At 45.4% G+C, this 72089-nt stretch overlaps 1 protein-coding gene across 4 annotated transcripts; it reads right to left on the bottom strand.

Moving 5' to 3' along the window:
• Positions 1-19584: 19584 nt before the first annotated feature.
• On the bottom strand, positions 19585-46567 carry SH3TC1 (SH3 domain and tetratricopeptide repeats 1). Of its 4 annotated transcripts, none has more exons than XM_072126141.1 (18): positions 46513-46567; positions 40225-40521; positions 37790-37876; positions 36336-36457; positions 34378-34483; positions 33679-33822; positions 32509-32701; positions 31223-31293; positions 30262-30460; positions 29620-29756; positions 29065-29100; positions 27225-28910; positions 26488-26668; positions 25149-25299; positions 24279-24401; positions 22550-22700; positions 20571-20767; positions 19585-20165 (listed from the first exon to the last, which is right to left on the bottom strand). In XM_072126141.1, the coding sequence occupies exons 2-18, from the start codon at positions 40478-40480 to the stop codon at positions 19917-19919; spliced, it is 4089 nt and encodes a 1362-aa protein (XP_071982242.1). In that variant the 5' UTR covers positions 40481-40521; positions 46513-46567; the 3' UTR covers positions 19585-19916. The 4 variants fall into 4 exon arrangements, 3 of the variants coding, with proteins under 3 accessions (XP_071982242.1, XP_071982240.1, XP_071982243.1); XM_072126139.1 differs by having other exon boundaries at positions 46432-46548; XR_011849909.1 differs by lacking the exons at positions 19585-20165; positions 20571-20767 and having other exon boundaries at positions 22561-22700; positions 24279-24397; positions 46432-46548.
• Between the last annotated feature and the right edge of the window lie 25522 nt (positions 46568-72089).

Here is a 72089-nt window from a genome sequence, read left to right as displayed (position 1 = left end):
TCTCAGGAACCTGCTCTTTAGAATCTACCAGATGTCCATGTGCAACAACTCACGGACAGAGTGATGAGAGAGACAGTGTCAGTACACCTTCAGTGCTGACCCAATCCCAGGACCAGAGTCAGGAGACTCCAATCCAGAGCTGCAGCTTCCACAGTTTAGACACAGCTCCATCTACATTCTCCTAGCCTGCATCTAATTCCAGGCTGGTGCCTTATTCCTGAGGACCCCTCTCCATGACCACTCCAGTACCAGAATCTGCTGTTTGACTGTTTAGGACCGTTGCCTGCTACCTGTTGTTCAATAAAGAACCGTGAGTTATTTTGCACAACGTTGCCTCCGTCTGATCCCTGGATACGGCTGTCTACCACCACGGCTTCCCCATCCATTACCCAGGGACCTATTTTACAGACACTCAGGGGTTGCCCCAGGGAGAACCAGTACATCAGCCTCTCCCTCCATATTTCTTCCACACACCACCTGCTGGAGAGCTGCCAGGCTGTGGGACAGCCCTCCGGTCCCCATACCAATCACCGTGATACTAGCATGCCTAGGCCGCAACCGCCAGCCACTCCGGTATTCGGGACACGACTGCCTCCAGGCCCCAAGAAAAGGCTAGGGCCCAGTGGGGGATGTAGCACATACACAATAAACCTGAGGTTAGAACTTCTGATCCATCAGAGACCATGAGCTGCCACTTGGAGTCATGACAGGACCTTGCAACAGATGAGTTTGGCTGCCCCTTGGTGTGTGGAGGCCCCGTCATGGGAATATTTTGCTTTTTATTATTAATTTTTTACTGATTTTATTTACATACTACTCATATAAATTAATCTCTCAGCAGACATCAGCGAGTATGTCCGGGGTGAGCTCCGTGCTGTCAGATCCCTCGCAGATGTCCTTACTTCATGACATAATACATACAGGGAGTGGACCCGGACTGTATATAAAGTAGTCCAATCATGCATGTGTTTTGTACATCATGGCACAGATCAGGAGGCCTCATCCATGACGCTAGGCCCAGAACTACTGAGCTGAGCATGGAAAGAGTGAGTCACCCTCCAGCGCTCCACGGCTGGAGAAATCAGAAGACTTCGCTCATCTGCTCCAAAGTTTTATGTGGATTGAATTGTATGTGGAGCCAAGAGTTTGCCTCAGATTTAATATGCAAATGTAAACTTTTTGGAGGTACCAGAGTATCACCCCCTAGGGAAGCAGAGGTTACTATAGGGCAGACATAACAGCTGGCGGATACTGTAGCCAGTGTTGTAGTGTTTACAATAGGGATTTATAGAAAATGATTCGACATACATCCTCTATAGGGATTATATTTCTAAAATACTTTGATTCTACGGCTTCACAGGAGTTTAAAAAAAAAAATGGATTCATAAAGGGTTTTAAAGGGAACCTGTCATCTAATAAACCACTAGCAGTATGTTGTCTAGCAGCTGAGCAAGTTTCTTTCATGGTCTGATGTGGTGGCATCGTCCAGAAAATCAACTTTGAACTTTGAAGTGAGATGTAAATTGGTTTTATGAAGTCAAGTAGGTGGAGAGTTTAACACTGAAGTCAAGCTTTCCCTGCATTAAAATGTGCCCTTCACTGAAATTGATGGTCCTGCTTCAGGGATATCATTGATCAGATCTACTAAAGTCCGGTGCATGATTTCAATCAAGTGGGAGGAGGTGTTCAAAGTCAGTGAGAGCTTGACTTCAATGTTAAACTCTCTGCCTTCCTGACTTCATTCATCTAACTTCAAAGCTCATTTTTTTGGATGATGCCAAAATGCACAATGGACATGGCCACAAGATCCAGCACAACCTCTCTTGCTCAGTTGTATGAAAGTAGCAGGACATTGGCAATCAAGGATTAGTGGGTAGGGAAACTGAGCAAGAGAGGGAGCACTGAACCCCACAGCCACGCCCATTGTGCACCAGGGTCATTTGCATATAGGTTTTCTCTACAAGGGCAAGTTCATGATAATGGTAATGAGCGGACTCAGGTTCAGCAAGGTCGGCTGAACCTGAATTTCAAGGCCCTGTTTGGGTACCAAACCTGGACCCCCCACCAATGACACCCATAATTGGATGAACACCAATTTTTGACTGATTATATGCTTCTGGAAAAGTTTAACAAATTCGGTCGTGCGGCACCGGCTCTTACATGACAGACTGGCAAGGATGTGCCATTTTGGGGAGGATAAACGCTCTTCATGATTGGGGAGCAATAATCTTCCCCAAAATGGCTGCCGTCGGCAAGCTCAGAGCCGGAGAGTGGGGTTTACCCATCTAAATGTCCTGTCGCTGATCACGGGAGTTACTGGGGGGAATGTTTGAGCCAAACCCAGGCCCAGTCATGAACTTGTAATGAAGCCCTCTTTGGTCCACTTTGTGTCCACTCATCGCTATTTATGATGCAAGACATTTTAGGAGCAGTTTTAACCCTCTTTGAATAAGCTCTATCCTCTTTTCCAACCAAAATGTCATATTTTTCAGGATTGTTCCTAAAAATTCATGACACTCCCAGCAGAAAATATGGCCACAGTGCTGATGCTCATATTGTCTTGGTCAGACTGAATGAAATCTATAGTATGTTAATTTTAGGACATAGCAAAGAAGGGGGTGTCTGCCTCTGTGAGAGTCCTCTTTGATGGTCTCATTGTGCATTTATACGATTTATTTCATAGTGCACAGTGTACTACCAAATTTTACCAGCAGTGGCCACTGCAGGTGGAAAGAACAGCAGACACCCCCCTCAAAATCTACATAAAGGAGCACACAAGGAGTTCACCAAAAGTGCATTTGCAACACCCTCGCCGATGCAATGGCGAGGTAGTGCTTGCGAATACGTCCCACCTGTAGGTAACACCACATTACACTACATGGTTCTGATAGGACATAGGGATATTGCAGTGGTGAATCCTGCCTGGCAAGGCAGGAGTTAAGTATTTTGTATAATGCCAGATGCTGTTATCCAATGATATGTGTTACATCCTGTTCTCTGTAAGCTGAGATGTGATTGGAGGAGCAGCCACCACCTGACCTTAGGGAGGTAATTAAACTCTCTGGCCAGGAATGTTCTGGAGAACAGTTTAGTCTGAGCTCAGCTCAGATCAGAACATTAGGTGATTATTCTAGTGTGGAATCCTAGGAGAATCAGTGAGTGAGTGAGAAATCTCTGTCTAGCCCATACCAGAGCAGGAAGAGCCTAGCCCCTGCCTCTGAAGAGTGGAGCATCAGACTAGAGTTAGTATAGTGAGGAAAGGGGTATCATCTTACCTTTGAAGGTGATACCTGAAGCCCTACAGGACAAGCTGAAGCTTCCTACCAGGACACAGCTGCCTCCCAGCCTGCCCTCTACATCCAGGCTGGTGAACTATCTCCTGAGGCTCCCTCCAACTCGCATCTCGGCACCCTACCTACCTGTTAAAGGCACGTTTGCTGCGGTTCCTGCGGTTCAAATAAAGAACTGTAAGTTGTTTTCTTCAACTTCTGTCTCCGTCTGGTCCCTGCTAATACGGCTGCCTTCATCACCGGCACCCTGTCCACCACCCAGAGACTCACACTCTGGACATTAAGGGGTTGCCCCAGGGAGATCCGCTATAGCAGCCTCTCCCTCATCATTTCTTGCCAACACCACCCTGCTGGAGACCTGCCAGGCTGTAGGACAGCCCTCCGGTTCCCCCGTACCAAGCACCGTGACAATAGCGTGCTTAGGCCGCAACCGCCAGCCACTCCGGTACTGCGGGCCCCGGCTGTCTCCAGGCCTCACCTCAAGGGCTAGGCCCCGGTGGGGGATGTTGCAAGTGGCGTCACGAACAGGATATTTACTTCTGTGCCTTATCACGGCATTAAAGACTTTCCTTTATTAAAAAGACTGTGCTGCCTAACCCTGCTGCCATCCGGGTTTAGGCCCAAGGACTTGTGTGTTTCTGGAATGAACTGTGTTATACTGCTGCCACGTGCGGTCGAGCGCCGCTCCCGCACTCCAGAGGTTAATCCTGGCAAGAACTGTACCAGCTCTGCTACATCCGGCGCTGCTGCGCCTGAAGCATTTTACCTCACGAAACTGTGGCGCAGCAAGTAATTCTAGCCCGCCAAAACTTTCACTGGTGGGAAACCCAGAGACATCGCTAAGCTCCGCCCCCTGCGCGCATGGCGCGAATCCTGCCTCAGCGCGCTGTGGCGCAGCAGAAAATTCAGCCCGCCACAGCTCCTGGCGGGAAAGACTCAACCTCCGCCCTCTGGCGCGAAACTCTCCCGCGCTGCAACGCCAGTGAGAACCCACGAGGTACCTCAAAGTCAGCGCAGCCGCCATCCAGCATCAAAGAGGTTAATCGGCCATCTTGGATTTCTCCACGTGCTGTCTCCTGTCCTGCCGACATGCCGCACAGCCTCCGAAATGAAGAACCAAGTGTCACATGGCCTGCCCGCGAGCCTCGGGCCCCTTCCTCTGCTACACCGCTTACTGCTGTCTCGCGTACGCAGTCTTCAATGGCGGATTCTCCACAGCGGCTGCCTCCTCCGATGATGGACCTCCTGAGGACCACCGCGGATGTGAGTACCATGGCCCCCAGGGCCTATATCACAGTGACTATATCTCCCTTAGCCCCGGCTGGGGTACAGTCCGGCCTCCCTGCAGAGGGTCAACATCTCCCCATAGGAGGCCCGGCTACAAAAGGGACTCTCTTAAAGGGGCCTGACCCCTTATCTAATGCTGCTGATCGTCCTGCGGAGTATCCAGGACCACCTGCTAAGAGGCCCAGGCTGTCCGGTGAGAATGCCCTGCCAGCTACAGAGGTTACCACCGCCAGCGCAACAGCGCCCCCAAGAGCTACAGGTCAGTCCAGGAACAACAATCCTTCAGCTGTCAGCAGTGAAGAAGTTACAGCTCCTGCGGTCATTATCATGCGCTCCACAGCACCCCCAGCTACAGAAGGTCAGCCAGAGAAGTGCCTGTCTCCTTCCTTTGCTGAGATGCCTGCCGCAGATGACCTCCCTGCTGTTCCAGCTCCAGCTTCTGGGTGTTCCATGTCAGCAGTTCCAGTGTCTACCACCAGATGTCTTCAGGTGACAGATCTCAACACTGCTTTCTTCACCCAGGCTGATGATGTCCCTGCTGCAGTTCCTGCTCCCATGCCTGCAGCCATTGCTCTTGAGCAGCAAGATTAACCCCTGATGGGCTGAAAGCCTTCTTCAGGTACTGTGTACATATGTATATTTATTTCCTCTTAACCCTATAGAGCCAGAGACTTTCCTGAGACTCTTACCCTTATTTATCTCAGTCAAGAGATTATACACTGTCATGTGCTATGATAGCACCCTTCCTCTGCCACAGCAGAGATTTCTTCAAAGGACTCTGTCTCTCTACACATAGAGGAGACCCTTTGCTTCTTAGTGCACTTTTCCCCACATCAAGGGCTGTACCCAGAAGATGGACTTTGTCATTAGAGACCTTCTGTGAGACTTTTGCCAGATACTCCAAGGAAAAGTTGCAATGTAATTTATTATCATTTTGCACTTAATGCCTTCCTTTTTAGGTATGGACATTCTGCTTGCACTTTTTATGCCTTTTCTTTGCAGGAAAGAGACATTTGCTACCGTGCTACTCTGAGTAGCCTATCTATCTGTAACGTTATGTTATAAGATGTGTACCCATTGGGCTGCTAAGCCAATGTGAGTTTACAAAAATGTTTGCACACTGTCATATCTGCCAGTAGTCTGCATTAACCCTTTCATAGGCTTTTCAGGTTGTAGTGTGGCTGTGTCGGACCGTCTTTTATGTAAAACACTGACCGCTACCTGATCCCTCAAACTGAGGTTTGCACGTGGGGGTAGTCCGTAAACTGCGGGTCCTACGGGGACCGGGGGTGTTACAAAGTTAGCACCTGGATGCCACCCATACATGGGTAAGGATGCCAGTCAGGAGGTACTTGTGTCGCATATGCTAACGCAATGCAGATAGACACCATATAATTGCCGCCAGGGAAGAAGCGTTGATCAAACAAATATACAGGCCTTGGTGCAAGGAGTGGATTACAGGACATGACACCACACCTTTCCTACTGTACAGTTCGGTTTAATGGCGTCAGCGACCAACTGTCATACAGCTACATATTTTTGTCTTAGTCCGACACCAACCCAGGTGCCTGTCTCCAGGACCATGGGCGGTTTGTCCCTACACCTCACATAGCCTGCACTTCCTAGAAGTGCCCTTAGCCCCCTCTGTGCCCAAACCATCTGAAGTCGAGCCGAGGGCGGCTCTTTCAATTGCCCCCGGGGTATGCAACACCCTCGCCGATGCAATGGCGAGGTAGTGCTTGCGAATACGTCCCACCTGTAGGTAACACCACATTACACTACATGGTTCTGATAGGACATAGGGATATTGCAGTGGTGAATCCTGCCTGGCAAGGCAGGAGTTAAGTATTTTGTATAATGCCAGATGCTGTTATCCAATGATATGTGTTACATCCTGTTCTCTGTAAGCTGAGATGTGATTGGAGGAGCAGCCACCACCTGACCTTAGGGAGGTAATTAAACTCTCTGGCCAGGAATGTTCTGGAGAACAGTTTAGTCTGAGCTCAGCAACATTAGGTGATTATTCTAGTGTGGAATCCTAGGAGAATCAGTGAGTGAGTGAGAAATCTCTGTCTAGCCCATACCAGAGCAGGAAGAGCCTAGCCCCTGCCTCTGAAGAGTGGAGCATCAGACTAGAGTTAGTATAGTGAGGAAAGGGGTATCATCTTACCTTTGAAGGTGATACCTGAAGCCCTACAGGACCGAGCTGAAGCTTCCTACCAGGACACAGCTGCCTCCCAGCCTGCCCTCTACATCCAGGCTGGTGAACTATCTCCTGAGGCTCCCTCCAACTCACATCTCGGCACCCCATCTACCTGTTAAAGGCACGTTTGCTGCGGTTCCTGCGGTTCAAATAAAGAACTGTAAGTTGTTTTCTTCAACTTCTGTCTCCGTCTGGTCCCTGCTAATACGGCTGCCTTCATCACCGGCACCCTGCCCATCACCCAGAGACTCACACTCGGGACACTAAGGGGTTGCCCCAGGGAGATCCGCTATAGCAGCCTCTCCCTCATCATTTCTTGCCAACACCACCCTGCTGGAGACCTGCCAGGCTGTAGGACAGCCCTCCGGTTCCCCCGTACCAAGCACCGTGACAATAGCGTGCTTAGGTCGCAACCGCCAGCCACTCCGGTACTGCGGGCCCCGGCTGTCTCCAGGCCTCACCTCAAGGGCTAGGCCCCGGTGGGGGATGTTGCACATTGTCTGATGACCATGCACTCTGCCGCGATTCCTGCGTCCGATATCCTGCACGTGTCGCTTCCCCGCTCAGGTCCGACAGAGTTCCCCTTCTTCTTCCTGGTGCATGTAAGTGCATGGCATGTGACACAATTTGAAAGTTAAATCCCGCGCTCAGTCTGAATCAGGGGGATGTCCTGCCCCCTGATTTCTGTCACATGAAAACCAGCGCAGCTGTGTCAAAATTCGGTCACGTGCAACACAATCCCCTGTTAAATCCCTGTCCCAGCTTTGCAAAACCTGAAAACGATGGAAAATACAACAAGAGTGCAGCCGCGGACCCTTAGTAAATAAGCCCCAAAAGGTTTCATCATTTCCAAATCATTTACTTCACTTGTATTCTCCAAAATTGTAGCTGTGGATCTCAGGATCTTCCTGATCTTTGCAATGCAACTGACGAAGAGTCTGGTGCAGACTCAAAACGCATTTTGCAGAGCTTTGTATTTATAAAAAAGCTTTTATACCAAGAATAAAAAGAATCTGATCTTATACCTCAGAGTCCAGCGCTGAATTCCAGGGGGAAAACGCTCAGGAAGATCCTGAGCTCCACATTTCTTTTATACGGACTGACTCCAAGATGTGGAAACCGAACCAGGAATCCCCCACCGCCAGCGGACCCCATATTATTGATTCACACTCTTCCTACGAGTTGTGCCGATTCCAGAACCTAAATAGGTGAGCGCACACCTTTATTACCGTACATAACTTATATCTTACAGAGGCGTCTGCACATGATAGCGCTGTTGTGTTTCCTTTTTTAGTTCACTTTTTACAAAATTTTTGCTGAAATTTTAGCCTCCAATCACACCACAAGCTAAATGAGAATCTGGCTTCTTCAGTAGAGAGCAAAGCATTATGGGAACTTCCAGAATTAAAATGTTTATGCAGCAAATATAAAAAAGGGAGTGAAGACGAACTAAAATATTTACAAGTTGTACGGCCCTGTGCAGCATCCAGCCCGCAGCCCTATCCCGTTACTTTGTGTTTACTATGTCCTCACCCTGTTTCCTGTATGAAATTAGTATGACATCAGACATAATGGGCCCATGTGGTAATGAAGTTTTGTTTTCCTCCCTATATTTCTCTTGGCTTAACAAGGGCTTGGACCTAAGCCAACATAAAAAAAAAAGAAAAAAAAAAACCTGTCCCATTCCAGTTAACAAACCACCGCTGCAAGAAAAGGTTTGGGCTCAGCGTTTGGTTTACATGGAGCTAAGGGGTATTAACTCTTTATATACTGCTGGCAAGGCTGTAGGTGGCGTGCTTCCACTTACTATATGACAGTGGTGGCGAACCTATGGCACTGGTGCCAGAGGCGGCACTCAGAGCCCTTTCTGTGGGCACTTGGGCCATCCACCAGCACACCAGACAGGACTCAAAGAATCTTCCTACAGTTTCAAGCAACTTAACCCCTTAACGCTCTGCGCCGTAGCTCTACGGCGCAGAGGTATAAGGGATGTATGAAGAGGGCTCACGGGCTGAGTCCTCTTCATACAGAGGTGGGGGTTTTTGCATTTTGCACAAAACCCCCACCGCTAATAACCGCGGTCGGTGCTTGCACCGATCGCGGCTATTAACCCCCTAAACGCCGCCGGCAAAGTCGCCGGCGGCGTTTAAAAGACGGCGGCGCGTGGGCGCCGCCATCTTTTTTTCGATCGCCACGCCCCCGAACGTCATCGGGGGGCGGCGATCAGTTGCCATGGTAGCCTCGTGTCTTCTTTTGACACGAGGCTATCTGGCAGCTGCATATTCGTTACAATGAGCCAGTGGCTCATTGTAATGAATGTGCTGCAAAAATGCCATATATTGCAATACAGAAGTATTGCAGTATATGGTAGCAGCGATCTGACTATCTAGGGTTAATGTACCCTAGATGGTCTAAAAGATAGTGAAAAAAAAAAGAAAAAAAAAAGTTTAAAAAATAAAAAAAATTAATAAAATATTAAAAGTTCAAATCACCCCCCTTTCCCTAGAACGGATATAAAACATAACAAACAGTAAAAATCACAGACATATTAGGTATCGCCGCGTCCCAAAATGCCCGATCTATCAAAATATAAAAACGGTTACAGCCGGCGGTGACCTCCGAGGCGGGAAATGGCGCCCAAATGTCCGAAATGCGACTTTTACACCTTTTTACATAACATAAAAAATGAAATAAAAAATGATCAAAATGTCGCACAGACCTCAAAATGGTAGCAATGAAAACGTCGCCTCATTTCGCAAAAAATGACCCCTCACACATCTCCGTGCACCAAAGTATGAAAAAGTTATTAGCGTCAGAAGATGGCAAAAAATTTTTTTTCTTTTTTGTACACATTCGTTTAATTTTTGAAAATGTATTAAAACACAATAAAACCTGTATAAATTTGGTATCACCGCGATCGCACCGAACCAAAGAATAAAGTAGGCGTGTTATTTGGAGCGAAGAGTGAAAGTCGTAAAAACTGAGCCCACAAGAACGTGACGCACGTGCGGTTTTTTTTCAATTTTTCCACATTTGGAATTTTTTTTCAGCTTTGCAGTACATGGCATGTTAAAATAAATAACATTACGGGAAAGTAAAATTTGTTACGCACAAAATAAGCCCTCACACAGGTCTGTACACGGAAAAATGAAAAAGTTATGGATTTTTGAAGTTGGAGAGCGAGAAATGAGGCGAAAAACCCTCCGTCCTTAAGGGGTTAAAAGATGCTGCTGTCAGTGATATTTTGATACTTGGGACTGTAGGAAGAGGGAGAATGAATAGACAGGGCCGAATTATCTTTGGAGGACCTCCTGCTGGCCCCTACAGGTCTACAAAGGGACACTGGAAAGAAGCTAAAATGATGCAAATTTTCCACCTTTCTACTGTGTTGCTGTCCTCAGGAGGCCAATATGATTGTTGAAGAACAGAGAGCAGTAAGGTACTGCTTAAATTTTTGGTTGGCACCTCGCGATAAATAAGTGGGGGTTTGGGTGTCTTTTTGGGCACTCGGCCGCTAAAAGGTTCGCCATCACTGCTCTATGATCATCACTCCCCAATGGCGACACTAAGAGATGAAACTTGAAAAATTGGTGGCATGCACGCCACCGGCGCCAGTGATTTTGGTGGTGCCAAATGAAGGGTAATACTCGTGATCGTATTATGGGGGTTACTGATGGGGTAAATGTTTGAGTTTGGGGACAATTCCGAAATTTCTGGTTTGGCTGAACCGAAACATGCTGAACTGGGCCTGCTCATCCATATTCTTGATAACATAGCAAAGTGACAAGTTATTGTAAAATATAGTTATTGGTTAAAGTTCAAGATATTGGGGCAAATTTACTTACCCGGTCCTGTCGCGGTCCCTGATTTGGACGGTCCGACGAGGATGAAGTGCGGCACGATTTATGAAGATCGTGCGCCCGAGTTCCTACATGTGTCGCTTCCCCGCCGTGGTCCGCCGGAGTTCACCTTCTTTTTCCCGGTGCATGTAAGTGCGTGTCTTGCGACACAATTCTAAATGTTAAATCCCGAATCCGTCGTGCTGTCCGACGGCCACGCCCCCAATTTCTGTTGTTGTGCAAGCTAGCGTCGATGCGCCCAAATCCAATCACGTGCGCCAAAAACCCAGGGCAATTCAGGGCAAATCGGAAAAATTTGGAAAACCTGACCTAAATGCGTCCGACGGACCCTTAGTAAATGAGCCCCATTATTTCATTACCTTAATGGGGTAGGGTAAAGATACTCCTTCCCTATCCTTGGCGTTTCTCCGCACGCCAATTAGGGAAATATAGTGTAGGGCTTAGTTGTACCTTAAAGGTGTTGTCCACTTTACCTCATGTGTGTGTAAGTGTACGAGGGGCAGAATATTAGGTAATTTATCAATATACATCTATTAATAGTTCTGCTCTGCTTTCTTCATATGTAAAGTGAGGCCTCCTGTATTTTACCTCATCAGCCAGAGATTCCTGTCCATAAAATGGCCGCAGATGGAGGGTCATGTGATCTCTATCTGTTGTGGGGATTTGGCCCAGTAGAGACCGTGGTAGCGTGGTGCTGGGATGCAGTTCAAGACAGGGACACCAGGGTACAGTCCAAACAGGTCTCGCCTGCGTTTATTGCAGCAAAATAAAACCAGCCTTTACATTCAGGTATTTGAATAAACAAAAGAAAACCTACCCGTCAGGGTGCTAACTATACAATTCGTCCACTAGCTCACACTAAACAAAGATCACGTGGCTGCTCCAGGCACACAGGTCAGAGCTGTGTCCTCTCAGCCTCCTTCCACAGAGAGACAACCCACTCAACTCTGCTGAGTCATTTTATCCAGGCTAATTAGGCTGTTCCCATCACCTGTGTCCAAGGTGCTGGACAAACCCACCTCAGCCCTAAGGCCCTGCATAGAAGCAAAACCTAGGGGAAACATACCGCCCATCCACAGTTAACCCCTTCAGTGTCTCACATACCCTCCCCCTCTGTTTGACCCTGTGGGGACGAACACTTTTGGCCATCAGACAGTGGGTACGGGATAGGGCATCGGCATTCCCATGCAATTTTCCTGCTCGATGTTCCACCGTGAATTTAAAATTCTGGAGCATTAGGAACCACCTTGTGACCCTGGCGTTCCTCTCCTTGGCCTGACTCATCCAGGTTAGGGGAGAGTGATCGGTCACCAGTGTAAACTGCCGCCCTACCAAATAATACCTCAGGGATTCCAGAGCCCGTTTGATCGCCAAGCACTCCCTCTCAACTATACTATAGTTCTTTTCAGGAGGTGTGAGCTTGCGGCTCAGGAATGTTACAGGATGTTCCTCACCCTCCACTACTTGGGACAGGACAGCCCCCAAGCCCACGTCAGAAGCGTCAGTCTGCACAATAAAGGTCTTGGTGAAGTTAGGGGTGATCAGTATCGGTCCCTCACACAAAACCGTCTTAAGTCGCTGAAACGCCCCCTCAGCCTCTTCACTCCACTTTACCATCACCGCCCTGCTACCCTTAGTCAGGTCAGTCAGAGGTGCCGCTATTGTCGCAAAATCGGGGATAAATCGGCGATAATAGCCCACTATGCCTAGGAAAGCCCTCACTTGCTTCTTGCTCAAAGGTCGTGGCCACTGCTGGATCGCCTCTACTTTATTTACTTGGGGTTTGATGACCCCTCGCCCAATACGGTACCCCAGGTAACGGGCCTCTTCCAGACCCAGTGCACACTTTTGGGGGTTCGCTGTCAGCCCTGCTGCCCTCAGGGAGTCTACCACTGCTTGTACTTTGGCTAGATGACTCTCCCAGTCGTTACTATAGACTATAATGTCATCTAAGTAGGCCGAGGCATAACTCCGGTGAGGTTTTAGCACGAGATCCATTAACCTCTGGAATGTGGCGGGAGCCCCATGTAGCCCAAAGGGGAGTACCACGTACTGAAAAAGCCCATCAGGGGTAACAAAAGCGGTCTTCTCTTTAGCCCTGTCAGTCAGGGGTACCTGCCAATACCCTTTCGTCAGGTCAAGGGTGGAGAAGAACCTAGCCTGTCCAAGTCGTTCTATCAACTCGTCAACCCTGGGCATGGGATAAGAATCAAATTTGGACACCTCGTTCAACTTCCTAAAGTCATTGCAGAACCGTAGGGAACCATCGGGTTTGGGAATCAACACAATAGGACTCGACCAGTCACTTTTAGACTCCTCGATAACCCCCAGGTCTAACATCTGCCTGACTTCTTCGGATATGGCAAGCCGGCGCGCTTCAGGGACCCGGTAAGGTTTTTGGTGTACCCGGATGTGGGGTTCGGTTATGATGTCATGCTTGATGACTGAAGTACGTCCCGGTAACTTAGAGAACACATCCATATTTCGGAGCACAAACTCCTTCGCTTCCTGAATCTGGGCCCTGGAGAGGGACTCCGAGATCCGTACTTCAGGCACCTTGGCATCGGGTACACCTACCTCCGGTGTCCCCTTCTTGGAGACAGACGCCTTCTCTACTCCCATGGCCATCAGGGACTCTCTTTCCCTCCATGGCTTTAGGAGGTACACGTGGTATATCTGTTCGGGTTTCCTCCTCCCCGGCTGAGATACCCTGTAGGTTACCTTCCCCACTCTCTCCATAACCTCATATGGCCCTTGCCATTTGGCCAAGAACTTGCTCTCCACGGTGGGCACCAGAACTAGCACTCTGTCGCCTGGGTTAAAGGTCCTGAGTCTGGCTGACCTATTGTAGACCCTAGACTGGGCCTCTTGTGCCCTTGTCATGTGTTCCTTTACAAGGGGCATTACCGCCGCTATGCGGTCCTGCATAAGGGAGACGTGTTCTATCACACTACGGTGGGGGGTCCTCTCCTGCTCCCAGGTCTCCTTGGCTACATCCAAAAGCCCACGTGGGGAACGGCCATATAACAGCTCAAAGGGTGAGAAACCCGTGGAGGACTGGGGAACTTCACGTATGGCAAACATCAAATAGGGCAACAAACAATCCCAGTCCTTCCCATCTTTGCTGACCACCCTCTTAAGCATCCCCTTCAAGGTCTTATTAAACCTCTCGACCAGGCCATCTGTCTGAGGATGATACACAGAGGTGCGGAGCTGTTTTACCTGTAGTAACTTGCACATCTCCTTCATTACCCTAGACATGAATGGGGTACCCTGGTCAGTCAAGATTTCCTTGGGAAGGCCTGTGCGTGAGAACACCTGGAACAGCTCCCTAGCAATATTTTTGGAGGAGGTGTTCCTTAATGGAATCGCCTCGGGATACCGCGTAGCGTAGTCCAGGATAACTAGGATGTATTGGTGCCCCCTGGAGGATTTGACTATGGGGCCAACCAGATCCATTGCAATCCGTTCAAAGGGCACTTCTATGATCGGAAGCGGGACCAAAGGACTCCTGAAGTGGGAGACCGGGGCAGTAAGTTGACACTCAGGGCAGGAGCTACAATACCGGTTTACCTCCTCCCATACCCCGGGCCAGAAAAAAAATCGCTGCAGGATCCTCTCTCGGGTCTTCTCAGCACCTAAGTGCCCTCCCAGCACATGTTTGTGTGCCAACTCTAGCACCAGCCTACGGTGAGATTGGGGTACTACAAGTTGCTCAACCTCCTCACCCCGTATCTGGTCGACCCTGTACAACAGTTCCCCAATAATCACCATTCGGGGGTATATTTTATCAGCCCCTGGTATTTGGAGTACCCCATTTATCACCTTGACATTCTCCCGTGCTTTAACCAAGGTAGGGTCCTGTAGCTGTGCAGCCCCAAAATTGTCACGGGAAATCTCAAGGTCCAGCATGTCGGCCACCCCCTCGTGGCCCTCGACCTCACCAGCTAGGACCTCTAGGGGAGAGAATTCATCACATGGGGTCACCCCTACTGCTGGTGTGTGTACATCGGCCTCAAAGGGTTCAGGGGCCAAGGCCGGACATACCTGATGTCCATTATCTGCAACAGCACCTGAGGTGGGTCTTCGTCTCCAGAGGTCCCAAAACACCGGTAAGTCTCTGCCGATAATAGCCTCATGAAAAAGGGTCCCCACCACCCCCACTTCATGGGTAACAGTACCACAAGGGGTATGTAGGTTGATGACAGCAGTGGGATATTCGCGAGTGTCCCCATGTATACACAACACTCCCACTCTCCGCCCACTGTATAGTCCAGGATCAACCAAAGTTCCCCGCACCAGGGTGACCAGACTCCCTGAGTCTAGCAAGGCTTCCACTGTGTGACCACCGATTGTGACCATGCATACTTGGGGTTCTGCATCCGTGACTGACTCTGCCGCCAGAACTGGCCGGGCAAACAGTGACACTCGCCGGGTCTGGTTGCAGTCCATTGGCTCCACTGACAGTGGACAGTTGGCAGCAATATGGCCCATTTCATGGCACCGCCAGCACTGGATACAGCCATGACCTCTGTCACGAGCCTCACTGGGTTTCTGGGTATCCACGCCCCCCAATGAACCCCCTCCCAACCTGACATGTCTCCCCTTTTCCGCAGTAGCAGTCTTACCAGCTGGCTTGGTGACCCTGTCACTGGCACTGCTTCGTGTGGGAGAGGTAAGTAGAAGGTCCTCCGTAGCCCGATACCTCTCTACAAGGGACACAAGCTCCTCAGCTTTTGTGGGACCGGCCTGTCCAACCCACCGCTGGAGCCGAGAGGGCAGAGAACAGGTGAACTTGTCGAGGACCACTCTCTCTACCATCTGTGCTGGGGTGCAGTCCTCTGGTTGTAGCCACTTCCGGACAAGATGGATCAGGTCATGCATTTGGGAGCGTGGGGGTAATTTTTCTGAGTAAGCCCACTGGTGGACCCGGCTGGAGCGAACTTGAACGGTGACCCCAAGACGAGCCAGAATCTCCGCCTTTAGCTGGGGGTACTTACGGGCCTCCGTTTCACTCAGGTCGTAGTAAGCCTTCTGCGACTCGCCGGTCAGGAACGGTGCCAGGACATCTGCCCACTGCTCAGCCGGTAACTCCTCTCGCTCAGCTACTCGCTCGAACACAGTGAGATACGCCTCCACGTCGTCGGTCGTCGCCATTTTTTGTAAAGCCTTTTGTACTGCAGCCCGTGCGGAATGCTGGACAACCGGGTACCCTTGCAGACCAGTATGGGACCCCTCAGTAGTCGTCGCTTGCGGTGCTGCCATCATGCCAGAAAACTTCTCCATCATCAGCTGGAACATGGCTCGGGATTCTTCCTGCTGCTGGCGGGACCTCTCCTCCTGCAGCTGAAACATGGCTTGCTGCTGGCGGGACCTCTCCTCCTGCTGCTGGCGGGACCTCTCCTCCTGCAGCTGGAACATGGCTTGCTGCTGACGGGACCTCTCCTCCTGCTGCTGGAGCATGGCCTGCTGCAGCTGCCGATTAGCCTGGGACTCTTCCTGCTGCTGCTGCCGATTAGCTCTGGCCTCCTCTTGCAGGTATTTAATAAAGTCCTCCATCTTGGCTGTATCCTGCAATTTGCCTGCTGCTTTCACCCAGGCCATGCAATGTTGCAGGATGTATCAAGCCTTTCAGGTGTATGTCTTTTTGAACTGCCCGCAATCCGAAGCACCATATGTGGGTATTTGGCCCAGTAGAGACCGTGGTAGCGTGGTGCTGGGATGCAGTTCAAGACAGGGACACCAGGGTACAGTCCAAACAGGTCTCGCCTGCGTTTATTGCAGCAAAATAAAACCAGCCTTTACATTCAGGTATTTGAATAAACAAAAGAAAACCTACCCGTCAGGGTGCTAACTATACAATTCGTCCACTAGCTCACACTAAACAAAGATCACGTGGCTGCTCCAGACCCACAGGTCAGAGCTGTGTCCTCTCAGCCTCCTTCCACAGAGAGACAACCCACTCAACTCTGCTGAGTCATTTTATCCAGGCTAATTAGGCTGCTCCCATCACCTGTGTCCAAGGTGCTGGACAAACCCACCTCAGCACTAAGGCCTTGCATAGAAGCAAAACCTAGGGGAAACATACCGCCCATCCACAGTTAACCCCTTCAGTGTCTCACATAGTCCATGAGCAATCATCCTGCCAGGACCTTGATTTTATATTCATGAATACTATCAGAAGGTCCTGGCAGAGCTATTGCTCATGGACAGATAGAGATCACATGACCCTCCATATGTGACCATTTTATGGTCAGGAATCTCTGGCTGATGAGGTAAAAGACAGGAGGCTTCACTTTACATATCAGGAACTTTTAATAGATGCTTATTGGTTAATTACCTAATATCCTGCCCCCACCACCCCACTTAAAAACACATTACAAAAAACATGAGATAAAGTGGCCAATCCCTTTAATAGGTAGCTTCTAGTTAGTAGGTATCCTTTAAGACTCCTGCAAGCTACTTGCTTCATATACGTACGTGATGTAAGGGCAGTGATGGCGAACCTTTTACAGACCGAGTGCCCAAACTACAACCAAAAGCCACTTATTTACCATGAACTGCCAACATGGAATTTTGTACAGTAACTTATTGCTGCCTGTTCAATTGTATTGCCCCCTTGAGGCCACCAATACAGATGACAGGAGGGCAAATTCAGACTATCATTGTAGGTTCACTCGAGGGTCTTTCTGTAGAGGAAGAATGGCGGTCCAGCAGGATGACCTCCAAAGATAATGAAGTTCTTACCCTTCTTACTTTCTCCACAGTTCCAAACAGCCAATAAAGAGAGTAGCATCTCTTAAGTTGCCTGGGACTGCAGGAAGATTCAGTGTTGGGTGAACTCTGCCCTTGGACGATGGCCTGAGTGCCCGCAGAAAGGGCTCTGAGTGCCACCTGTGGCACCCGTGCCATAGGTTCGCCACCACTGCATTAGGGCATGTGAACAACACACAAGATACTACAGAATCTGCCATTTCATAGTCCTGACTGTGTGTATTGCTGGTTGTCATAGGTCATCTATGTGTTTACTCTATTTAAACACTTCCAAATGTGAATCACATCTGTAAAAAATGACTTAATTCCATCCCAAAGCTCCATGTACTTAGAATTTGCATTCAGAAAAACCTAACAACCATTGCTGCCCCTGGAGGTAAAAGAAAAAAATCTTGTCTGTGATGGAACCAAATCACAAGTGTAACCGCTCCCTGCAGCGCCACCTCTGGAGGCATATAGCATTGCAGTTGACTTGGTCCTCCAGGGAGAAAGATATTCTTTATGTCAGATCCCTCTGTTCAGATGTTTCACCTAATATAACTTTGAGACCCGTCTACTCTCCTGAATTACTTGGCGTCCCTATGAAATAATAACTCTGTATCCTAAATAACAAACTGTCAAATCGGTACCAATGTTCTAAAACCTTGTGGGGACGAGTCTTTGACATGGAGAATGGAAACGCCCAATTGTCCTTTTATATATTTCCACTAGGAATAACAGAGGAATGAATCCACCGAGATTTCTAAGAAGAGCTGCAGATCCATTAGGTCTTAAGGAATGCATTTACTTACTAATGCCAGGTTCTCCTTGAAGGCTCTGTCACCCATTGCTTCTGTATAATTATTTTAATGTACTGTTCAGAAGCAATATCCCTACAAAAGCTGCACAAGTAGACTTTAGTAAATAATGTTTAATTGCAGAATTTACAATAGAAAATTATAAAAATATTGTATTGATAAAATCTCTGCGGTCATGGTTCAGTGACAGTGACTGCGCTCCTGACTTTGGTTCAGTGGCAGTGACTGCGCTCCTGACTTTGGTTCAGTGGCAGTGACTGCGTTTCTGACTTTGGTTCAGTGGCAGTGACTGCTCTCCTGACTTTGGTTCAGTGGCAGTGACTGCGCTCCTGACTTTGGTTCAGTGGCAGTGACTGCGCTCCTTACTTTGGTTTAATGACTGTGACTGCACTCCTGACTTTTGTTCAGTGGGTATGACTCCGCTCCTGACTTTGGTTCATTGGCTGTGATTGTACTCCTGACTTTTGTTTAGTGGCTGTGACTGCGCTCTTGAACTTTGTTCAATGGCTATAACTCTGCACATGACATAGATCAGTAGCTATGGCTCCTCACATGACACAGTTCAGTAGCTATGACTTGTCACATGACACAGTTCAGTAGCTATGACTCTTCACATGAAACCGTTTAGTAGCTATGACTCCTCACATGAAACCGTTCAGTAGCTATGACTCCTCACATGAAACCGTTCAGTAGCTACTGAACTACATGACACTGTACAGTAGCTATGACTCTTCACATGACACTGTTCAGTAGCTATGACTCTTCACATGACACAGTTCAGTAGCGATGACTCCTTACATGACACAGTTCAGTAGCTATGACTCCTCACATGACACAGTTCAGTAGCTATGACTCCTCACATGACACAGTTCAGTAGCTATGACTCCGCACATGACACAGTTTAGTAGCTATGACTCCTCACATGACACAGTTCAGTAGCTATTACTCTGCACATGACATAGATCAGTAGGTATGACTCCTCACATGACACAGTTCAGTAGCTATGACTCTTCACATGACACAGTTCAGTAGCTATGACTCTTCACATGACACAGTTCAGTAGCTATGACTCCTCACATGACACAGTTCAGTAGCTATGACTCCTCACATGACACAGTTCAGTAGCTATGACTCCTCACATGACACAGTTCAGTAGCTATGACTTCTCACATGACACAGTTCAGTAGCTATGACTCCTCACATGAAACCTTTTAGTAGCTATGACTCCTCACATGAAACCGTTCAGTAGCTACTGAACTACATGACACAGTTTAGTAGCTATGACTCCTCACATGACACAGTTTAGTAGCTATGACTCCTCACATGACACAGTTTAGTAGCTATGACTCCTCACATGACACAGTTTAGTAGCTATGACTCCTCACATGACACAGTTTAGTAGCTATGACTCCTCACATGACACAGTTCAGTAGCAATGATTTCTCACATGACACAGTTCAGTAGCTATGACTCCTCACATGACACAGTTCAGTAGCAATGATTTCTCACATGACACAGTTCAGTAGCTATGACTCTTCACATGACACAGTTCAGTAGCTATGACTCTTCACATGACACAGTTCAGTAGCAATGATTTCTCACGTGACACAGTTCAGTAGCTATGACTCCTCACATGACACAGTTCAGTAGCTATGACTCTTCACATGACACAGTTCAGTAGCTATGACTCCTCACATGACACAGTTCAGTAGCTATGGCTCCGCACTTGACTTTGGTACTGCTGTCCAGGAGACAGGTTTATCCTACGTACATTCAATTCTGTGGCAAATGTGCGTGCTTTCTGATAAAAGTAAAGTGACTTTTCTCTGTCAATTAGAAAATTGTGGTATATGACTGCAAGTCGGGTGTAGATCTTCAGCTGGGACTTCTTGTTGCCTAAATCCATAGCAGCGGCCAGGGCGAGGTGATAGTATCCAGCGGCATCGTACGGATCCTACAAAACACAGGAATGGTACCACACGTTATAGTGTTTTTTAGAAATTACTTTAAAGGTGTTTTCCGTCCACATCAAGATCTCCCCTATCCACTTGGTGATTGGTGAGGATCCCAGTGGTTGGACCCCAATGGATCACTAGAAGGTCCACTGTACCCTCAAATTAATTTCTCTATGGTGGTGATGGTTATACCCGAAAGTGGTACTTGGCTACTTCCATCAGTGCCATAGACAGTGAATGGAGCAGCCGAGTGCATGATTGACCTGACCCTACAATGATTTGGGATACAATGGATACAATGATACAATGATAGGGGAAATGTGCATGATTGACGATTAAGCCCCCGATCCGCAGAATGGGGGACGAGGTATTTAGGGATCATTTCTACCTTTCCGTCCTCTCACCTTCAGGTCATAGAATATGATGTCCCCTAGGACCAGGTAGACTTTCATGTAGTAGATGGACTCCTCTTCCAGCTCCAGGGGAGACGAGCAGAGAGACAGCGCCTTCAGGTAGAAATGCTCTGCCAGCTCGGACTGATTGAGGTGGCGGTAAATCCCGGCTAATCTGTGATAGGAGACGCGCTCGTTCAGCTGATTCTCTGCAATGACAGAAGCTTCTAATTATCATCAGAGCCGCACTAATAACATTAATGAGGAATCCTCGGGGGAGATGAACACACGGGGGAGATGATACATTAGTCATTCCCTCTGCTCCTCTTATATCACATATGAGGGGGATTAACTAATTCAATTACACAAGAACAATACAAACTGTGCTATAGCCGAAGACTGGTCAACCCTATAGCACCCCTCTATCATGTTAAAGGAACCTACCATGAGGAATCTACTATCAGAAGTAGATGTGATGGTAGATTCCTCCTGCTGCCTCTGCCCTAATCTGTCATTTAATAATCCTGGGACCTAACTAGTTAAAAACTTTACTTTAGTAATATGTAAATTAGCTGCAGAGGCTACAGGGGCGTGTACTAGACTTAGCTCCCAGAGCCCGGCCAGGCTGGTACACGCCCCAGTAGCCTCTGCAGGTAATTTACATATTACTAAAATAAAGTTTTTGACTAGTTAGGTTCCAGGATTATTAAATTAGAGATTAGAGCAGAGGTAGGAAGGATGCCACCACATCTACTTCTGATAGTAATTACCAATGGAGATATCCACTGCAATTATATCCAATCCCTATACTATCCAAACGACTAATACCAATAATAATATACAGGACCACAATGTAATGCTCAAATCATAATATCCAATATAATAAATACTTTCAATCTTTATTTGTACACGACATGCCAATCAAAAAACAGCACATAAAATCCACCGAAACAAACAAACTAAAGTGGTGGTCAGTTTCATACATATATACGCCAGAATGGGCATAGAAGAAAGTACAAAAAGGGAAAAATGCAAAAGAGTCCAAACAATATCTTTTACCCCCAAGGGCGTTACATAAAGTGCGTACTAACAATAGAGGGTTTCCCAGACCACCACCACAGCACCCCGACGTACGTTTCGCCGTTGCTTCCTCAAGGGGGTGTCGGAGGTACAACTCTGTCAATGATTTGGCCAATCAGTGCCCTACATTGCCAAAGTGGGTCCTTTGACCCCCCCCCCCCTAGCACTTCCAGCAGCGCAGAGGTCCTCATGGCCATCACTACGGAAGTAGTATCACACGGGGTTTTCCAGAATTCTGGACCTTTAATTAAAGGGACCCATTGGGGCAGATTTAATTACCGGTCCTGTCGCGATCCCGTGGTGCGTTGTCCGATGTGGATTCGGGTCTGCCGCGATTCACTAAGGTTGTGCGCCCAATATCCTTCCTGTGTCGCTGCTGCGCCGAGGTCCACCGGAGTTCACCTGCTTCTTCCCGGTGCATGTAAGTGCTGATCTTGTGACACAAATCCTTTTTTAAATTCCGCGGTTTGTCCGAATCCGTCGAGTTGTCCGACGGCCACGCCCCCCGATTTCTGTCGCGTGCAAGCCAGCGGCGATGCGCCACAATCCGACCGTGTGCGCCAAAATCCAGGGGCAATTTGCAGCAAAATGGCAATATTCGGGAAACCTGATGAAAGTGCAGCGTTTGGACCCTTAGTAAATGTCTGCACCATTATGTTTAAATTAACCAACAGTGCCCAAAAGATCCCATTGACTTTAATCCCCCATCCACAGTTTTTTTTATGTCTACTGCTTTACCCTTCACTGACAGCAGACAGAGATCTTAAAAACACAATAAAAGTAACACACAAAATATTTTAGAAAGTAGCAGAATATCAGAATCCCATATTCCTCCCTATATTGTCCCCAGTGCAGCCGATGGTCCAACGCCTGCTATCCCCTCCCTATGTTATCTATATTAGAGCTATTACCGAAATTGACACTGAGGGCCAGCGCCATCTTGGCGTGCTCCAGCGCCTCCTCGTAGTGTTTCGTGCTGATCAGGAGCTCTGTGAGTTTATTACACAGTCGCAGCTCGGCCGCCATATTCTCCGTCTTCACAGCTAGTGGCAGAGCGCAGTCCTGTAGGGGGATAGACATGTCCTGTGTCACATAAGGCTTTGCCCTAATTTACTTATTAGTGATTTGCCAGACATTTATTATTAAAATGTATTCAATATTTTAATTTTAGTCTTTTAACTAGTTTAAGAGAATAATAGCTGATTAATTCTGCCCATTTTGTAGAAAATGGGCACCAATGCACAAATCTCATTTATTAATACAGAAAAGTTTACAAAGAGCGTTGTCTCCCCCTGCTGGCCAGAGACTTTCATTACTAGCACAAGTACACATCTAAGATAATAAGGAATCTGTCCATGATTAGCAATAAATCTTCTCCACATACAGGCCTACTGCTAAAAATAACATTTTTCTAAAAAATTTAAATTATTTTCTGTTTCCCCTTCCACTAAGACACACCCACTTCTAAAATAATTTGTAGTCGAAATACTGCACAGTTTAGGTAGAAGTCCCTCATGTGCTCACAGATCCTCTTTAGGACTCCCACCAGGGAAAGTGAGGAACCAGGTATTCTGTATCATGCGCAAATGGGAAAACTTGTTGTAAATTTAAAGGGGTTGTCCACTTTTAGAAAATAATTAATATTGTTTGACCAGGAACGTAAGAAGCCTTGCACCTGTGTGACATCACATGACCTGGGATATAATGAGCCGTGCACCTGTGACATCACATGACCCGGGATATAACGAGCCGTGCACCTGTGTGACATCACATGACCCGGGATATAACGAGCCGTGCACTTGTGTGACATCACATGACCAGGGATATAATGAGCTGTGCACCTGTGTGATATCACATGACCAGGGATATAGCGACTTGTGCACCTGTGTGACATCACATGATCAGGGATATAACAAGCCATGCACCTGTGTGACATCACATGACCAGGGATATAACGAGCCATGCACCTGTGTGACATCACATGACCCGGGATATAACGAGCCGTGCACCTGTGTGACATCATATGATTAGGGATATAATGACTCGTGCACCTGTGTGACATCACATGACCAGGAATATAAGGAGCAGTGCACCTGTGTGACATCACATGAACAGGGATATAACGAGCCGTGCACCTGTGTGACATCACATGTCCAGGGATATAATGAGCCGTGCACCAGTGTGACATCACATGACCAGGGATATATAACAAGCTGTGCACCTGTGTGACATCACATAACCAGGGATATATAACAAGCTGTGCACCTGTGTGACATCACATAACCAGGGATATATAACAAGCTGTGCACCTGTGTGACATGATATGACGAGAGACCAGTTTATAGCCACAGGAAGTAAACAATGAAGCTTCCTATAGAATGACGGTAAGCGAGATCTACACAACCATGAGGAATTAATACAGAAAGTATATTGGACAATTATATACATTTTCATAACACAAACAATATCAATTATTTGCTGAAGGTGGACAACCCCTTTAATTCTAGATGTGCAGGAATAGCAGAGGAATGTAGTTGTAGTAAGATCCAGTATGAGATGCTGTAGGATTGATAGATTATAGGGACATCAGGAAAGTCTTCTTACAGACTGGCAGTAGTGTAGAAAATATTATATACTCACCCTATAGAAGGTTATCGCCTTGTTTCTGTCGCTGGTTCCATTGAAGAATATATCTCCGCTTGCTTCATACAGCCTCATGCCTAGTTGTGGCTCCCCCGTGCACAGAGCTACGTTCTGAGCTACCTGGGAAGGAGATTACTCTTCATCCATATGTAACAACATATATACAGTCAATAACAATATAGAAACCACTTTTAGCAATCAGATCTTGCGAGCAATAAAGAGAAGGAAACATATTACCCTGCTGGTTTTCACCCTCTAAGCCCTATAGAGGATTGGGGTCATCAAGATGCTAACTCTTGGAGTTGCCCCATTGTAAGTAGTATCTGAGTCAGGTGGGTTAAGGGATGCCGGTGAGACAGCACTAGACAAAGAGTGGTCAGCGGCAAGCCAAGGTCAGGGCAGTAGAAGTAGTAGAAGATCAGGGCAAAGGTCAGGTCAGGATGATGGTCTAACACTAGTCAGGACCTGAACGTCAAAGCTTGGGTTCATACCAGACTTTGCTGATTTGAGTCTCTTAGACACGTCATTAGAGGTCCAGGTTCGGATCAGGCTCAAAATAGTCCCAGTTGTTACAGGCACTTGTTACGGGGGTTCGCCCAAGACTGGGTTCAGTACCGACACAAGGGCCCAAATTGGATTTTTAAGTGGGTCCGCTCACCCCTAGTCAGCACTACTTGTCTCATAAGTTCAGCAGAGCTCACATAATGCGGCAGCAGAGTCCTCAGCCCACGCAGGACCTTAATGCTCAGGCACCCCCCCATAGTGGAAGGTGTCTTGCCCGTAAAATTTTTACTCCCTGGATCTTGAGGGAACACAAAATACACTAAAGGGAAGAAATATCTTTCAGGCGGTGTCAGATACAGATACCTGAATATACAGATCCACCAGCTCGTTCTGACCCAGGATGTAATAGATCTTCCCAGCCATTAGCCAGGCGTGGGCTTCCCTCTCCTTAGACTGAAGGTCGATGAAAATACCCAGACTCCGTTTGGTATATTCCAGCGCCGATCTGCAGGCCCTAGAAAGATGCCAGGAGACAATAGACAAACTGTATGTAGGGGGAAGACTGGCATCACTGGGGGGTTAAGGTGGCATCACTGTTAATATTAATGCACCTTAAAGGGGTTGACCACTTATAGGAAACTTCAAAAGGGTAAGTATAAGGGTGATTGCATCACACTTATTATTATTATATAACCCTGACAAAGTTTCCCGTTCACCGCCAGGAGCAGGATTAGAGTTTTCCTGTGATGTCCCATGTAATGCCCACTTCTGGGGAATGGAGGAGGCCGTTCATGATAACCACTCCCATAACAGTAGTTGGAGCGACGTGCCAAGGACATGGCCTCCGACATCTGCTGACGGCCAACAGGACATGGGACATCACAGGATATGACTTGTGACTCCTAGGGGACTCTCTGTCTTTTAACTCATCAGCGAGATATTATTGGCCGCAGATGGACGGTCATGTGATTTCTATTGTGCCATAAGCAATTGCCCTGCTAGGGCCTTAATCTTATATGGTGGTGGGGGCCCCTGGGCGCAAACTGGTGGGGGCCCTGACAATAATGTTTTTGGAGGTATATAGCCTTCCAGCCTCGTGTAGTATATAGCCTGCCAGTCCCCTGTAGTATATAGCCTGCCAGACCCCTGTGGTATACAGCCCCCAGCCCCTTGTAGACTTAAGCCGCCAGTCCCCTGCAGAAAATGGCAACATCGGCGATCTCCCCCAGCGAAGGCAGCTGTGTCTCAATGACACGGCTGTCATCCTAGACCCCTATGTGCGTTGCGGGCGGCCACGGGCCACTGAGCATTGCACACAGAGATGGTCAGCGACTTAGACTGTTGGAAACTGGTGGGGGCCCCTTAAAAAGTGAAAGTGGTGGGGGCCCCGGGGCTTGAGCCCCTTGAGCCCCTCCTTTAATCCGGCCCTGTTCGTGAATACTATCATAAGATCCTGGCAGGGAGATTAGTCATGGACAGTTAGAGATCACATGACCCTCCATCTGCAGCCATGACAGGAGGTTTCACTTTATATATCAAGAAAGCATAGCAGAACTATTAAAACTTTTTTAGCGTTGATATCTGTGACAATGCTTGCGGGTATTGGGGCTGTTGGAAGCTATAGATCACTGTCACCGATTAATGTCACATGAGTAATAAATCACAATCAAATCCATGGATATCACCTTTACTGGCCACTTACCTCTCCGTGCCCAGAGATAAGTAGAGCTGGCTGAGTGTCTCCAGCACTTGACCCTCCAGTACTTTGTCAGACATCTTCTTGGCTAAGGAGAGCTGGTATTCGTTATATATAATGCACTGAGCCTCATTCACCATTAGGGTCTTGTAGAAGTCACATAGGAGCTGGACGGAGCGCAGCTGACCTGACCCAAAAAAGATAGGAGATAAATCTTAAAAAAAAAAAGCAAAGGAATATAAACAGTGATTTTCTATGTCCTTGTCCTTCATCATTATACACTGTGCCAAGAACGTCTTGTTCACATGGCGGCCGTGCCTGGAGTTTCATTGGCGCAAACCACACTTGTTTCATCATTTCCCATCACTCACACAGTGGGAAGGGAATAGTGCTCATGCACAGTGTAACTGCCTGTGAAGCTGCAGCATGGAGGGGCTCTGTTATCACCCCTCCCCAGAGCTCTGCTGGCTCATTAGCATAATTTTTAAATATTAGAAGGAAGGAGGCCATAGATACCAAATATAAGAAGAATACCACAGTCACAGTGCCTGGATCTATGAGTAAGTGTCCCTTAATTTTGATGGTAGATTTCCTTTAAGGACTACGTGGCCACTAATGTAGGTAAGAAGCCACAGTTTCTTCATCTTTTCTTACCTAAGATCTCATAGAGGAAGTGTCCTATACACCTGTTTTAGTGGTAAGCAGTGAGAAGGAATAACGTATTGGTATGTATGATAACTTACCTTCCAAATGATTTGCTTCCATTGCAACAAGGAGCCCCCATTCATAATAAGATCTTCCCATTTCCACATTCCCACCTGTGGTGTAGTGGCTTCCAAGCATTAGTAAGACATATACAAAATTGGCTCCATTTTCCACAATTGGAAGTCCAGAATACAGGGTTACAGACTTAACCAAGAATACTTCTGCCAAAATCTTAACATTTAAGTGCAAAAATAACATGCCAAAGTTAGCCAGGGCGGCCGCATGGTTCTGCAGATTGTCCATCTCTCTTGAGATCTGCAAAGCCAAGCAGTAATGTCTAGCAGCGTCCTGAATTTTACCTCCTCCTCTTAGAGCAATCCCAATAAGGTTGTGTATGATCCCAAGCTGAGGCTGGGTACAGTCAGAAAGTGTCACCACACGGTTTAATATATCAAGAGCAACATTGTTCTCTCCATCAAGCATGTAGAGCCAAGCGAGTGCCACCAGTAGATCCACCCTGTACTTCATATCCATGGGGAAGGTGTCCATAGCCTTCATGAGATATGACCGAGCCTCACGGTACAGCTTATGGCTTGAGCACATGTCCGATAGACCGAGATATATGAAATAACAGAGCTCCTGGTCTTGGTCAGTAACCGCTGACTTAAGGGCACATCTTAAATGATACGCAACTTGAGATGGAAACATCTGCATTGGTCGTCTTCCTATGCGAGGCTTAGAAATATTTTCTACAATGAAACGTATCCTCCTTAAAGAGTCCATGATGCTACAAGAAGTCTGAGATGCTATTTTAATGCAGCTCAAGGTCAAGTGGGGCAAACACTTTTTAGTATAAATATCGGCCAACTGGAAATAGAATCCTGATGGACAACTCCCACTGGAGTCCATTGTGTTCTCCAAGACTTGGAGCCTCTCGATGAACGGCAAAGCTTCGTTGTGTTGTCTCAAGTCAATGAAGTTCTTGGCCAGAAGTTGACAGACTTTGATCTCACTCTCCTGGTCTTGGCTCAGTATTGCCTTTTTCATGGCATACTTCAGAATCGTGGCTTCCATGTCCGTGCTACTTATATAGTTTTGTAGTCCGAGGAGTAAGGATGAAGACTTATCCATTAGGTGGCAACTTTTGTCCCTCGATTTTTGTTTCAGGTAAATAGCATTCAGGTTCACATGGATGGCGGCAAACAGAAAAATATCAGAGAAATCTCCATTAATAACTCCCATGGCTTCTTCAAAGTAAACGCGAGCTTGGGAGAGCTTGTTTTTCTTGGTACAGAGCCTTCCCAGGAGGAAGCATATTCTTGCCTGGGCCCATTTCATACAAGATTTCTTAGCTGCTCCTCTTGCTATACTTAGGTACCGAACCAACTCTTCTTCGTCATCGTATCCACGAAATGAGGATTGTAAGAAGGTATAGGAGACATCATAAAGCCTTCTAAAGCTTGGGAGATACTGTTCACTATTGAGAAACGAGAGTAAAGGGTGTAATAAGTCATGATCCTCCTCTGCTACACAAATACAGAAGGTCGGGTCCTCATATTCATCAAGAGGGGTCTGGATTTGGGAAGGATCTGAGCACACAACGGGTAAGTCATTGGTGGTTTCCAAACAAGCTGGACAAGCGGCAGAGGCAGACTTGCTCATAAATGTCTCCAGCTTTTCTTTTAAGTTGTCTGTGTCCTCCGTTATTGGTTCATGAACATTTTCTAAAACAGAAAGTCCAAAATTAGTATTATAAGAATATGAAGATACAAGTAACAACTTCTTTCCATGTTGGCCCTTGTGTTGAGCAGGACAGGGCAGGTTCCTCATACATATAGACAAAACAAGGTTATAAAAATATACAGGACTGGAACTTACCTTTATTTTGGAAAATTTCTGGTTCTCCAAATTGATCTGTTAAAAGATAATAACAAGACTTAGACTTATCACATGTGATATAATAATCTTTGATTCTTTACAATTCCAATATTCAGATTTTTATTGAAATTTACTGCAAAGTTATGGAACTTTTTGCAGAAAGAGAAGAGGGAATATTTTTCAATTCAAATAAAGTTTATTGGAGATGTGATACACTTGGTGTTTCTATATATAAGAGGAGATATCACTTCAGAATCAGACTACAAAAAGGGTTTGTTTGTAGTCTGTAACTATGGTGACGCATAGCAATGCAGAGCTGCATACACAAAATAGTTTCATTTGCTTTAACTGTTTAAATTGCTTTTTCTCTGGAAGCGTTAAAATTTTTTTCGACACAATGCCTTAAGGTAGCCAGGTAAGTCACAGGCATTGCTAGTCTCTGAAAAGTTTTGGTATTGCTGACCCATAACCTGCTTTGGTAAAAAAATCCAAAACTAAGGGGCAATTGTAATAGCCAACCTTCCCACCGAGATCTCCACTAGTGCCGATGCTCACCAAGTTTGTACAAGTGGCAAACATCAGATTGTGGTAACTTTTCCAGTAAAGTCTTTGCTGCCTCAAAATCCAAATTTTCTTCTCTGCTCCTTTTGCTCAGTTCTCTATCATCAGGATGAAAGTGTGCACTCTTCTGTCTAGATCAGAGAAAATAAAGTCAGGAATATAACTGAAACTATTAGTATTAGTTATGACAGTTACCATTTATGGAAAAAGTCACCAGTAGTCTGTCTAATGCCAACCACGAAGAACAGGATCGGCACAGAGGTTCCCATCGGCATGCAAAATGGTGACCGAAGCTTTCTGTTTTGGCTCTGAACCCATAGCAACCATAAGGGGGTCATTTAACCATGGTTCATACTTCGTTTGGGAGGTAGTTTAGGTACTTTAGTGTGTGTTGGCATTGCCCATAGAATGGCTTTGTCCACGTAAGTGTGTAGTTTGTTATTTTATACCAGTACCACAAGGCATGCAAACACGGAGAGAACATACTAACTCTTTGCAGATGTTGACCTGGGTGGGACTTGAACCCAGGACCCCAGCACTGCTAGGCAGAAGTGCTACCCACTCAGCCACCATGCTGCCCCATAAAATTAAGTACATACGGCTCTTTTATGAACACATTTTTGCCAAATTTCTTACCCTTTCTGTTGCATATGAGGTTTCATATTGCAGGTTTTTACAAATCCGACGCTTCCAGTCGTTACATTTTTCCCAACAAACCAATCCATGCATTCAATGTAAGTGGTGATGATCTCTATCATGTCTCCATTCTGATAGCTGATTTCATCCGGGACATCACTTTCATGATTTACTGCAGCTTCAACCCAACCTGTAGATACTAACATTCATACAGGACTAATTATATAACTTGTCCATGGTCAATATGAGAACAATATACAGCATCTGGTTTGTTTGGGTTCTTTGCCATTGTTATGAAGTTCTAAGGCTGATCCTAGCAATGTTGACCTCTCTCCACCTGGTAAGTGGCAGAGTTCAGCCAAAGCCCCCACCTAAGTTGGCTTTCAGGGCCGGTGATGGGGAAAGTTATGGAGGCTTAAATGTCCTGATGTTTTGGTCAAGACAGAATTGCTTGTCTCTGGCATCTAGTTCTTGGATATTAGACTCGTAACTAGAGATGAGTAGATTTCCTGTTCATGTTCGGCATCGGCCATGCAACCCAGACATATTGCCTGATTGGAGGCCGAACAGCCAATTTGTCAAATTAATGGTCCTAGCAACTAGCCATGACTATGATTGGCCAGGGGTCTCCAATGCGGCAATAGGTCCGGGTTGCACAGGAGAATCCGATCCTTGAACTCGAATGGGAACATCGGGTCCGCTTATCTCTACTAGTAACCCTAGAAGACTGGATCAATGTAGAATAGATCTACTAATAGACCAAATATAATGGCCTGGTACAATGCCCCCAATGTCTCAGAGGGACAACTTTATGCACCCATAATTGCATTATAATTCCATCTTCATCTCATTATTACTATCATCAATAATAGGTCTTATAGATGTCATTAGAAATAGAGTCTAGTGACAAGTGATTTTTACAAGTATTTCTCCTTCTTCAAAATATGATGTTCCCACTTACCGATCTGATTCCCCCTTCCGAGATCACCTATGCCACTCATATCAGAACCTAGATTAGATTTCAGGAACCACCTGGAAAATAATTTAAGAATATGAGCTACAGTTTTATATCATGTAAAAAAAACATGTAGACATAAAAAAGATCTTGTATGGCTATTGTAGCGTGGCGGACCAGAAACACAGAGATGGACACAAACTTTAGAGCCCTAAAACTGAACCGACCAAGTGGTCCCTGCCTACTTACTCGTATCCACCCTAAGCAGTGGCCAGTAACTGGGTGACAGCCCCTACTTAACTCTAAGATAAGGAAAAGACAAACAAATGAATACGAAAAGTCACCAGAGCAGGAGCAGAAACCTAGAGGACAACATAGTACCAAATAGATAGACAAAAGGGAGTACCAGAAAGACAAGCTAAGGGGTCAGCAGAAACCAGATACAAGTAGGCAGAATAAATCCAATAACAAGCGCTGAGGATATTATCCCAGGACCTTTTATGTGATGCCAGTATCTTGGTTCAAACGTTGATAGGATAAGGATTCTGTCCATCACAGTAGGATAACCATTAGTGAAATAGTGAAGACAGAACTACGTTTATTGTCTCCTCCACCTTGTTGATCAAAGAATATGCCGACACAGACATTACATCTATCTTTATAGGAGTGTTCCCATTTCAGCAAATTAATGTTATTGTTTGTATTATAAAAAGTTTTACAACTTTCCAATATATTTTCTGTATCAATTCCTCAGGGTTTTCTAGATCTCTGCTTGCTGTCATTCTAGAGAAAGCTTCTATGGTTACTTCCAGTGGACAGAAATCTGACCATGGTCACACAGGTGCACGGCTCGTTATATCACACAGCTCTGATTACTCTGTGATATAACGAGCCGTGCACCTGTGTGACCATGGTCAGATTTCTGTCCACTGGAAGTAAACATAGAAGCTTTTTATAGAATGACAGCAAGCAGAGATCTAGAAAACAGTGAGGAATTCATACATAAAGTATATTGGAAAGTTGTATAACTTTTTTATAATACAAACAATAAAATTAATTTGCTGAAATGGGAACACCCCTTTAAGCAAGGTTTTTTAGCAGCCCTAGTTTTTGAGCTGGACCTGTCACCCCACTCTCTGACATTCAGCTACCAAACCCTAGTAGATCACCCAGGATATTTAGCCGGGATTAATTTAATTAAATTAATTTAAATTAATTTAATTTGGGATTAAACTATATGTTTGAGAATTACATTAAAATTAGTGAGTAAGATGAAAATAGCAGCTACCTACTGATGGAACGGACACAGCGGCTCAGTGATGGTCCTACGGCTCAATGCTCTATCACCACCGGTGGAGGGATCCGTCTCCGACCAGGAAGTACTTGGAGCCTCAGCAGCAGAACTGGACTGTATAATCTGCACAGTCCCATCAACAACCACAGCCTGCTGTATAGACTGGTCAGAGCAGAGGACAAAGTACATCCCTACGAATAGAAAAGCATTTTATGCAGGGTCACATTTAGGTTCAGATAGAGGGCAGCAGTAAGCACTGGAATAGTACAATACTGAACATTTTGAATGACCTCAAGATGTGTTGACCCCATCCCTTTAATGATGTTGAAATGACATAGGGAGTCCCTGATACACACATGTCTATTTAGTGGTGTCACAAATATACCCGTATTTTCCGGGCTATTAGGCGCACTGGACTATAAGGCGCATTAGTAGTCAACGCCTTATATATGGAATAATTCCATATATAAGGCGCAGGGTCCGGGGGCGTGGCGGAGGTTCAGGGGCGTGGCAGGAAAACGGAGCGGAGACCGACCCGGCAAGAGGTGAGCGGTCTCCGGGGAAGGGGGTCCGTTCAGGTGGAGGAGGGCAGCGGACCCTACTTACATAGGTCCCCACTACCGGAGACAGCAGATCTCCAGCGGGAACTGCAGACCACGCGGCAGAAGTTGGTTCGCGCTATGGCGTCTGTTGTTCGTGCCGCGTGGTCTGTAGTTCCCGCTGGAGATCTGCTGTCTCCGGTAGCGGGGACCTATGTAAGTAGGGTCCGCTGCCCTCCTCCATACATAGGGCGCACCGGACTATAAGGCGCATTTTGGATTTCTAAGACATCCTAGGTTTTTATGTGCGCCTTATAGTCCGGAAAATACGGTAGTCAGGATTACTCAGACCTTAAAACATCTGCTATTGTCTTTAAGAGCTTTCAGGGGTATAGATAACGATGACACTTCCTACAAGAGAACATCCCCTAATATCTCTTCACTGCTCACCAAGCACAGCGCCAGGCAGTGCATTGTGGCTATTCTAGCACATGAAGTCCCTTCTACTATCACTGACCTGATATTGATCTATACTTTTGTTCCCTGAAAACCCCTTTCGTAACCCCAATATAATCTACTCTCTGTCTAGACCCCCTACTTTCAAAATACATTATAAATGTCTTACCAACCTTCCTCCATTAAAAGACTTTTGTAAATGAGACTCAGTGACCCTTCATTTAGTAGGACTTGAATCCCAGCATCTTCTTCCTCTGGGGAGGTGAGCCAGAAAGATTGGTCTAAAAATATGTTCTCCATGCAGTGATTCAGGAATCCTATGTGTAAGGACAAAAGAACAAGGAGCTGAGTTACTATAGTAGTAAAAATTTATCATTTCCAATGTTCATGTGCACTGCTGGGGCCCAGGGTTCAGATCCAAGCAGAGAAACCCTTCCGTGGAGTGTGTTTGTCTTCTTTACATTCTTTGAGACTCCTTCGGGCTCTCCAGTTTCCCAAATACACTGATAACTCCTGTTGGACTGCCCCACCTGAGAATCAGAGGATCCTCCGGTGGGCCCCAGCTCTATCCCAATACTAGACCACAGATGTCATTCAGAAGATAACCCAATGTCAATTCCTGGGATTTCATAATGTTAGATAAAGGGTAGGCCACCAAAAATGTTTTTATCTGGATGGCCCAACACAATTGACTTCCCCTAAGGTCAACACAAGTGTGTATGAGAAATATATGGTCCTATATTGTTATATAGGTGTTGCATTATTCTTTTGTACTTAACACATGTGTAATATGGCCTGGAATATAAATCGAAAAAAAAATAACATAGTACAAATACAATACACTATAAAAATCCCTCAAACTTTTCATTTACCAAGCGAATAGTAGGTAGAAAATTTCCATATCTCTTCAAAAGTTCTGAAAGTCACAGTTATTAGGTCCTTATCACTCTCGATAGACAGCAGCCGAGCTGATAGCTCCTAAAAACAGAAAAATCATTTCAATTTTCACTATTTAGTAAACCATTTATCTAAGTAAACCAAGCTATTTATTCAAAAGGTTTTCAAGTAAATTAATAATACAAAAAAAGTGCCTAAATGTGACATCATCAGATGTCACCGCCTATAGCTGAGAAGTAGATATTTAAAAATTTAATTCATTTTGCAAAGTTCTGTGCAGCGCAGTGGTTTTTAGACTGTCAGGGTTTGGTGAGATTACCAATGTTCTCCCTGTGGCCTCAGGTGGGCCTCATTCAGTAGTAATGCAACAGGTAAGTTTTTAGTAAGTGGGTTCTCCCTACTGCGTCTCATATCAATGCTGACATCAGGTATGTAGAGACAATATTTTTAGGTGTCAGGTCCTGCTTTGGTCCCCTGTTAACTGTGTCCTTCATGCTGTCCCCCATCTTGCTGCAGTTGGTGCTGCCTGAGGCAAGAGGCTCAACTTGCCTCATGGCTGGTGCTACCCTGAACAGTACCAGAGTTTCCATGACTTTTCTCTCCCCAATCATTACAAGTAAGTCTTGAAGAAAAAGTTTTAAGTCAAATAACAACTTCAAAACTTTAATAAAGAAACAATGAGGCAGAGCAACTAGTGAAAATATGCCAGAATTCTGTATAATTCAGACCAACTGGCTTACATTTGGAATTATTTTTGGTGTTTCGTCTGGCAGAGGATATGGATAAGGGGGTAGAGCTTGATGAAAAATGATGATGACTTAAAGGAAATCTACTATTGGTAAACGACTTTCTGAAGTTGTTCCAGATGCAATTTTCCCCTCTCTGCAGAAGTTGCATCTCATTTTTGCCTAATTCTGGGATGCAAGTGCTGCTGAAATAGTCATTAATAAAACATTATGCAAATTAGTTCCAGAGGCTACTGGGGGTGTGCTAGCCTTCTAGCACTTTCTAGCACTTTCATACCCGCCTCTACACTTGTAATTTATATCTTGCCGGGCATCTCCGCAGTAGCTCCTGCCTCTCTACCAGAGATGTGCCATCTCTTCATGAGCACTGCAGTTGCTTACAACCGTCTGTCTGTGATGCGTGCTGCTGGAAGACTGTGTGAGTTACTGCGCATGCGCAGTGCTCGTGAGAGGCAGGTGCATTTCTGGCAGAGGGGCAGGAGCTCTATTGCTGCCGGAGATGCGCTACAAGGTAAAAATTATCCGGGGCTACTTCACGCCCCCCAGTAGCCAGTTCATACCCACTTCTATTCTTGTAATTTTTACCTTGTAGTGCCTCTTCGGCAGCAATACAGCTACTGCACAATCGCAGTAGCTCCTGCCCCTCTGCCAGAGATGCACCTGCCTTTCATGAGTACTGTGCATGCGCAGTAGCTCACATAGTCTGCCGGCAGTGCGCATTGCAGACAGACGGTTGTGAGCACCTGCGCATGCGCAGTGCTCATGAACAGATGGCGGATCTCTGGCAGAGAGGCAGGAGCTACTGCACTTGTGCAGTAGTTCTATTGATGCCGGAGAAGCCCTATAAGACATAAATTACAAGTGTAGAGGCGGGTATGAAATTGCAACTGGGGGGCGTGAACAAGCCTTCGGCCACAGAGTGCTATGGGGCTACTACACACCCCCAGTAGCCTCTGAAACTAATTTGCACAATGTTTTATTAAAGATTATATTTCGGCAGCAGCTGCATCCCAGAATTGGGCAAAAACGGAATGAAGCTGCTGCAGGGAAGGGAAATCTGCATCGGAAACTACTTCAGGAAGTAGTAGTAGTTACTGTTGCAGTATTTGCCCCAAGCACGGTTTGGACATCTGCATTTGTGTCTAGTTCTTCAAGATGGTCGAGTCGGAAGATGTGTCAGAACTCACACAGAAGACAGCAGCCACTTCCTTGTTGTCGTTCTCCAGTAGACGGAGCCGGTTCCTGAGTTCTGCTTGAAGCTGAGGATCAGGGATTCCTCCTCGGACCATAACAAGATGGATGTTGAGATCTACGAGACAACAGAATTCAACTGGGTTATTCTTAAAATGTAACGTAAGTAAGTAGGGATTGAAAATGTTCCTCAACGCATGGGATGGGAACATTGATGCTACCATGGGTGGTAGATAATGATTCGGGAGGGAGTAATTAGTATTGGCTTCTCATCTCTTGACCAAGGGGGCGTTTAGTTAAAAGTAGAATATTCCTTTAAGTTTGGGGTCTAAATGAAGCTGTGTGGTCCCACTCTTCTATTCTGTCCAGTAAAAGCTGCGGTTCACAGGAGTCCACTAAAAAATATTATCCCGAAGAGCAATAGTAGCTCAAAAGTTTGAACTGGAAACTGCAGCCTAAAGGCCACAATGATAAAAGCACCAAGTGTGACCACCATAATATAAGACAATTTTTTAAAATATTTTTTTTTGCATCCCTTCCCTGTTAATATTAGGTAACGCCATTATATACCATGAAAACACTACATTTGTCAGCAAGTTCCATTGTTTACCAGACTCACTGTCTTTTGTGTCATATCAGAACCTGTGAAATACATTCATATCCTGCCCGGCTTCCTTCCCTTGGAGGTAAATCACAAAAAAACTCTTCCCTTTCTCTACAAATTAGTAGCTCTAATCTCAGGGGATGTAGCGTTGCAGATTTGTTATCACAGGCTGAGCTGAGCGTGAATTCGCATTAGCTCCCCGTAGGGCTATAGGGAGAGGCCCAAAGGCTAATTGTATTAAATGGTGCATGATATAGTAGTTGGAGGCCCTGTTATCTACAGGACATGTAGTCACTGTCAGACTGGCCCACCAGAGAAGCATAAGATCCGGAGGGCCCATGCTCTAACCTAATACTGGACACCAGAGATAGAGGAGAAGACAACCTAATTTGGAGGCAAGTGGGGCCTGTTTCTTAAAGGATGATGAAGAAGAATGGGCTCTCAGACAAATTTTATCAAGGAACCCCAGTCCAATAACAAAATACCTCTTTACCGTGAGCTTTATGATGATGTCTAGAGTTGGTGGCTTCTTCCACCTGGCCCACCTAAAGCTACGCCCCTGCTTCTTCAGTATAGGCACTCAACTATCTTCTAGCTCTAGAACATTAGTTGTTCTTGATTTACTATTCACTAGAGGTCTAGAGTAGTCTCACTACTATTTCCTGGCTGATCAGTAGTTCAGGCTGATGATCTCTTTCCCCCCATGCTTTACACTACAGCACAATTTTGTTGGAATGGCTGCTCGAGGATAGGTTCTTTAGGAGGTCCCTTCACAGGGAGATGATATCCACTACCTTACATCAAGTATATAACTATAAATTTAAGATTTGTGAAGAAAGACGTTACCTGATACAAAGGCTTCCGTATGATCCAGATTTTTTTCTGAACGAAGGCAGTCATTAATCTGAATGAATTCCGGAACGGAAGAGGCAGCTGGGAAGAAGATGGTACCTTGGTAAGATGCTGTACAATTTACATAACTGCTGGGATTAGTAGTAAGGTCAAGAAGTAAGAGTTCTCCTTATGGAGACTTTGCCAATTAAGGACACCTTGCAGGTGTGTAGTGACTTACAGCCATTGATGCTCTACTAGAAATTTGTGGTAAATATCCAAATTCTTTCTCCACGATGGGCTAAGTAAAACATTGCCTCTTACCTACGTAGTAATACAGTAGTAGCTAAGAGGCAACGATTTCCTTATCCCATCCTGAAAATCGTATTACCATATTTCCCAGGATCAGTAGTATATGTCTTATACACATACAGTAGGACTAGAAAATTTGGCACAAAATATTTGTTAAAGGTTTCTCAAAACATTTAGAATTTGTTAAAGGGAAGCAGTCACCAGATTTTACCCCATTAAACTAGCAGCCCCTTCAGGTAGGGGATGAAATGTCCTTTCTAGAATTCTAGAATTTTATTTGAAATCCATTAACCTATAAAGAATTTCCTCCAAAGTCATGTAAAAATGAGCAAAAAAGGGTCATATTTGATGAGTTGAGTCAGAGATGAGTCTAGTTTAGAGGCTTTAGAGGGAGTTTCACTTCCAATGTCCCTATGTTCTGTTCTATAGTGCCTATAAACATGCTGTTGGTGTCATTTTAAAGATAAAAATCTCAACGTTCAGTTAAGTATTTTCCTATAAGCTACCAAACCAAAGATATAGAAAGAACCACGTTTCTATATACTATAAAAGAAATATATGCGCATGTGAAGCGACTCTCAACCTGGCTCTAAACTTGACTCATCTTAGGCAAAATATGACTCTTTCTGCTAATTTTCACATGACTTTGCAGGAGATTTTTTTTTATAAGTAAATGGATGAGGTTTCACCTAAAACAGGAAATTCTAGAAAAGAAATTTCATACCCTACTCGAAGGGGATGGTAATTGAATGAGGTAAATCTGGTGACAGGTTCCCTTTAAATATGAATCTTTTGGGATTCATCTTGTGAAAATTGCTCAGGAAAATTTGGAGCCCTGGGACAGTGTTTCAGGACACTGGATTAGGAAGGTCAGGACCTGGTGATACTGGTTAAGGACTTTGTAATGTATACATAATGCTTTGGGGAAAATATGCAAATAAGGCAGCTCCCTTGACATCAAGCATGACTTTCGGGAAGCCTAATGACATGATGCAGGATTACAAGGAAACCAGTATATCTATTCCAGAAGGAACAGACTCCCAACTATAGACAATATTGTTTCAATGAGGGGTGGAGAATCCTTGCAGAGAATTTGGCAATCAGGGCTGCCATGCAGAAAGCTTCCTCTGCTTCTCAGATTGATCGTTTTATGAACCGAGACAAGAAAGACTTCCAGGTCAGGTTCACTCCAATTCAATATTTTCTACACTTCCGAAATGGGACAACTGTAATGTGTGCAGAATTGTGAATGCAGCTCTGAAGTATAATACAAGTTGTAATTTAGGATCATTAATAGGTAAAAGATTATATGGATTTACCACTTTTCATGCAGAAATATTCCATGTGCTTAAAGGTGAACTTACGGTATACAGGCAGTCCCCGGGTTACGTAAAAGATAGGTTCCATAGGTTTGTTCTTAAGTTGAATTTGTATGTAAGTCGAAACTGTATATTTTATAATTGTAGATCCAGACAAAAAATTTTTTTTCCCCAGTGACAATTGGAGTTTCAACATTTTTTGCTGTAATGGGACCAAGGATTATCAATAAAACTTCATTACAGACACCTTACAGCTGATCATTGCAGCCTGGGACTATAGTAACATCCAGAGAGCTTCACCAGAGGTCACAGGGGGCAGAGGGGTCTGTCTTTAACTAGGGGTCGTCTGTAAGTCGGGTGTCCTTAAGTAGGGGGCCACCTGAATTATGCTTTGTATATACCATCATCTAAAAATAAAGCTTACACTGCTATCAGGAGGAGGTAAAGCCTTGCCAGTCATACTGAACCTAAGCAGATGTCCCATAGTCTGGCAGCCATGCAGAATACTCTGTTACTATTGGACAAAAGCCAATATAATCTTCCATATCTGCACAGCCCATACACATACAATGCCTCAGCAACCTTATCAGGGGCAGGTTGGATCCATTGTTTATTTTAAAAATATAGTTGCCAAAAATTACAATCCCACAATTTACCCCAAACTATAGACGGAAAACTTCTAATATATGAACTATTAAAAAAAGACCAATTTCACACATCCAAGCGAACCCAAATTTTCGGCTTTGCTTCCATTCACCTTGATGGCGAAATTTTAACACATCTTATAATTATTATTAGATACAAAGCCCACTTTCTTACCATTGGGTCCGAGAGATGATATAACTTTTTTCATGGAAGCCACAATGGATCTTGAGCCATGGACGGCCGCGGTAAGTCCAGACATTGAGCTTTCTCCATTGGCGCGTTCTTCTACATGTCCCGCACTGTCTCCTGATGGTGGTTGGTTTTCAGGCTCCGCCATGGGTTCTGTGTCCTCTAGATCATCTTCTTCAATAGGATGAAGTATGTGAACCTTGGTATAGGAAGGGATAGCTCCTACATCCTCAGGATCCATGGTCTTGTCTGGTCTTATGGTATGTGCATTGTAATACTGTCCTGTAAAATGTACATCGTCCTAGATCAGTCGTATGACCTACTGCTGAACAATGTAGAAGATCATTATCAAGCTATACAACCGTATGGAGATATGTAGAAGTGTATGATCTTATAGATACATGACGTGATCTATGGACAGAAATCAATAACCTTCCTCGTACCCAGTCACAGCTATGCACCGGTCACTGATGGAAGACCCTGATGAAGTCAATGACCCTTAGTAAAAGGAATTGTTTTAAAAAAGTTACCTATTTGTGTTCCACAATCAACTCCAACACTTATATCAGGTCAAACAATTACATAGATAAGGTCACCCTCCTCCGAGAAAGTGCCAAACCATTGTTCGAGAACAACTAATACCATCATGAAGTCCTACTGTACACATTACCGGTACTCCGCCTTCTCTACTGGAATATTAGGATTGATAACAGTATGGTCTCTATTTAAATGTATAAAGAAATATCTATAAAACAAATGTTTCTTGTACTGTATGTGGAGATGTTATTTACTTACTCTACTCTGTGCAGAGATGTTAACAACTACATACATGGTGTATATGGTAATGCTTCTCCAACCAATGCCTACATAGGACATGCTCCTAGCACTGTTTTCAACTGGGGGGCCATGTGCTGTGGTTAGCTATATACTTGGCGGTATGTGCTGGGGCTACCAATATACTTGGGGGCATGTGCTGTGGCTACCTATCTACTTGGGGGCATGTGCTGTGGCTACCTATCTACTTGGCGGTATGTGCTGTGGCTACCGATATACTTGGGGGCATGTGCTGTGGCTACCTATCTACTTGGGGGCATGTGCTGTGGCTACCTATCTACTTGGCGGTATGTGCTGGGGCTACCGATATACTTGGGGGCATGTGCTGTGGCTACCTATCTACTGGGGGTATGTGCTGGGGCTACCGATCTACTTGGGGGCATGTGCTGTGGCTAACTATCTACTGGGGGTATGTGCTGGGGCTACCTATCTACTGGGAGGCATGTGCTGGGGCTACCTATCTACTGGGGGTATGTGCTGGGGCTACCTATCTACTGGGAGGCATGTGCTGGGGCTACCTATCTACTGGGGGTATGTGCTGGGGCTACCTATCTACTGGGAGGCATGTGCTGGGGCTACCTATCTACTGGGGGTATGTGCTGGGGCTACCAATATACTTGGGGGCATGTGCTGTGGCTACCTATCTACTTGGGGGCATGTGCTGTGGCTACCTATCTACTGGGGGTATGTGCTGGGGCTACCTATCTACTGGGAGGCATGTGCTGGGGCTACCTATCTACTGGGGGTATGTGCTGGGGCTACCTATCTACTGGGAGGCATGTGCTGTGGCTACCTATCTACTGGGAGTATGTGCTGGGGCTACCTATCTACTGGGAGGCATGTGCTGGGGCTACCTATCTACTGGGGGTATGTGCTGGGGCTACCTATCTACTGGGAGGCATGTGCTGGGGCTACCTATCTACTGGGGGTATGTGCTGGGGCTACCTATCTACTGGGAGGCATGTGCTGCGGCTACCTATCTACTGGGGGTATGTGCTGGGGCTACCTATCTACTGGGGGTATGTGCTGGGGCTACCTATCTACTGGGAGGCATGTGCTGGGGCTACCTATCTACTGGGGGTATGTGCTGGGGCTACCTATCTACTGGGAGGCATGTGCTGTGGCTACCTATCTACTGGGGGTATGTGCTGGGGCTACCTATCTACTGGGAGGCATGTGCTGGGGCTACCTATCTACTGGGGGTATGTGCTGGGGCTACCTATCTACTGGGAGGCATGTGCTGTGGCTACCTATCTACTGGGGGTATGTGCTGGGGCTACCTATCCACTGGGAGGCATGTGCTGTGGCTACCTATCTACTGGGGGTATGTGCTGGGGCTACCTATCTACTGGGAGGCATGTGCTGGGGCTACCTATCTACTGGGGGTATGTGCTGGGGCTACCTATCTACTGGGAGGCATGTGCTGTGGCTACCTATCTACTGGGGGTATGTGCTGGGGCTACCTATCTACTGGGAGGCATGTGCTGTGGCTACCTATCTACTGAGGGTATGTGCATATTCTAGGGCTCTTACGGAATAACATTTTAAAATATGCGGCATTCATGGCTCTCATACAAAAGGGTTCCTGACCCCTGCTCTATATCATAGTCACCAGTACTGTCTATAAAGGATTGTTACTAGTACTCAATATATATGATCATTACTGGTACTGTCTATAAAATATTGTAACTAGTACTCTATATATATGATAGTTACTGTTACTGTCTATAAAGGATTGTTACTAGTACTCTATATATGATAGTTACTGGTACTGTCTATAAAGGATTGTTACTAGTACTCTATATATGATAGTTACTGGTACTGTCTATAAAGGATTGTTACTAGTACTTTATATATATGATAGTTACTGGTACTGTCTATAAAGGATTGTTACTAGTACTCTCTATATATATGATAGTTACTAGAACTGTCTGTAAAGGATTGTTACTATTACTGTCCATACAGAATAGTTACTAGTTCTCTCTATATAGAATAGTTATGAGTTCTGTCTCTATATGATTGTTACTAGTACTGTCCATATAGAATACAGGCAGTCCCCAGGTTACATACAGGCAGGTTCTTTTATTTTGTTCTTAAGTTGAATTTGTTTGTATGTTAGAAATGTATATTTTGTAAGTGTAACTCCAGAGTGTCCCTTTAATAATTGGATTTTCAAAATTATGAGTTCACATGGAAACAAGGATTAACAATAAAGCTTCATTGCAGACATCTTTGATAACTGTTATATTGACCCTTGCAGCCTGGGGTTAAAGTTCAGAGATCTTTACCAGAGGTCACAGTAGGCAGAGCGGTCTGTGTGTAACAAGGGGTCGTCTGTAAGTTAGGGACTGTCTGTGTTGTATCTATAGGATTATTCCTACTACTGTCTCTATATGATTGTTACTAGTACTGTTTATATAGAATACTAGTTTTACTCACCAGCTTGGTCTTCATTGCAATGATCTAATTTATACCTATCCTATTAGTACTATCTGTATCGGAATATTACTAGTACTGTCTTAATAGAAATGTTACTAATACTACCTATATTGTTCTCTATAAAGTCATTTTTACTAGTATTGTCTCCACCTAACTATTACTAGCAGTGGGGTAACTAGAAGCTGATGGGCCCCAGTGCAAAGACTGTGCCAGGCCCCCGACTATAATGTATGGTTTATAGTAATAATCTTCTCATATGGGAAAGTGACACCATAAGGGCCCCCTAAACCTCTTGGGCCCGGATGCAACCGCAACCTCTGCACCCCCTAAAGTTATGCTCCTGATTACTGGTACTGTTGAAAATAGAAATGTAACAACTATCTCTATAGTAGTGTAACAAGTGATGTCTATAGAAATAATGCTGATATTAAAGTTAGACTATGTTTAATTTAGCACACATAGGGGCAGATTTACTTACCCGGTCCATTCGCGATCCAGCGGCGCGTTCTCTGCGTTGGATTCGGGTCTTCCGGCGATTCACTAAGGTAGTTCCTCCAACGTACACCAGGTGGCGCTGCTGCGCTTAAGTTCCCCGAGGCCCGCCGGAATGCCCTGAAATTCACCGGCCTATTTCTGTGAAGGTAAGAGCGAGTCCCGCAACAATTTTTTTTTTTAAATGCGGCGGTTTTTCCGAATCCGTCGGGTTTTCGCTCGGCCACACCCCCGATTTCCGTCGCGTGTATGCCGGCGCCAAAATCCCGGGGCAATACAGTTAAAATGAGCGCAAATCGGAAATATTCGGGTAACACGTCGGGAAAACGCGAATCGGGCCCTTAGTAAATGACCCCCATAGTAGTGCTGGTTACACATAGCAGCAATGAGTTTGTCAGGTGTTAGTTGTAGTAGCACTGAGTCAGATGTAGCAGAGTTGAGTTTTTACACTGTAGTTGATGTGAGTTTGTCCTGTAATTACAGATTTCTGTGTGGTGGCTTTATATAAATGCAGACATATGGGACAATCGTATGAATGTTCTCCCTTTTCCAGGCTCCAGCTTGTGTCCCAGATCATGTCCGCAGTTTATTTTCTGAGCACATTCTGGCACTGAGTACAAAGTAAAGCAAATAGCAGGAGCGGACACATTGCCACATATTAATCTCTCACATGGCGGCTCGCTGAAGTTTTCTCCCTGGGGTTACTTTTTAACTTTTGTGTTTGCTTTTCAGTAACAGCCTAAAGCATAACCAATAATGCTGATTTATACAAGTCTGACAATGAAAAGTGATGGAAATTAGTTATTAGTTATTGGAGGCAAATGATTGTCTAGAATTAAGATAATGGGACCTATATCTCCCAAATCTGCCATCTAAACCCCAGGGGCATAAATTTAGGGGGTGCAGAGGTTGTGGTTGCACCCGGGCCCAAGAGGATTAGGGGGCCCTTATGGTGTCACTTTCCCATATGAGAAGACTATTACTATAACCATACATTATAGTCGGGGGCCTGGCACAGACTTTGCACTGGAGCCCACCAGCTTCTAGTTACACCATTACTGCGGTCACCAGGTACATATAGTATACATATACAGGGATGACATTGATAGTATTGATAATTGTAAACGGGGAAGTGAATCTACACTCTCCTATGGTTTGAAGATGGTGCAGAGCTGAATTTGTCATCGGATAACATCTAACAAAACCTTCTGGACCAATAAGTCTTTAGCATTAGATCGGTGGGGATCCGACACCTAGAACCTCCACCAATCACCTTCTCAGGGGTCCAAAAACCTCACGGTGGTCCCATTATAAATGTGACCCCCCACTGATTTTACATGCTAATCAATGTGATTCTGAAGACTAGGACCCCCAATGAACATGAAAACTGGGGTCCCATCACCCTGAATGAATAGTGTCAGATCGAGCACGCACCCCCCAGTTCCATTCATTGAGCCCACACTTCGTCATGGCAAATAATGTTTGTAAGTTCTGTGTGAATTTCTGAATAAAGCTCTTTCAATACAAAAAAATTATTATCAGAAGTGTATGAGAGCAGAACTATTCTAGTTTCCCATGGCAACCAAACAGAGCTCAGCTCTCATTTTACCACAACTGTTTATAAAATTAAAACTGAGCTCTGATTGGTTGTCATGGGAAACTAGAACATTTACCTCAGACACTTCTGATAAATCTCCCTCAGGGACCGAACCCTGTTTTTTAATCAATTAGACTCCCACCTTTAACCATAATTTACCTTAGACTTTGAATAGAGGATAATATTTAAATTTGTGACAACCCCTTTAAGGCTGAAGCGCTTTCACCCAACACTGCCTAGGCTGGTCCGAAAATCACTATACCCCTGTTTGACACCTAGATTGGTCCATCTGGAGGTTGCAAAATAAAACTCAAATTTTTTGGCACCCAGAGTCACAGCAGCCCCGGGGTAGTCATGTTAACCCATTCCATTCCATTAGTTTTGGTACTGCCATATGACCAGGTTTATTATGATGGGGGAGTTTAAGCCAAACCTGCTGCATAGCCGCAGCTTTATCCTGATCTTATCACTCGTACCTGGTGGTTTTCCATAAAACAGAACACAGAACAGAACGAAAACTTGTGCAATATTCTAATTCTTGTACAAAAGAGAAAAACAAAACAATGACACAATCAGCTCTGCTACATCTGTATCCATAGGAGGTTTTTTTTATAAATGGAGAAGATATTCTGACACGTCACATAGTGAGATGTCAGTATATCTGGATGCTGAGACCCTCTCGCTGTGTATGACCCCTACTAATCGGAGGGGGATCTGCTCCAATTAAAGCAAAAGAACAATATACCATTGTTATATGGGGCACATAGTGTAACGTTCAGAGGCTGCAGATCATAATGACATTATGATTAAAGAGAACGCAGTCGACTTACCTGTAAAATCAACTCAGTCTGTTCCATGGGACAAACTCAGCTCTACTACATCTGTATGGAAATGTCTGGAGATTTTCTTACCTCTGCTGTTCTGTGCTGGTCCTCAGAGTGAGAGCGGCTGAGTGCAGGACTGCAGGAACTGCCTCTGATACATCCCTTCCTGTGTGACCTCTTTACCTTTCCTGTTGACTGAGCTACCCGGAGCTGAGCTCGGACTCTCTGAACTAACAAAGAGTTGACCATTAACAATGTATCCAGATGACCATGGCATTCATAGAAGATTGCAGTAGAAAGGTTCCACTGTACATAGTCACATGCCCCATATACACAAGCCCTGGGCAGGATTTGGGCACCTACTGTGAAAAGTCCATAAAGAGTCCATATGGAGGAACCACCTCTATGGATCCGATAAGGGCCATAGATCTTGATTTCGTGCAAGGCAAAGCTATGGTCCAAAGGGGTCATCTGATAAAGGGGGGCCCTCAATCAACCTGGGCAGCCCATTTAAGGTACTTTGATTTTTGTGGATTTGTTCATGGTGACATAAGCCCCACTCAAACATGCACTAAAACAATAAAATAAATAGACACAACACCAAAAGCTTAGTGGAATAAATTGGCCGCGATGTTTATTAAAAGGTAACCATAAAATATTTAATAATTAAAACTCCATAAATAATTAAATAATACAAACAATACATTACATAATATTTAACATACATCAAATCAAAAATCACAAGTATTTAATAAATTAAACCAAGTCTCCCCAGCAACGGCTGGGAGACATAACTCCCACTAATAAACACCGCGACGATAGTAGCATAAAGTTAATAATAGGGCGGGCCGGGCGGGGCGCTTCAAACAGTTTCTTCTTGCAGACTGGCCCAGATCACCGGCGACTGCTTCTTATAAAGGTAAGGCTACAGAACTATTAGCCAATTAGAAATACGCCTACTCAAACTACTCCAGCAACAATAATTTCATTGCTCCAGCCCATAACCAATCCGGGCTGAGCATAACCAGCTAGTATAGTAACAACGATTTCATTGCTCCAGCCCATAACCAATCAAAGCTGAGCTTACCTCAGGCCCTCAGAACCTGAACAAGTTAGCAGTAACCAGGCAAAAACCTGCCAAAAAGCGGGAAATATATACTTCCCGATTAACCATTTAAGTACCACCACATAAACCAATACCATATGAATAAAATGTAATATATGGGGGCTATGTCACCATGCGTCCCCTTCACCAATGTTCCAGGGGGCCCTAAACAGGAAAATTTATGCCGTTTATACAACAAAAATCTGTGAAAACCTAAAAACTGGTTACATTATTGTTGCAAAAAGTTGAGGCATAGCAGGTCTACAGTAACTTTATAGCCCAGGTAGCCATTCCTACATTTATACAGGCAGTCCCCGGGTTACATACAAGATAGGGTCTGTAGGTTTGTTCTTAAGTTGAATTTGTGTGTAAGTCGGAACTGTATATGTTATCATTGTAACCCCAGCCAGAACTTTTTTGGTCTCTGTGACCATTGGATTTTAAAAATGTTGGGTTGTCATAAGAATCAGGATTAACACTAAAGCTTCATTACAGACACCTGTGATAACTGTCACAGCTGATTATTGTAGCCTAGGACTAAAGTACAATAAATTACCAATATCCAGAGGTCCGTTTGTAACTAGGGGTCGTATGTAAGTCGAGTGTTCTTAAGTAGGGGACCGCCTGTATAAGATATTATTATAGAGGAATAACAACAAAGAGGAATATTGTACTCAGTGATGGGTCTTACACACTTATGGGCGGAATACAGTAGTAGATTATAATATAGGTGGTTTGGGCCGTAACCCAGGGCTTGAGCCTTTAAGCCAAAGTCACATACCAAATATTATACTGAGAAGGACCTTCACCTATGAACATCTGTTCCTGCTCTCAATACACATACACACAAAAGAGCTATTTCAGGACCTTTAAAAGTTCCTCCAAAGGTCCTGAAACCAAATATTGAAAACAGCAGAAGGGACACGTCCTCCATTCCCCAAGAAGATGATTCTAGTACCAGATGTAAGAAGTGACTCCAGACTTGTAGGGGCTATAATATTCATACAGCCCAGGGCCCGTGCCAGTCTTAATTCGCCCCTGCTGGAAAACTGGACTTCAAATGGAAAATGGAAAATTCCTTCAAATGCTACACAGGTACTTGGGTCGATGAATCCTAGACAGAATAACGATCAATATCCCAGCACTGAGAAGCCACATTGTATTGATCTCTAAATAGACTTCACACCCTGGTTACATAAAACAATAGTCACAGGTGTAAAAAAAAAAACTTTGTGAACCCTTTACTATTTTGGGCTTTTTAGAAGAAAATACTATAAATAACACAAAGACAGTGTAAGATCTCTACAACTTGCAACTCCACAACTTGCTTCTAATTAGTTTTGTCTTCCCTTTTCCAACTTTCTCTTCCTCAGTTTCGGTCCTGTTCTTACAGATCATCTTCTTGTGGTGGCTACCTCAGGATTTTTTTTTAATGAATATTGGAAAGAACCTTTAAGTTTCTTAATCTACCCAAATTCTGGCTTCTACAATATAATGGTTCACATTATAGACATCTGGGTTAGCTGTCACTAAACTGAGTCTACTTCGGAGGTAGGTACCTGGTGTCCTACAGCAAAGTCCAGATCCCTCAACTAGGTTAAAGGAGAGGGAACCATGGGACCACCTAGACAACACTCTCAGGAGTAGCCTCAAGTCAATTCAATCCAATGGATCCACTGGGTCTGGGCAGGAGATCAGGAGCTTGGTGACCAAGGAGCACCTCAATGAAGACAGATATATTTTGACACAGGTGGAAATACGGTAGCCAAAGAAATCAGAAGACATGTGATGTTTAATTTCTTAGAAGTCTTAACCTAGCATCCAGCTCACTGTGTTGGTCATGGTTGGATATACTGTACAAGCCTTGAATTTGGCCATACATGAGGGTTTTCCGATGACCCTATCCCATTCATGGCTGCTCTGTGAAGGTTGACATAGACAATGTCATAAGGGACAATAAATCACTGATTTACCCTCTTCTGTGATCTGTGATCTTCTTGGTTTCCATAGTTGTTCAGCATCAGCACAAACAACCTTTCAACCACAGCCCCTAACGATTGAAGAAAAATGGGCAAATCATCTTCTCATCTGTGTTGCCTGGTTTTACACAGAAGGTCCCTCCATAATATTTCAATGACTCTTGAACCAATTTCTTGATTACAATCCAGTTCCCCGAGGGATGGAACAGGCTCTCCCCACCCAGGAGGAAAGGTAAACATCAATCCAGAATCCAGGTTAGATAGTCAGCCTCAGTGCTGTGTACAAGTGGTTATGGCACAATGTGGTGCTCCACAGTGGAGCTGTCAGGACTTAGACCATACAAAGCTGCATACATTGTTACATTGGCAATGTAGAGGTATGTAACCATAATTGTATGTGGGGTGGAAAATGTATTCATATTCTATGATTGTAGCCTTTTTATGAGGGCATGTCTTCACACTGCTGTGTTTATCTGCTCCATTGCCGCTCACCTCTGCTGTAAGCAAAAACTAACAAGCTTCTGGTTGAATCCTAAAGCTATCACTGGCAGCAGAGATGAGGAGCTATACAATGTGCAGTGACCTCACCAGGGCCTAATAGGGAATGGGGTCTCTTCCTTTGACTTGAGTCTGTAGCACATAAAATATCCCCTTGACTCTGGGGCTGAACTAGGTTTCTATAGCTCTGCAGTGAAGGTCTGTAAGCTGTATTTCTTTGTGGCCTCCACTCAGCAACACCACTACTTACTTCCACCCTCAGGCTCCACTAACTTCCCACAAACACTCCACACCAGACCTTTTAGCAACTTTGGGTGCTCCTTTCTTGACGGTTCTGGGGCCAGCCAATCAGGTTGGCTTCCTGCTACCATGTAACAGGATTACATCAGCAAACAGTAATAAACATGCATATTAAAATATTATAATTAGATATAGTGCGTACAATGGCCAGAAGGTGTCAGTGTAAGGAAACACCCAGTGCACTTAAAGGGAACCTACCGCCACCAATCTACCTATAAAGGATCTGTAGGACTTGAGGATAGCCCTTTTAATGGATAATCCTCACGTCCCTGCACTTTTTAAATAACTTTTATTATCCGAATATGTAAATTTTCTAAAGAGGCTACTGGGGTGTGGAGTAGCCAGGGCTGAGGCTACACGGCGCAGTTATTCCACACCCCAGTAGCTTCGATCCTCCTACCCAAAATCTTCGGCGCGCAGCTACAAGGAAATGCACATCCTCATCCAACAAACCTGCCGTCTGCGCAAGCGCAGAACAGCAGGCCCGTGTCAGTGCAGCTCCGGCTTTTTGCGCATGCGCAAATTGGCAGGTTTGTCAGACGAGGGCGCGCAGCTGAAGAATTCGGGTAGGGGGGATCGAAAAGGCTACTGGGGTGTGGAGTAACTGCCCCGTGTAGCCTCAGCTCCGGCTACTCCCCGCCCCAGTAGCCTCTTTATAAAATTGACATAATAAAAGATATTTAAAAGGATAATAAAAGTTATTTAAAAAGTGGGAGATGTGGGGATTAGCCCTTAAAAGGGCTCTCCTCACGTCCTATAGATCCACCTACCACCCGATCTACCTTTATAGGCAGATTCGTAGTGGTAGGTTCCCTTTTAAGAAGCTACAATCCAGGGATGTAAATGTATTTTTCATGGTCCTGCTGCTACCAACAACAAACTCAGGAATAATTATATAGTCTGCAGATGGTCAAAACTGCTGATAGTTTCCCTTAAAGGGATTTCTTGATAATCAGAAGCAGGACTACATGGGTTTTATCTTGGACGAAAAAACATTTCAGCACAACCTTTCAGTCACACAGCAATAAGGACATTTGATAAAAATTCCCAAAATATCTCATTCATCCCTTACAATGCATGGAGCAATTTCGGCAAGATCATGACTTTTTATCTGTCATCACTATTCTGCAAATCCTGAACATCCAGACATTGTTCTCAAAGCTCCAAACTCAGCAAATACACCGCGTGGTTCCTGGAAGAGCTTCACAATCCTGCAAATGTCTTGGTCCTTCCATAAACAGGAAAGGAAGTCATCGCTGTCACATTCCTGTGGTGACACCTTCATCAGAAATATCTGTACATAACAAAACCCAAAGACATATTCACCCTACAGAGAAGTGGCCAAGAAATGTGCACATGTGACTGTATAGCTATAGAATAAGCTCTTGGCTGATGCTGTACAGACAATTACATGGGATTGACTGGAATCGAATAATGTCAACTCCTGGATAGAATTACTAAGGATGGTCATGTGAAGGAATGTCATTAACCCCTTGGCACTGAAGCCCCTTTTCGCCATTCTGACAGAGACCTATTTTCTGAACCTGGACATATTGCCGCTTTGACAGCCGCACATTCAATCCAGAGATTTTATGCTCCTAGCAACTATACATGGCTATTATTGAGGGCCAACAATATGAGGAGATGAGTGGTGGTAACAATACAAGGGTGAAATGAGAGGGGGTACCATATGTAGGGGGAGATGAACAACATGAGGGGTAGAAAAGAGGGGCCACAATATAAGGGGGAAAGAGAGGGGCAAAAATATGATGGGGAAAAGAGAGGGGCCACAATATGAGGGGTAGATTAGAGGGGCCACAATATAAGGGGGAAAGAGAGGGGCCAAAATATGAGGGGGAAATGAGAGGGACCCCAATATGAAAAGGAGATGAGTGGGGTCAACAATATGAATTAGAGATGTGAGGGGCCACAATATGAGAGAGATGAGAGGGGCCAAGGGGCGTAACTATAGCAGCTGCTATGGGGCCCACGGTGTCAGGGGGTCCCAACATCCGACCTGACACACTAAAGATTGGAGGATGGGCCCTTCCTCTCCTAGTTACGTCCCTGGAGGGGTCATATTATGAGTTGTCACAATATTAGGGGGAGAAGAGAGGGGCCACATTATGAGGGGGAGATGCCGTCACACTGATTGCTTTTAATAAAACGTCCTACCTATTGCTGCACCTTAAGGCTGTGTGCACAAGATATGCTCAAATTGCGTTTTGAAGTGCATTTCATACTCCTCTGGAGAATCTGCTTCCCTAAAAGTTTATACTTGTGTCTGGTAAATATACTCTGTAAAAGTGTTGTTGCTCGCCAGACACAAGCTTTTATGTCTGAACATGTACATGTTCTTCCCATAGAGATTCTTTGAATAAAGATCATTTTATTTTTCTATTGAAAACTAAAGGAGTGCTGTGGCTTTTCGCTTTCTGGATTATGTACAGGCAAGGGCAGGAAATATTTCAAATGTGCTTAAAATGCATTATGAGGGAGAGGTGGGAGGGTTCACACTATGAGGTGAGGGGCGCCAGGGGGGCCACAACACGAGGTTGAGAGTCACAATACGAGGAGCTAAGAGGGTCACCATATGAGGGAGGGGGCATCATCTCCTCTTCATATTGTGACTAGTCTCATAATAATAATTCTTTATTTATATAGCGCACACAGATTGCGCAGCGCAGCACAGAACATGACAAATCGGACCCTGTGCTCATGGGGCTCACAATCTAATCATCCTACCAGTATGTCTTTTTGGAGTGTGGGAGGAAACCGGAGTACCCGGAGGAAACCCACAAAAACATGGAGAGAACATACAAACTCTTTGCAGATGTTGACCTGGGTGGAATTAGAACCCAGGACCCCAGTGCTGCAAGGTAGAAGTGCGACCCACTCAGCCACCGTGCTGCCCCTATTGTTGTTCTCACTCATCTCCCCCTCACATTGTACCACCCTCTTCATTTCCCCCATCACATTGTAGTCCCCATCATATTGTGGCCTCTCAGATTGTGGGCCTCCTCTCATCTCCCCCTTATGTTGTGGCTCCTCTCCTCTCCCCCTGATCTTGTGGCCCCTCTAGTCTCTCTCTCATATTGTCACCTCATCATATGAACCTTTCCTCCTCCTTTTCTTTTTGAAGTATAATTTAATAAATAGCAAACACCAAATACTCGCCTGCCTCCGTTCTCCCGCAGCTCTCCTCTTCTCCCTCTGCTGCTGCTGTGAGCAGTGATGCTGGCAGACAGGATCATGTCATCACACCGCATCTGCTGACCACTGCAGCACATGGGGTTAAAACATACTTAAGAATCTCCAAAACTTAAGTGATCCCCAAACTGTGGATGAAAGTTGTTGGAGAAAGCTAAAACTTGTAGTCTCAGGACTGCTAAAGAGAACTAAATGGGAAGCAAGTCTATCCTGGACCTGAATATGGGTAAAGCTGGATGAACTGGTGACCATATACATGCCTATTGGACGGAATCAGTCAGGAAGAAGAACAACACACATGCAAGTGCTACATTGCCTTAATATATACAGTATAATACAGTATGCAGTGAGCTCCCTCTAGAGGCAGGAGCAGGCATCTCATAAACTGAAAAATAACATGGTGCTCTCCAAGTGTATTGTGCAGCTCTCCGCTTCTTATACTATGTCCTTGACATATAATTTACATAGAGAATGACTAAATCATGTCCTTCTTCTTCATATAATTCCTCACAGTGAACAACACTAAAAGTTATTATTATTATTATTAGAAGTGTGATTTGATAGATTCATTTGCACATTATTACCGTAAATGACTGCTATAAAAAATACTTCTTATCAATAACTTTTTAATCATTTAGATTTTTATTTTCTCATGGTAACAGATATCTGGATAATATGAATTTCGATGAGAATATTGATTATAGAAAACATACATTTCCCTCAGTTGTAGTTTCCTTATCTCACAGCTAGATGGCAGTCTGCTACCTCCGATGTCTCATCTATGTTCATACATGATTCTGCGGTCTAACACATGATATTACATACCCATGCAAAAAAAGATGAGTAATATACACACATTGAATAAACTTTGGGTATGCAAATGAGCTGGGCATAAATGTGGGTCACACGAGTCACATGACCAGGGATATAACAAGCCTTGCACCTGTGTGACATCACATGACAAGGGATATAACGAGCTGTGCACCTGTGTGACATCACATGACCAGGTATATAACGAGCTGTGCACCGGTGTGACATCACATGACCAGGGATATAACGAGCTGTGCACCGGTGTGACATCACATGACCAGGGATATAACGAGCTGTGCACCGGTGTGACATCACATGACCAGGGATATAACGAGCTGTGCACATGACCAGGGACAGATTTCTATCCACAGGAAACAAACAATGAAGCTTCCTATAAAATGACAGCAAACAGAGATCTAGAAAACCATGAGGAATTGATAAAGTAAAGTAAATTGGAAAATTGTGTCATTTTTCATTACACAGACAATATCAAATATTTGATAATAGTGGACGACCCCTTTAAAGGGAACCTACCACCACGAATCTACCTATAAAGGTAGATCGGGTGGTAGGTGGATGTATGGGACGTGAGGATAGCCCTATTTAGAGCTAATCCTCACGTCCCCGCTAGCGTCACATAAACTTTATTGCCCTAATATGTTAATTTAATTAAGCGGCTACCGGGGCGTGGAGTAGCCGGACACGAGGCTACACGGCGCGGCTACTCCACGCCCCAGTAGCTGCTTTCCCCCGCCTACCCTGTGATCTTCGGCGCGCAGCTCCTGGCAGCTGCGCGCCCTCGTCCGAGAAGCCGGAGTTCTGCGCATGCGCAGTAACTCCGGCCAAGATGCGCGATCTCGGGAACGAGGCCGGAGTTACTGCGCATGCGCAGAACTCCGGCTTCTCGGACGAGGGCGCGCAGCTGCCAGGAGCTGCGCGCCGAAGATCACAGGGTAGGCGGGGGAAAGCAGCTACTGGGGCGTGGAGTAGCCGCGCCGTGTAGCCTCGTGTCCGGCTACTCCACGCCCCGGTAGCCGCTTAATTAAATTAACATATTAGGGCAATAAAGTTTATGTGACGCTAGCGGGGACGTGAGGATTAGCTCTAAAAAGGGCTATCCTCACGTCCCATACATCCACCTACCACCCGATCTACCTTTATAGGTAGATTCGTGGTGGTAGGTGCCCTTTAAACATTAAACACTCCAGTCTCACCTGATTCAGCGAATTGTATCTTGTGCAGAGCCTGAAAGGATGAGCAAGTTTCTAGGAATACAAAATAAGTCCTACTCCCTCCTTCAGGCCGTGCACCATGTATTATTCAATGAATTATCGTAGTTTTGACTGGAGTGTTCCTCTAAAGAAAATTGGCCTTAAAAATCCACCCTGACAAAGCAGGGACATTACTCATAGATCCAGGCACTGTGACTGTGGGAATCTTCTCATATGTTATCCATGGCCTCCTTCCTTCTAAAATCAACTTTTATAGTTATGCTAAAGGGGGAGCTTTTTAAATACAGATTCATAAAGTTTATACTGGGTTTAAAGGGAACCTGTCACCAGGAGAGCCATTTTTAGCGCTCCCCCAGTCCCCACAGAGCATAGTACATACACTGCCAAAGTGTTTTTGTACAAAAAATTGGTTTTACAGAAAAAAGATATGTAATATTGTACCTTTCATTAGCATCTGCTGTGTGATTAGGCAGTTGCCTTTTGGGAGGAGCTGGAAAGGAGCAGTCCCCCCCCACCCTTGGGAAACTGCTCCTCCATGTGTCCTTTTCAAATATATGAATAACTCCCCTCACTCAGGATTGGCTGTAGAGGAGCAGGGGGCGTCGCTAAGCCAAGTGATGTGTGTTTTTACATATATTTGAAAAGGTCACATGGAGAAGCTGTTCCCCAAGGGTGGGGGGGAACTGCTCCTTTCCAGCTCCTCCCAAAAGGCAACTGCCTAGTCACACAGCACATGCTAATGAAAGGTACAAAATAACATACGGTATCTTTTTTTCTGTAAAACCAATTTTTTATACAAAAACACTTTGGCAGTGTATGTACTATGCTCTGTGGGTATGGGGGAGCGCTAAAAATGGCTCTCCTGGTGACAGGTTCCCTTTAAACCCAGTATAAACTTTATGAATCTGTATTTAAAAAGCTCCCCCTTGTGGCTGCTTCTCCAGATGAAAAAGAAAAATTTCTGGGTTCTATAAAAGAAGACTAATACATATTTCCCTGCCCTGGTGGAAAATACAGTATAAAAAAGTTTGTTGCGTTAGTTTGCCCTTGAGAAACAGTAAATGTAGATATCCAGACAATATTAGAAGAAGATATTACATTTTTATGAATTCACAGCTCAAATTTCTAAAGCAGATTGTAAAATGAGAACATAAACCGTATTACTTTCCTCCATTATCACTTTTAGTGCTGGAGTCATTCTGCCAGCCAGTACCTCTGTGTGATGACAAGGGGGTCGCTGCCCCCCTCCCCTCTATTCCTGACCTGACTTCTGCAGCGAGGTCTTATGGCAGATTCTGTTTTCCTAGGTTGTTATGTTGCATAAGAAATACTATTTATACTCCAGTGAGCTAAGTTATTTGTGATATTGTACGAGTGCCCGGCCCAGCTGTGGCATCTTACATCTCGCTGTTTGAAATACTTGGCACGAGAGGACGAATTTACTGCATGAAATGAATAGCCCCAATGACGCGGAGAGGCATGAGCTGCAATTAGACACCGCTTGTATTTCATTATGTATGTGGCGTTAGATGGATGGCTATGAGATAGATAGATAGATAGATAGAAATGATAGATATGAGATAGATAGATAGATAGATAGATGTTAGATAGATAGATAGATAGATAGATAGATAGATATGAGATAGATAGATAGATAGATAGATAGATATGAGATAGATAGATAGATAGATAGATAGATAGATGTTAGATAGATAGATAGATAGATAGATAGATATGAGAAAGATAGATAGATAGATAGATAGATAGATAGATAGATGATAGATAGGGGATAGATAGATAGATAGATATGAGATAGATAGATAGATATCCTGTAGATATGGCCACAGCACAGTACTACTACCCCTATGCTGTATATATGGACACAGCACAGTACTACTACTCCTATCCTGTATATATGGACACAGCACAGTACTACTACCCCTATCCTGTATATATGTACACAGCACAGTACTATTACTCCTATCCTTGATATATGGACACAGCACTGTACTACTACTCCTATCCTGTACATATGGGAACAGCACAGTACTACTACTCCTATCATGTAAATATGGGCACAGAACACTACTACTACTCCTATCCTGTATATATGGACATAGCACAGTGCTACTCCTCCTATCCTGTATATATGGGAACAGTACAGTACTACTACTCCTATCTTGTATATATGGGCACAGCACAGTACTACTACTCATACCCTGTATATATGGGTACAGCACAGTACTATTACTCCTATCCTGTATATATGGGCACAGCACAGTACTACTCCTCCTATCCTGTATATATGGGCACAGCACAGTACTACTACTCCTATCCTGTATATATGGCCACAGCACAGTACTACTACTCCTATCCTCTATATATGGACACAGCACAGTACTACTACTCCTACCCTGTATATATGGGGACAGCACAGTACTACTACTCCTATCCTGTATATATGGGCACAGCACAGTACTACTACTCTTATCCTGTATATATGGACACAGCAGAGAACTACCACTTCTATCCTGTATACACGGCACAATACTACTACTACCACCCTGTAAATAAAGGCACTGGACAGAATTACTACTCTTACCCTTAATATATGGGCATAGCATGGTACTACTACTCCAACCCTGAAAATATGTGCACAGCAGAATACTACTAGTCCTATCATGTACACTCACCGGCCACTTTATTAGGTACACCTGTCCAACTGCTCGTTAACACTTAATTTCTAATCAGCCAATCACATGGCGGCAACTCAGTGCATTTAGGCATGTAGACATGGTCAAGACAATCTCCTGCAGTTCACACCGAGCATCAGTATGGGGAAGAAAGGTGGTTTGAGGCCTTTGAACGTGGCATGGTTGTTGGTGCCAGAAGGGCTGGTCTGAGTATTTCAGAAACTGCTGATCAACTGGGATTTTCACACACAACCATCTCTAGGGTTTACAGAAAATGGTCCGAAAAAGAAAAAACAGCCAGTGAGCGGCAGTTCTGTGGGCGGAAATGCCTCGTTGATGCCAGAGGTCAGAGGAGAATGGGCAGACTGGTTCGAGCTGATAGAAAGGCAACAGTGACTCAAATCGCCACCCGTTACAACCAAGGTAGGCAGAAGAGCATCTCTGAACGCACAGTACGTCGAACTTTGAGGCAGATGGGCTACAGCAGCAGAAGACCACACCGGGTGCCACTCCTTTCAGCTAAGAACAGGAAACTGAGGCTACAATTTGCACAAGCTCATCGAAATTGGACAGTAGAAGATTGGAAAAACGTTGCCTGGTCTGATGAGTCTCGATTTCTGCTGCGACATTCGGATGGTAGGGTCAGAATTTGGCGTCAACAACATGAAAGCATGGATCCATCCTGCCTTGTATCAACGGTTCAGGCTGGTGGTGGTGGTGTCATGGTGTGGGGAATATTTTCTTGGCACTCTTTGGGCCCCTTGGTACCAATTGAGCATCGTTGCAACGCCACAGCCTACCTGAGTATTGTTGCTGACCATGTCCATCCCTTTATGAGCACAATGTACCCTGTAACATCTGATGGCTACTTTCAGCAGGATAATGCGCCATGTCATAAAGCTGGAATCATCTCAGACTGGTTTCTTGAACATGACAATGAGGTCACTGGACACAAATGGCCTCCACAGTCACCAGATCTCAATCCAATAGAGCATCTTTGGGATGTGGTGGAACGGGAGATTTGCATCATGGATGTGCAGCCGACAAATCTGCGGCAACTGTGTGATGCCATCATGTCAATATGGACCAAAATCTCTGAGGAGCTTCCAGCACCTTGTTGTATCTATTCCACGAAGAATTGAGGCAGTTCTGAAGGCAAAAGGGGGTCCAACCTGTTACTAGCATGGTGTACCTAATAAAGTGGCCGGTGAGTGTATATATGGACACTGCACAGTACTTCTACTCCTATCCTGTATCTATGTGCACAGCACAGTACTACTACTCCTATACTTAGTATATGGGCAGAGCACAGTACTATTACTAATACCCTGTATATATGGACACAGCACAGTACTACTACTCTTATCCTGTATATATGGGCATAGCACAGTACTACTACTCCTATCCTGTATATATGGGCATAGCACAGTACTACTACTCATACCCTGTATATATAGGCACAGCACACTACTACTACTCTTATCCTGTAGACATGAGCACAGCACAGTACTACTACTCCTATCCTGTATATATGATAGTACATTACCGGGCACATCACAACCCTACTAGTGTTTATTCCCACATGTCACTGCTGGGACTTGTAGTTCAATCACAGATAGAGTGACACATTGCAGACCACAATCTGGTGACCTCAGGAAGTTGCATTGGGCTTCTCCTCTCTCTCTGCTCTTCAGAACCTCTCAGTAACATAGTTGCGGTTGATGTTACTGGGTGCTTGTAGTGGGTCTTGTATCAATCACATCATGGGGTGACCCAATACTGTAAGTGCAGGTTATCACTCCCATACGGTGCCAGCACCCTACAGCTCCACATCTCAGCAATGACATCAATATACTCATCTATATTTACATCCAGCTTAAAATAGATCACTAAATCATCTCAACTTAGATGTAGTGTTAAGCCCAGCATCAGCTTACAAATACCAAGAATCATCTGCATTAACGGGAATTACGCAGCAGCGCACCCTGATATCAGGCCCGGCTCAGATATTTGTCCCCGTAGCCAGTGGAGGCGACATGTACTCTTCATAGAGACTTATTAATCCCTTTAAGGTAACTTGTACTGGGTATTAAAGGAAATCTACCACCAGGATGACGGACTGTAAACCAAGCACACTGACATACTGGTGTGTGCCCCCTCTGGCAGGATCTGCTCTTTATTTAGCTTCTTAAACCCTAGTTTTTACGAACAAAAAGTTTTTAAAAAATATGCAAATGAGTCTATAGGGCTCCAGTTCCATAGATGTCAATGAAACCTGGAGCCCCTCAGGCTCATTTGTATAGTTTTTAATTTTTTTTTGTAAAAACAAGGCCATTAGAAGCTAAAATAAAGCAGATCCTGGTAGAAGGGGCACACACCAGTATGTCAGTGTGCTTGGTTTACAATCCTTCATCCTGGTGGTAGATGTCCTTTAAACAGGTTCCCTGACTGTCCTATGAGGATAGATCAGTATGTAACTGGAGTGGGTCCAACAGTTGCTTCTGCTTCTGGCTCCATCAACTGTGTAAGTTCTGGTGTCTTGAACATTGGGGCACATTTACTTACCCGGTCCAGTCGCGATCCAGCGGCGCATTCTCTGCTCTGCATTCGGGTCCGGCCGGGATTTATGAATGTAGTTCTTCCGCCGTCCACCAGGTGGCGCTGCTGCGCTGAAAGTCATCTCATCGCGCCGGAATTCACCACCTCGGACCAAGTGAAGGTAAGCGCTCCCCAAGCGACACTTTTTCGGTTTTTAAATGCGGCGGTTTTTCCGAATACGTCGGGTTTTCGTTCGGCCACGTCCCCCGATTTCCGTCGCGCGCATGCCGGCGCCGATGCGCCACAATCCGATCGCGTGCGCCACAATCCCGAGGCAATTCAGGTACAATCGGCGCAAATCGGAAATATTCGCGTAACACGTCGGGAAAACGCGAATCGGGCCTTTAGTAAATGACCCCCATTGTGTTGTATGGGCATCTGACCGCTACTGATCTAATACTGATCTTATCTTCTGGAACTAGGGTTAAATATAACAACAGAACCAAGTTCATTACAGTAAAGCAGAACCAGAACCAAGTTTGTACATTAACTCAGCTTCAGTACCAAGTTTAATTTTAAATACATACAACACCAGAACAGGGCTCCATACAACATAACAGCATTGCTTGTACTGTAAATATAGCACCAGAACCAGGCTCCTTACAGAAATACATCATTACAGCAATGCTTGTATTCTAAATATAGCACCAGAACCAGGCTCCTTACAGAAATACATCATTACAGCAATGCTTGTATTCTAAATATAGCACCAGAACCAGGCTCCATACGGAAATACAGCATTATAGCAATATTTGTACAGCAATATAAATACAGCACCAGAATTGGGCTCCGTATAGAAATACAGCCCCAGAAATGCGCATTCATACATAAATACAGCATCACAGCAATGCTTGTACCATAAATACAGCACCAGAACCAGGCCCCATACAGAAATATAGAATTACAGCAATGCTCTTACTATAAATACAGAACCAGAACCATGCACCAAATAGAAATACAACATTACAGCAATGCTCGAACTATAAATGCAGTACACCTATAAATACTCTCAGCAACAGCAAACTGCCCCCAGCACAGAAAAAAAACTCAGTACTCGCCACTTTCCTTGGCTCCTCTATATACTGGGGTGGAAGCATACTGGGCTATCTATATACATGCAGGGCAGTGTGCTGGCTACCTACATACTGGGGAGGCAGTGTGTTGACTACCTTGATATTGGGGGCAGTGCAATGGCTACATATATACTGGGGGAGGGAGTTGTGCTAAATACCTATACACTGGGGATAGTGTGCTGTATACCTATATACTGGGGCAGTGTGCTGGATACATATATACTGGGGGCAGTGTGCTGGATACATATATACTGGGGGCAGTGTGCTGGATACATATATACTGGGGGCAGTGTGCTGGATACATATATACTGGGGGCAGTGTGCTGGATACATATATACTGGGGGCAGTGTGCTGGATACATATATACTGGGGGCAGTGTGCTGTATACCTATATACTGGGGCAGTGTGCTGGATACATATATACTGGGGGCAGTGTGCTGGATACATATATACTGGGGGCAGTGTGCTGGATACATATATACTGGGGGCAGTGTTCTGGATACAAATATACTGGGGGCCAGGGCCGGATTATAGGCGGGGCTCCCGGGGCTCGAGCCCCGGGGCCCCCACCATTTTGCCCCCCCCAGGGGGCCTCCACCGGATCGCGTTCCCCGGTCCCTGACTCCTCAGCCGCCGGCCCCCTTAGTCGCCTGCCCTCGGCACACGTCACCACCTCCACGGATATCCCCTTGCATGTCTTGCCCGCCCACCTGTCCGCCCCCCGGCACAAGTTGCCGCCTCCCCGCCCCCTGCCCGCCCATCCCGCAGCCTTACCCTGCATCCCCCCGCCGCCACCCTCCTCCTGCCCGAACAGGCAGTCATCCTCCGCATCTCCCACTCCTCCCCGCCTGAACATTCAGCCGTCCTCCGCTCCCCGCGCCCCCCACCCCCGCCGGAACATTCAGCCGTCCTCCGATCCCCGCGCTCCCCCCCCCCCGCCGGAACATTCAGCCGTCCTCCGCTCAACACCCCCCCCCCCCCCGCCGGAACATTCAGCCGCCCTCCGCTCCCCGCGCCCCCCACCCCCGCCACCGGAACATTCTGCTGTCCTACGCTCACCGCGCCCCCCCCCCAGCCGGAACATTCAGCCGTCCTCCGCTCATCGCCAAATCCCCCCCCCCGGAACATTCTGCCGTCCTCCGCTCCCCGCGCCCCCCCCCCCACCGCCGGGAACATACAGCCGTCCTCCGCTCACCGCGCCCCCCCGGGAACATTCAGCCGTCCTCCGCTCAACACCCTCCTGATGGGACAGCCGAACAACCTAAAAGGGTAAGTATACATTACATATTTATTTATCTGTGTGTATATATGATGTATATACTGTGTATCTGTGTATATATGTATATACTGTGTATATGTGTATATATGCATCTACTGTGTATCTAAAGTGTTTATATGTATATACTGTGTATCTGTGTATATATGTATATACTGTGTATATGTTTATATATGCATCTACTGTGTATATGTGTATATACTGTGTATCTGTGTATATATGTATATACTGTGTATCTGTGTATATATGTATATACTGTGTATATGTGTATATATGCATCTACTGTGTATATAAAGTGTATATATGTATCTACTGTGTATATAAAGTGTATATATGTATATACTGTGTATATATGATTCTACTGTTTATATATAGTGTATATTTGTATATACTGTGTATATGTGTATATATTGTGTATATATGCATCTACTATCTATATGTGTATATACTGTGTATAGATGAATATACTGTATTTATACATGAATATATTTGTATAAGCATATATATGTGCACATTTAAATATACCGTATTTTCCGGACTATAAGGCGCACATAAAAGCCTTGGATTTCCTTGGAAATCCAAAGTGCGCCTTATAGTCCGGTGCGCCCTATAGGTCCTACTTACATAGGTCCCCTCTACCGGAGACAGCAGATCTCCAGCGGGAACTGCAGACCACGCGGCACGAACAACTTCTGCCGCGTCGGTCTGCAGTTCCCGCTGGAGATCTGCTGTCTCCGGTAGCGGGGACCTATGTAAGTATGGTCCGCTGCCATCCTCCACCTCCCCCTCACCTACCCCGCTCACCTTCCCCGCGTTCCGCGTCTTGTCTCGGCGTCACGTCTTGTCCCGTCGGGTCTCCGCTCCGCCCCCGGACCTCCGCCACACCCCCGGACCCTGCGCCTTATAGTCCGATGCGCCTTATATATGGAATTATTACATATATAAGGCGCATCGGTCTGATGCGCCTTATATTCCGGTGCGCCTAATGGCCCGGAAAATACGGTATGCATATATATATATATATATATATATATATATATATATATATATATGTATATATGATGTATGTTTATATGCTGTGTGTGTGGTATGTATGTATATGTTCTGTATACTGAATGTGTGTGTGTGTATTTCCCATATGTGTGTGAAAATGCTGTATCTACTGAATGTGTCTGTATTTGCTGTATGTATATGCAGCATGTGTGTATATGGTGTTTTTATACTGCATGTATATGTATATATGGTCAGTGTATACTGTATGTATGTATATATATATATATATATGTGTGTGTATGCCGTATGTGTGATGTATATATACTGTATGTGTTTGTGTATACTCTGTATTAGTGTATAAATGTATATGGGTACATAAATGTGTGTGTATACTTGTATATATATGGGTGCAAGCATATGAGTGTAGAAATTTATGTGTGTATATAAAGGTGTGAATATATCAGTGTATAAATGTGTGTAATTGTATAAACTGCGGGCTGCATGTCTGGTACGGGCTGAGGTGTATGTTAAATGGGACTGCATATCTGGTAGGGGTGAAGGTAGATACAACGATGTGTTACTGGGGGTGAGGCGGCTGTGTGTAGCTGTGTTACTGGAGGTGAGGCGGCTGTATGTAGCTGTTTTACTGGGGGTGAGGCGGCTGTATGTAGCTGTGTTACTGGAGGTGAGGAGGCTGTATGTAGCTGTGTTACTGGGGGTGAGGCGGCTGTGTGTAGCTGTGTTACTGGAGGTGAGGCGGCTGTATGTAGCTGTGTTACTGGGGGTGAGGCGGCTGTGTGTAGCTGTGTTACTGGGGATGAGGCGGCTGTGTGTAGCTGTGTTACTGGAGGTGAGGCGGCTGTATGTAGCTGTGTTACTGGGGGTGAGGCGGCTGTGTGTAGCTGTGTTACTGGAGGTGAGGCGGCTGTATGTAGCTGTGTTACTGGGGGTGAGGCGGCTGTATGATGCTGTGTTACTGGGGGCAAGGCGGCTGTATGTAGCTGTGTTACTGGGGATAAGGCGGCTGTATGTAGCAGTGTTACTGGGGGCAAGGCGGCTGTATGTAGCTGTGTTACTGGGAGCGAGGCGGCTGTATGTAGCAGTGTTATTGGGAGCGAGGCGGTTGTATGTAGCTGTGTTACTGGGGATGAAGCGGCTGTATGTAGCTGTGTTACTGGGAGCGAGGCGGCTGTATGTAGCTGTGTTACTGGGGGTGAGGCGGCTGTATGTAGCGGTGTTACTGGAGGTGAGGCGGCTGTATGTAGCGGTGTTACTGGAGGTGAGGCGGCTGTATGTAGCTGTGTTACTGGGGATGAGACGGCTGTATGTAGCTGTTTTACTGGGGATGAGGCGGCTGTATGTAGCTGTGTTACTGGGGATGAGACGGCTGTATGTAGCTGTGTTACTGGGGGTGAGGCGGCTGTATGTAGCTGTGTTACTGGGGATGAGACGGCTGTATGTAGCTGTTTTACTGGGGATGAGGCGGCTGTATGTAGCTGTGTTACTGGAGGTGAGGTGGCTGTATGTAGCTGTGTTACTGGGGGTGAGGCGGCTGTGTGTAGCTGTGTTACTGGAGGTGAGGTGGCTGTGTGTAGCTGTGTTACTGGGGGTGAGGCGGCTGTGTGTAGTTGTGTTACTGGAGGTGAGGCGGCTGTATGTAGCTGTGTTACTGGGGGGTGAGGCGGCTGTATGTAGCTGTGTTACTGGGGATGAGGCGGCTGTATGTAGCTGTGTTACTGGGGGCCAGGCGGCTGTATGTAGCTGTGTTACTGGGGGCCAGGCGGCTGTATGTAGCTGTGTTACTGGGAGCGAGGCGGCTGTATGTAGCAGTGTTACTAGGAGCGAGGCGGCTGTATGTAGCTGTGTTACTGGGGATGAAGCGGCTGTATGTAGCTGTGTTACTGGAGGTGAGGCGGCTGTATGTAGTGGTGTTACTGGGGATGGGGCGGCTGTATGTAGCTGTGTTACTGGGGGTGAGGCAGCTGTATGTAGCTGTGTTACTGGGGGTGAGGCGGCTGTATGTAGCTGTGTTACTGGGGGTGAGGCGGCTGTATGTAGCTGTGTTACTGGGGATGAGGCGGCTGTATGTAGCTGTGTTACTGGAGGTGAGGTGGCTGTATGTAGCTGTGTTACTGGGGGTGAGGCGGCTGTATGTAGCTGTGTTACTGGGGATGAGACGGCTGTATGTAGCTGTGTTACTGGGGGTGAGGCGGCTGTATGTAGCTGTGTTACTGGGGATGAGGCGGCTGTATGGAAATGTGTTACTGGGGGCGAGGCGGCTGTATGTAGCAATGTTACTGGGGATGAGGCGGCTGTATGTAGCTGTGTTACTGGGGGCGAGGCGGCTGTATGTAGCTGTGTTACTGGGGTGAGGTGGCTGTATGTAGCTGTGTTACTGGGGGTGAGGCGGCTGTATGTAGCTGTGTTACTGGGGTGAGGCGGCTGTATGTAGCTGTGTTACTGGGGTGAGGCGGCTGTATGTAGCTGTGTTACTGGGGATGAGGTGGCTGTATGTAGCTGTGTTACTGGGGATGAGGCGGCTGTATGTAGCTGTGTTACTGGGGACGAGGCGGCTGTATGTAGCTGTGTTACTGGGGGCGAGGCAGCTGTATGTAGCTGTGTTACTGGGGTGAGGCGGCTGTATGTAGCTGTGTTACTGGGGGTGAGGCGGCTGTATGTAGCTGTGTTACTGGGGGCGAGGCGGCTGTATGTAGCTGTGTTACTGGGGGTGAGGCTGCTGTATGTAGCTGTGTTACTGGGGACGAGGCGGCTGTATGTAGCTGTGTTACTGTGGGGATAGTGGATAGTGAGCAGGAGGACGTGTATGCACGCTGCACTCAGTGGGGGCCTCCACCAGATTTTGCGCCCAGGGGCCCCCACCACCCTTAATCCGGCCCTGCTGGGGCCAATGTGCTGGATGCATTTAAACTGGGGGGACTGTTCTGGATATATATATATATATACTGCAGGCTGTTTGCTGGATACACATATACTGGGAGCAGTGTGCTGGATACATATATACTGGGGGCAGTGTCCTGGATACATAAACAATGGGGACAGTGTGCTGGATACAAATATACTGGGGCCAATGTGCTGGATACATATAAACTAGGGGCAGTGTTCTGGATACATATATCCTGGGGACTGTTTGCTGGATACAAATATACTGGGACCAATGAGCTGGGTACATACATACTGGGGGCAGTGTGCTGGATACATATATGCTGGGGGCAGTGTCCTGGACACATAAACACTGGGGGAAGTGTGCTGGATACACATATACTGGGGGCAGTGTCCTGGATACATAAACACTGGGGGCAGTGTGCTGGATACACATATACTGGGGGCAGTGTTCTGGATACACATATACTGGGGGCAGTGTGCTGGATACATAAACACTGGGGACAGTGTGCTGGATACACATAAACTGGGGGCTGTTTGCTGTATACATATATACTTAGAACAGTGGCTGGGAATCCCTATATACTGTGGCGAGTACACCTGGTAGAATTGCGTCACCAGCAACCTCAAGTCCGGCTGTGGAGAGGAGCCTATGCAAGTTAACAGAGTTCGTCTCACCGTTGAGGAGCGTTCCAGATGTCTTCGGGAGGGCCTTTGTCTGTACTGTGCTAGCCCCAAACACTCCATTGGGGCTTGTCCTGTCTGCTCTCCCACGTCCAGCAGAACCGAACACCTTGGGCTTCTGGGAGGTAATTCCCTAGGTGTCATTGCTGTGTCTCACGTCTGTCGGTTCCTGTGCTCCTCGGTGTCGGTGCTCTCTCTCCCATGGGGGTCTCAGCATTCCTGGACTCTTGTTCTGCTGGGAATTTTGTGGACGCCTCTCTGGTCTCCTGGCATCACGTGCCAGTGGTTCCTCTCAAGAATCCGCTATCCTTGTCTTCCGTGGATGGTCAGACCCTGTCCGAACTGTTCCATGTATCAGTTCATGACAGGTACAATATCATAATTTGAAAGACATGGCACATTTTATTAAAGGGGAGGGGGGGGGGGCACTGTAAGAATAAATTTGTGCGGGAGCAATGTCTAAGCTAAATACAGCACAAAAACTGGGCTTCGTGCATAAATACAGCACCAGAACTTGTTTCCTTTTATTTTTTAAATATACTGCCCTGATTAAATTTGCATCTGTGCAGACTGAATATAAGAAATTGGAAAGGCAGCAATTGAAATATGGAAATTCGATCAGGGGCAGTAGTCCCCCCAAACTATTTGCATATACACAAGTCCCAGGGTCAACCTCTGCAAAGAGTTTGTATGTTCATTCTGTGTTTGCGTGGGTTTCCTCCGGGTCCTCCAGTATCCTCCCACACTCCAAAACATACTGGTAGATTGTGAGCCCTATTGGGGACAGGGACCTTTTTGGGAAGCTCTGTGCAGCACTGAATAATCTGTGTGCCCTATATAAATAAAGGAATTATTATTATAATATTATTACACAGTCCATGAAATGCATCCTCCTCCTCCTCCTCCTGCTGCTTCAGCTTCTTCTGAGGACTCAGCAGGATGATGATGTTACTCTCTGTCACAGTGAGGTCACAGACATAGGAGCTCAGAGAAGGAGTTACAGGTTCTAGTATAACTTGCAGCACCTGCTCCAAATGGCCATTACCCCAGGCGGCCGCACCCTCCACCCCGTGCTAGAAATGGTCCTACCTCAGTTTACCTCTATTAGTAGTTGGGTTGTATATGATTGTAATATTTTACTTTCATGAGGTCATCCTAACATGTCTCATATAAACAGTCATTTTCTGTCTACATTTGCAGTAATAGCAGCAAAGTTCATGAGATTTGAATAAATAATAATAATTCTATATTAATTATATATCCCACACAGATTACGCAGCGCTGCACAGAGCTTGCCAAATCAGCCCATGTCCCTAATGGGGCTCACAATCTAATCAACCCACCACTATGTTTTGGAGTGTGGGAGGAAACCGGAGGACCCGGAGGAAACCCACGCAAATAGAGATAACATATAAACTCTCTATATGGAAACTGTAAATTATAAATGTGCAGTGTATCAATTCTTGTTGAAGACTTTGCAACAGAGAAGGTAACAATCCATGGAAATCTGCAACAAAGTTTGTGCAATGGATTTTTTGTGCAATTTGCAGCTATAAACCCCTAAGTTATATTGTCATTGCCTATAGACTGTGAGTCTTCGTGTTCAGTTTTGTACTTATTTGATCATGTTTTTATGTAGGTGAAATTGTCTTCGAACGTATAATAACTTAAAGGAATGGATCTATAAATACATAAATGATAACACTAAATATTTACATATTACAAATATAAATGAAGAACATAAGCTTATACAGTTATGAGGATGACATGTTGATGTAGGATCTTTGGTAGCCACACCTGAATTTTAGGCTTCTCTGTACACACTCTGAACACCTCCCAAGTCTATCCCTCCTCTCCCTCTTCACACTTGCACGCTAGGATTTCCAGAACTGTATTAATTGCTTTACAAAGTCAGAGGTAAAGTGATTTGCTTGCAGTCTGTACACAGCGCCCTCTAGTGCTCCTGCCAGGTATGACACACTCCTTGCACTGCCCCCTGGTCTGTGTAGTTCCCTGCACTCACACTGCAGCTTGTAGCACTGGGTGCTGTTGATAGAAGGAGACTACATTACCCATGATGCTCTGGTGCTTTCTTGCCTGCGCTATAGCTGTCCCAGAGACATTTATCAGCTCGGTGCTGAAGATAAGGAGGAGGGGACAGTGGAGGAGAAGAGGAGCCTAGGACTGGGAGCATCTGCTGCAGATGGCAGAGAGCAGGGGGTGACATTCATGCACATCCATGGGGCTGATGTGTAACAGGTAGAGGATTGTCTGGAGCTACACATTGCACAGATCTGGATGGAAACCAGGGGCTAGCAGCTCCAGCATGAGTGCAGGTGAGTGCTCTACACCCTATAGCATGGCTGGAGAGATTCTGCATCATCACCCATAGTAACCTGACATGAGGGGACTATACATCCCAGTATGTATTTCTGCTATCCCAGTATATATTGTACATTATCTATAATAATATATATGGGGTGGGGGCAGCTGGGCATAAGACATGCAGGCTCTTGTCAAAGTATATATTGTTCTTATTCCAGTATATATTCCTCCAATCCCAGTATATATTTCTCCTATCCCAGTATATACTGCTCCTATCCCAGTATATATTCCTCCTATCCCAGTATATATTCCTCCAATCCCAGTATATATTTCTCCTATCCCAGTATATACTGCTCCTATCCCAGTATATATTCCTCCTATCCCAGTATATATTCCTCCAATCCCAGTATATATTCCTCCTATCCCAGTATATACTGCTCTTATCTCAGCATATATTGTTCTTATCCCAGTATATATTTCTCCTATCCCAGTATATATTCCTCCTATCCCAGTGTATACTGCTCTTATCTCAGCATATATTGTTCTTATCCCAGTATATATTTCTCCTATCCCAGTATATATTGCCCTTACTCCAGTATATATTGCTCCTATCCCAGTATATATTACATATGTTCTGCATCATCACCTATAGTAACCTTACATGCAATGAGGGCAGCTGGAATGTTAATTCCAGTGTTTATGGATCATGTTCAGTATATATTGCTACTATCCCAGTATATATTGCTCCATTCTCAGTATATATTGCTTCTATCCCAGTATATGTTGTTCCTATCCCTGTATATATGTTGCTCCTATCCCAGTATATATGTTGCTCATATTCCAGTATATATGTTGCTCCTACCCCAGTATATGTTACTCCAATCTCAGTGTATATTGGTCCTATCCCAGTATATATGTTGCTCCTATCCCACTATATATGTTGCTCCTATCCCAGTATATATTGCTCCAATCTCAGTATATATGTTGCTTCTATCCCAGTATATATTGTTCCAATCTCAGTATATAGTACTCTTATCCCAGTGTATATTGTATGATAACCTATAATAACCTGACATGGGACTGGGGGGGGGGGGGCTACTTGGATTGTATACCACAGTGTATATTGCTCCTATTCCAGTTTATATTGTGTAATGAGTGCATTATTGCCTATAGTTATATATAAGGGTGGGGGCAGATGGGCATAAGACATGCATGCTCCAATGCCAGTATATATTGCTCTCATGCCAGTATATATTGCTCCTATTGCATGATCACATAGAATAACCATATATAAGGGTGTAGGCAACTGGGCATCAGCTATGACTACAAAATACCCCAGTATATATTATATACCTCTGCATAAGGCTAGTCATGAGACATGCCATGTAGCATAATGCCCACCTTCCCTTTAAGTACCACTGCTGCATTCTCTGTTCTCATCTTCATAGATAGCAGTGGGGCAGTGCCGTTATTAGGCATCTCTTTGGCTGTGAAGGGGTTAAATCTCCATGTGGGTGAACGCCTTGCCAGGGAAAGGGATGCTCCTGTCAATCAGGAGGGCTAGCCTTCCCTGCGTCTTATACCCAGCAAGCCTTTCTGCGCACCCTCCTCCTTACCATTGTGTATGGCAGAGGGCTGGGACATGGATACATTGGATGTATTTATAAACATACTGATACATTGTAGCAGATGACAAGTGGCAGGTGGAGGGGGGTGGCCAGGTTGTGGCTTACTGTAGCTTATTGTAACTCTGTCCATGCTCTGGAGGAGCGGCCAGGAATATGTGGCCCACTTTATACAGCGCCACCCATTGCAGAATAAGGGAAATCCAATTATCCGGATGTTGCATTTTCCTAACAAGTGAGACTTTACACTGATCTACTGAATACAGCGTATATCAGTCAGAAGGAAGATATAAATATTGTTAGGTGTCTGTAGTGGTCAGCAATACAGCTCTAACCCAGCTTTCCCAGATTCCTGGATTAT

The sequence above is a fragment of the Engystomops pustulosus genome, chromosome 1 (genome assembly GCF_040894005.1).
Source record: "Engystomops pustulosus chromosome 1, aEngPut4.maternal, whole genome shotgun sequence".
Lineage (NCBI taxonomy): Eukaryota > Metazoa > Chordata > Amphibia > Anura > Leptodactylidae > Engystomops > Engystomops pustulosus.
This window is presented reverse-complemented; position numbering and strand designations above follow the sequence as displayed.

Excerpts from the sequence above, each read along its gene's own strand:
- SH3TC1 (XM_072126141.1), bottom strand. The coding sequence starts at position 40,480 with ATGGATCCTGAGGATGTAGGAGCTATCCCTTCCTATACCAAGGTTCAC. Across the intron at positions 29,101-29,619 it reads TTGCCACTTGTACAAACTTG|ATCAATTTGGAGAACCAGAA; the intron begins GTGAGCATCGGC and ends ATCTTTTAACAG. Across the intron at positions 25,300-26,487 it reads TTATCTCTGGGCACGGAGAG|GGCCTGCAGATCGGCGCTGG; the intron begins GTAAGTGGCCAG and ends GCATCTTTCTAG.